This window comes from Varanus komodoensis, unplaced genomic scaffold, assembly GCF_004798865.1.
Source record: "Varanus komodoensis strain SLA01 unplaced genomic scaffold, ASM479886v1 scaffold24, whole genome shotgun sequence".
In the NCBI taxonomy this organism is placed as follows: Eukaryota; Metazoa; Chordata; class Lepidosauria; order Squamata; family Varanidae; genus Varanus; species Varanus komodoensis.
In genome coordinates this window covers 383,188-455,276 of record NW_025335641.1, presented here as the reverse complement: position 1 = coordinate 455,276, position 72,089 = coordinate 383,188, and the positions used below count along the sequence as shown (strand labels likewise).

Sequence of the window (72,089 nt, the reverse complement as noted above, 5' to 3'; positions counted from 1 at the left end):
TAGATGGCAGTAAAAAGGAAGATCTTGGATGGACAAACCTTAATTAGCTGAACCTGGGCATCTGGGATACAAACAACCAATCTCCCAGGAAACAAGCAGCCAGGGAGAGAAAACAGGAATTTTGTGGCAGAGTTCAGCAGCGGAGGTCAATGACAAACTTTTCCCCTTGTTTTCTCTTCTTTTTGTCACCTTAGTCCCCCAACCCCTGCTCCCGGTTAGTTTCCTTTCTTGTAACACACTCCCAAGACAGGAGAAAGCACCAGTTCTCACAACAGCTCACCAAGTCAAAATCACAAAAGTAGCACAAAGAATGGAGCAAGAAGACTCCCCAGTGATGGTGACCTGCAACAGCTGTGCAATGTTTGTTTTCTTACTTGAGGGCATCACCACCTACATATGCAATAAGTACAAGCTAGTAGCCTTGTTAGAAGAAAATTTGAGAACACTAGAACACAGTGACCATCTTCAAAGTAATAAAAGAAGATAAAGAGCTTTTAGACAGAGTGGTGCAACTGCAACAGCTAAGAGCACAAAAGAAGCAAGAAGTGTATCAACAAGCTGAGGCAGAAGAAGAAAACTCTGAGGGAAGGGGAAATGAGCTAAGTCCCTTGAAAAGGATGACAGATGCAGAAGAACTAGAAGACAGTCTTCATCAGGGGAAGCAGTGGAACTCTCAAACTGCTTTAAGTTACTTGAGGAAGAGAAGAGTGAGAGACCCGCTGTGAAGGAACTGCACAGCACACTGATACCAATTGCCCTGTCACCCTGAAGCAAAGATCAATGATACAACTACCAATGCTCATACAACCTGCTGATACACAACCCACTGACACACATACCCTCATTCTCATACATGTGGGAACTAATGACACTGCCTATAGGACTTTTGAGGAAATGACACCAGATTTCAAAATCTTAGGGAAAATTTACATTGCGGCCCAGATAGTTTGCTCCTCAATCCTTCCAGTTTGCAGAAGAGGAAAAATACTCCACATGGATTCCTGGCTACAATGCTGGTGCAGCTGTGGGAAATTTGGATTCAGGGGTCATTGGCTACACTTCCTGGAAGACAAACTGCTGGCAAGCAGTGGGTTGCATCTTACACAGAAGATAAAGGTTGTACTTGGTCACAGCATGAAGAAGTTAATCAGGAGGGCCTTACATTCTATTGAATTCTACAAGGGAAGTAGACATACATCTGGGCAAAACATAAACTGACAAAGTTTATATACTACAACAGTGAAAGGAACTCTAGAATTTGCTTTAGAATTTTTTCAGGGATTGATTTCAAACTGACTGGTCTATAGTTCCCAGGCTCATCTTTTTTTTCTTGTAGATGAGACAACATTAGCCCTTCTTCAGTCACCTGGCACTTCTCCTGACTTCCAAATTCTCAAAGATGATGGATAGTGGTTCTGAGAGTTCTCCAACTAGCTCTTTTATGACTCTGAGGTGAAGTTCTTCTTTACAAGAAGACTGAGCCAAAGTAGGAGTTCAGCCCTTCTGCCTTTTCTTTGTCATATATTAGCACAGAAAGCGACCATGAATTCTTACTTGAATTCTCAGTAATAAAGGAAGCTAAAATTATTTGTAGCCAAACATGTACCCTGGATTTCAAAAAGGCCGATTTTAATAAATTCAAGGCAATGATAAACAAAGTTGCATGGAAGCTACTCAAAAGGGAAAATGAGTCCAAGAACAGTGGGATGTCTTCAAAAAAGAAACACTTAAGGCACACCAACAAACAATTCTTACAAGGAAAAAGGGTAGCAGGGAAAGCCCATGTGGCTTCATCATAAACTAAGAGATATTCTGAAAATGAAAAAGGACTTGTATAGAAGTTGAAAGGAAGGCCAAGCTGAAACGGAAGAATATAAGCAAGTAGCAAGGCACTGCGGGATGACATGAGGAAAGCTAAAGCAATGAATGAACTGAGGCTAGCAAGAGGAGCTAAAAGCAACAAAAAAGCCTTCTTCAAATACGTCCATATCAAAAGACAAATGAAAGAGAAGGGAGTTCAACTACACACTCTGGATGGAACAATGAAAATTGACAATTTCAATAGGGGGGAAATCTTACAAAGCAAGAGCCATATATCTGCATTGTATAATGAATTTATGCTATGATGTAATCTGAACACGATAAACTAGATGGATGTCGGGGGGGGCGGTTCTACCATAGGTAAAATATAGCAATAACAATATCATCTCTTCCCTAAAGAGAAGGGTATCTGGTAGCAGCTGCATACAAAAACAATACCTGTTATTGTTTAAAAAAAAAAGAGGCCTCTAAGTACATTAGTTGGTTTTGTGGAAAGCATGCTATCAATTTTGGCCTGTGTGTAAAATGTGAGGTTTCAATTTTTATATGCTCAAGAGCTATCTTTATATTCCATACATTTTTCCCAGCTCTTTTGAATCACTATCACAACATGCAAGAATCTCAGTCTGATGCTCTTGCAATATTTATATTAGCCAAATGTATACCTGCAATATTGTATACCAGCAATATTGACCATTCTTTATGTCCATGTTTTTATGTCTGTTTTTGGGTTAATGCTGCACAATATAGTACATGAGCTAGGATGGTATTTCTCCTTCACTAAAATAATCTGTTCTATCAATATAAGTAATGCTAAATATTTCTGTACTTAAAATCAGTATTGTGCTACTCACATGGGTACTTGGGCACTAACACCAATTAATCTGCAGATTTTCCAGAAGAAAAATTAATTCATGGATCAAAATATTGAGTTGGATCCAGATTTTGCTATGCATGAATAGAAGGGCTGCTTTGCTCCATGGAAAGAGATTGATACAGTGAAAGGATCATACTGGTGTAAATGCGTGGATGGATGAAGGGATTTGCCAATTTCCCCTCCTCCTGGAGTCCACAGTGCCACTTACTACACTGTTCTGTAGGCTCTCCAAACCTAAGAGCAAGATCTTGGAGGATGCAAGGCCTACAGTAGAATGAGGGCATCAACAAGACTTTCCCCTTTGCCAGCAGTATGCTTGATGAAGAAAAGGAGATGGCCTCAGCATATTACCCTGTGCATCAGAAAAGAAAGCACTAATTTACACATTTATTATTGAGGGAATGATAACCACATACGAAAACTTCCAGAGAACCTGAAGTAAAAGCAGCGTAGAAAGCTGTGCTGCAGGTACTCCTTTTTGGTTTTGCATAGACATAGGGCAATATGACCACACCATTTTCATGTGGGGGAACATCTGTCACTTGATAATGCTAGCTGCAAATAAGATACTATACACCTTTTCTGTACTTTCTCCCACTTCGGCCTTATTAATATCCCAGCTGAACGTGGAAGTTGCTGTATATTGCTTGTAGCAGAGGAACATCAAGGCCAAAACCATGGCTGGATCTCTGTAGTTACAATCCAGATTACCCCAGCTGTGTTTGCAGAGGCTTGTCTCTGAAAATGAACTGCAGCAATTAAACTGCAATAATTATTGGTTTCAATTTTTGGCATATATGTTATTCTGTTCAGGAACATTGGTTGTGGCTCAGGTAAATAAAAGAACATTAGAACTGAAGAGGAGAAAACAAATTTTGTACTTTGGTATTACTGAGGATTTTAGTGAATGTTATATGGAGATAATTAGAGGTTTCCTGAAGAACTGCAGTTGCAACCTGCATTCCTTCTCTACTGTCTCATAACTTGTAACTAGTGTTTTCTGAGTTTCCTAAATAATCATGATCACAGAATGTATCCCCACTCTCCAACATACAATATCTGCAAGATGTTTGTTGCTATGGTTATGGAAATCAAATAAAAATACATGTCTACTATATAAAAATAAAGTTTTCTTTAATGAATAGAATTTTAAGCAGTGACAATCACCACAGCTCTGCATATTTTCAGTCATAGCAATAAGGAAATGTATCATTTTAATATTTATGTATTGAAAGTCAGCAAGATTTGCAGTCATAGCACATAATTAGATATAGGGTGGGTAGTTCCTTTGTCTCAATCTTTGTGACTACTTCACACACTTCAATAAAAGATTAAGCTGTGAGTTAGGATTATAGTTAGGGTATGGGCAGAAACCCAAGATGGTATTTAAAAAAGTTCCTACATTTTTACTGCCTCTTCCTGTGGACAACACAGTGAATTCAGAGAAATGACAGTGAGTGGCTTTTAGAACATTTAAGACTTACTGTTGATAACAGACAATTGTGTTATTACTGCAGGTGGTATCAGGTAATTGTCATAGGCAACAGTGCCATCTTTCTATAGCAGGCACCTTATTTGATGGCTATTCCATTGTGAACTGTCCTGGGAGAAATGTTTATGAAGAACTGTATATAACTTCCTTTAGCATATAAATACACAAAACAAATAGTGAGGGACAGTAGCTAAAGAGCTGGCCTTGATTCAAATCCTAGAATCATCTATGAAATTCAGTGACTGGACCTGGGCAAACTTCACAGGTTTGAGACTAAACTAATACTCTGAGCTCCTCATAAAAAGGATGGGAATAAAAAATTGACCAGGATCCAAAGAAGTATGGCATTACTTCTTCTATGTACCATATTCCTATGTTGGTTCTGCACACCCTTTAACATTACACTTTCCAACACAATGCCCAAGAGGCATGTGGGCAGCTGCAGCTATAAGCAAAAGTTTTCACCACCCCCTTCATGTGCAGGGATGCTCCAGATGCATTCTCAGGATCCCCACTGTAAAAAGTACATTTGGCTCAGTATGAAAAAGTGAAAGCTAAGTAATAGGAAACTAAGTGTTTATTACTGAAAAGCTGGCATGTAGTCCCTAAAGAAGATCTTTTACCAGTAGGAGCTGATGGCAACAGCTTGATATTTTGGAATCGATGGGTTGAATTCAGATATACATAGAGCAGAACACTGATTTACTGGATGTTCTTGCAGGTAAAAAGGCAAGAAGCAAAGATCACCGATTAGACCTAATGCTTGCATCCCAGCTATGCTTCCTCAGAAATCTCCTCTGGAGCATTAAGGGACTTGCACAGCAGTATGGGAAGCACACCGCCATATGCAGGAAGAAGGCACTAGAGAGGATTGCCTTCCTCTCTCCTTCCAATATCAGGGACTTTACTGGATTGGAGTCACTTCTGCAAATAGAAAGAGTCATTTTTCATGAAACAGTAGGTCCAAATCCAACCCTTTATTTTAATTATCTATAGTGTTTTTTCACCAAATGGAATCTTAATATAGTTCACAACCTAATTTCATTGTCTGGAAGTTATATATTTCACAGTGTGGCAAGTCTCACTGCTACACTTGTTATTTAGGTTAGTATTTTTAGTAGCATATAACTCTGTGAGGTGATAAACAGAATTTATTCTACTTATTCCCAGACAAGCACTATTAACCTCTGCCCTTTCATATCAGGTAGAAAAAGAGTCTTGATTATGCGAGGAAATGAACAGATTTACCCATCTTATAATGTAAATGTTGCTGGCTCTTCTTGTGAATAACACAGATACATTAACTATCAAGAGAAATTGGTAATTTAGAAACCAGTGAAGGTAATGCCAAGTAGGTCAGTAATATTAGTCAATTAATATGCTCTAGAATCTGGGAAAATTAATATACAACAATATTTCATTTTCAAACCATAAAACCATAAATAAAAGCAATATTGTTGAAAATGTACCATTTGAAACTTCTGTGCTTCCTTTTAAATATAACATGTAGAATGAAAAGGGACTAACAACATAAGGAAAGTGCTTTATTTTAATTGCATCCTTCCCTTCTTCATAAAGTAATCAGGGAAGGAAACAACTCAACACAAATACCACATCCATGTTATATCAAAATTCAAAAATAATAAAAGCATCAATTTGTTGTTGTTAGTCGCAAAGTCGCATCCGACCCATCGCGACCCCATGAACAACCATCCTCCAGGCCTTCCTATCCTCCACCATCCCCCAAAGTCCACCTAAACTCACACCGACTGCTTCAGGGACTCCATCTAGCCACCTCATTCTCTGCCGTCCTCTTCTTCTTCTGCCGTCAATTGTTCCCAGCATTAGGCTCTTCTCCAGTGAGTCCTTCCTTCTCATTAGGTGGCCACAGTATTTGAGTTTCATCTTCAGTATCTGGTGCGCGCGCGCATGCGCGCGCGCACACACACACACACATTCCCGTACACCTACCACAAATACTTCTGCACCTGGAAACTGTAATCTCTCCTGAGGGATATATAAACATATCCTGTACATGTTTACCCGTATATGTAAACATCCAATTCTGACCAAGAGAAAAAAATTACAGCCATTTCTGGAGTTTTAGTGATTGTAAATGGAAAGCATGCACCATCAGGTTTCTAGTTATCAGCTTGTATTTTGTACCTTGTCAAAGCTGACTGGCTCCAAATAAGAATAAATAATGATGCCTCAGAAATCAATCTCATCTATACTCTTTGTAAATGATCTCATCTCAACCCATTGATAGCCTCTATCTTGATATTATAACATCAAGTAATAGATCAAAATGAAAGTTGTTATGCACAAAAACTTTAAAGGGAAAGGCTAATTAAAGGGTTAATCAAACAGTGCTTGTTGGTTTTAAAGGTAAACTGCAGTACATGAAAACTTCATTTGCACCTCATATAGGAGGAGCAGCATGCCAGGATTCCACAGCCAAACCGTTCCATCACAAAGAGAGAGCACTGCTTTCCTGAAGCTGACTTCCATGCCTCTGTGACTGAGGGGTGCCAAGTAGGCTGGATCCCTTCTTGATGCTCAGGAGGCTGGCGGTTTCATAAGGATGCCATCTCTCGAAAGGTAAATAATCTGGCAAAGTAGCCAACTTCCACTGGTCATCACATTCTTCTCCTGGTCTATGTTGTATCTTCTCCTCATCTATTTTGTATCTTCTTCTGGTCTCTTTCAATGCAAGCTGGAAAAGATTAAGGGCTCATAAAGCTAGCCTTTTTGAGTCTGTCATTACAAGCATTAAAAGCTTGGATATGAACGTGTACATGCTGAGTTTTACTGGCATCTCTAAGTCGTTTAGAATTCCTCAGTTTGGATTTCATGTCTACCATAAATTTGCTGTATGTGAACCACTCTCAATCCCAGCATCCATGAAGGAAATTTATACTGTTCCTTCTGTTTACGAGGGACCACAGCCATGGTGTTTAAGCAAAATGCATTTATCACAGCTGGAAGACATGTCAATGAATACAACAAACTCATAGGATGAGCTTATGTTGAATACTAATGCTATAGTGGGAGAAGTCAGAGGAGGGGTAGAGGAGATATGTGCAGAGAAATGGCCCTTTAAGCTTCATTTGTTTTCATGTTTGCTTTTTAGCTAAATTAATTATGGGAATGTGTGAAGGAGCAAAAGAGTGGAAATGTTTTTTAAAAGAAAAAAAATCATAATTGGCAGTTTCTCCTGCCCCCTCACAAAAAATCATGGAGAAGAGTGCTGCTTGTTCCTGTCCATGGAGGTACCATGGGATGAAGTCAGTAAGACCAACAATACCCCAATTCTCCTCATCCAAAAGCAAGCTAGTACAACTTCCTCCTGTGTGGACTTTCGCACAAGTTAGATCCACTGAAGTCAATGTGATTTAATTGTGAGTAAGGCCATTGATGATAATGTGATTTATTTCTGAGTAGACATGCATTCCAGCTAGCTATTTCTTGAGCCAAAGGAGAGAATACAGAAGGCTTTAAAAGACACCACAAACTTTAGTATTCAAATGAGAAAAATGGAAGGGCATTTACAACTATAAGAGAGATAGAAACTATGAAGGGGGCAGGACAGGCTCAAAAACAACTGAAAGATTTCCAAGTTGCTGCCATATTGCCAATAAAATGCTTCCCCTGCTGCACCTCTCACTCTTGCAGCCCACCAACCAACTGAAACTGCCCCCCTTGGTCCCAGAACAGTACCAGAAGTTTAGCACACACTGGCATATATGCAAGGAGAAAACTGTATTTAACAAAAAAACAAACCCTTAATAACAGGTCTGAAGGATTCCAGGATATGTTGGCAGAAATATTGCAAGGGGAATGGGTTGAGATAAATATTATCTGATGTGCCATTGATTCAGGCATACCAATGCTGGTAAATATACCTAATGTAGACTGCCTCAAGGTTTTCCTTATGCAATTTTAACTGACATTATAGTAATATAAAGTATGTGAAGTCTTTTGGACTCAAAAAAAACCCACTATAACGTTGGGATGTGTTACTGCAAGATTATTTCTTTCAGCCATCCTTTTATGGAAGGAGATCATGTGAGTCCTATAGGAGATCTATACTATAGAGCAGTGGTGGCAAACCTATGGCACACGTACCACAGTGGGCACGCAGAGCCAATACGCCCCAGCATCGCCCCATCAGCCAAGCATCAGATAACAGCAGACATAGGAGCCATGCACATGCTCAGAAAGGAGTAGCGGCACCAGGCGATGATGTCACAAGCCGTGACTCGTCCAAGCTTTCACATGGCCAATCAGTGAACTGCCAAGGAGATATATATATATATATATATATATATATATATATATATTTGCTTGGACTGGCTGTGAGTCGATTTTTCTAAACTAAAACCTCAGTATTCAGGATTTATTGCAGTGTTGGCACTTTGCGATAAATAAGTGGGTTTTGGGTTGCAGTTTGGGCACTCAGTCTCTGAAAGGTTCACCATCACTGCTATAGAGCCTCTTCTATTTATGGGGAGCACAGTGCCAGTTTTTATGCAAACTGCACATACTAATGAATACAGCACAATTTCCACTATATTACGAATGCAATTTCCAGAGAAGTTGGGAGAGTTGAAAAGGAGATGTCTTCAAGGAAATAGCCTTTTAATGTTCATTTGTCTTTGTGTTTGTTTTTTAGCTCAGTTAACTATGTGCAGGAATAAAGAAGCAGATAATATTTTTATAAAGAAAAAAGATGAAAAACGTGTGAAGCAATTAATTAGAAATCAAATACTCTGGAACAAGCTTTCCCGTCTCTTATATACTATGCTTTTCAATGGAAACACATATTACAATCTGAGTAGCTACATAGTAAGTGTGCATGTCATTCATTCCTGTGGCTCAACATTATTTTACTTTCAATAAGCAAGAATAAAATAAAAAGAATAGTGACATTTAAAATGAAGATTTTACCTAAGATTAATTTCTTGTTTATGATGTTGCCAATTATATTAACAGAGAAAGATTTGAAAGAATGGCAAAACAAGATTAATAAATTTTGTAATGGGGATAAAAAAGCAAGGATTAATTTAAAAAGATGGTATATGCCCCAGAAAATAGGGGGTTTAGGTATTCCCAATGTGAATTTTTATTAAGCAAATCGAATGAGGCATATACCAGATATTGTACTACAGCCAAATAAAATAATATGGGGTAAACTGAGTATCAAGATGTAGAGGGATCCTTATGTTATCTTCAACAAGATAATAAAAACATTAAAAAGATGGGAAACCCCCTTTTTAAGAATATGGTCAGAATTTGGAATAAATATAGGGACATATTTATCACATCAATTTTGCCATTATATCCAATTATGAAATTAGAAAGATTCCCAGAGAATTTGAGGAGTAGTTTGAGGGAAGTACTGAAGAGTAAACATGTTATTAGGTTGAAGGATTGGTTAGAGAAATGAAGAGTTAATAAATGATACAAAGAATACTGGAACAGGGTAAAGTAAGTTGGTATAATATACTTCATTTAGATCATTGGACTAAAGATTGGTTGAAGAAAAATGATAAATGTAGAGAATATATTAGATTTGAAGAGATAATTTTACAAAAAGAAAAACAAGATCATATGTGGATGAGAAGAATGATAAGTAAACTTAACAAAATATTACTAGAAGTGCAGGACTGACATTATCCTCTCAAAGAGTTTTGGGAAATAGATTCTAGTGCACTATAGAATAAAGGGAGACAAAAGGGGACATTCAGCCCAAAGCAGTCTCTCAAAAGTTGCACCCCAGTGCATGCGTTTTATACCCTAGGTAACCAATTAGGTCACCTAATACACATCTAATACATCGATACATCAATGTATGCATCCCCTTCCGTGCTGGAGAAAGAGTCCTTTCTTCTGTCAAGGACCAGACATTTCCCATGTCTATTTCTTATCTGCTTGAGATTTACACAGGTTTGCCATGTCCTTACTCCCTGCACATTTGCAACTTTCATGGTGGCTGGAACCAGTTTCCACTGTCCCTTTGATTACTGTATTAGAGGTCAGGCTAGCGTGTTAGCTGTGGGTTACACAAAGTTCGTTTTGTTCTTATCTGTCCTCCTTTCTGGCACAGTGTAACTGTGATGTTTTTACTATGTGGCCTTCCTCTGGCCAACTACTTTTGGGGCCTTTCTCTAGCCAATTACTTTTGGGGTGTTTTGGGGTGCTGCAATTGGTAACAAGATCATCCAACCTCATTCAATTTTGTTGGACAATTCCTTATATCTTAATTAGTGATGTTGTCAAATTTCATTTTAATTGGTTCACTGGCTGAACTTCTATTCACCCTTTTAACAAACCTGGACCAGAGTTTTACAAATTCACTGTTAAATTTGAAATTGTTGGCAAGGGTCTGAGCATGCAGAGTTGCATCCAGACAATGCTATTTCTACTTGTATGCTGAGTTGACTGGATTTTCTTGCTTATGGTCAACTGTGATAATATCACCTCTCTTCCTTTCATCTGATCATATTTAGAGTCTCATTGTTTCTACAATAATTTCTCTAATTTTGTTCAGTTAATGAACATTCTTCTGATGGATGGGGCTCTGCTATGAGAAGTGACACAAAAATAACCAATCAAAAAATAGATATATAACATGATGGATCATAATGCACTATGCATTTCCAAACTAGAGATCACATGCACAAAAGCCTGTTTCCATCATCATCATCATCATCAGTTATGGGCAGTTATATGGGCAGTTATATGGCAGCTATAGGGCAGTTATAGGAACAAGAGTTTATTTGAAAGGAGAGCTCTCACCATACTTAGATGAGTGAGCTTGTTATTATCCAAGGAAATAAGGAATTCACCCAGGTAAGTTCCCCCATCATTAACAGTATTCTTAGGATGAGATCCTATGGCCTCTAGACATTAGTGGGCCAACACAGGAATGCTCAAATTCCCAGCTCCAAGGCTGGGAACAGTGCAGTTGGAGCTGAGAATCTGAGCACGGAGCCCCCTCCCCTGCCCACTCACAGCCTAGAGAGAAAGAACACGTGAAGCTGAAGCTGCTCAGCTTCTTTCCCTCCAGCTCTGAAGTTTCACTGCTTAGATGACTAAAAACCTTTCCAGTGAAAACGGAAAGTAGAAGGAGTGGGGAGGTGGAGCTCTCCTCCCACTCTTACAGAGGATTAGTATGAGCCTGTATGTTCAGAGCTTACACTTAACTCTGCAGGACTGTACCTTTGCATGCTTTCTCCACAGCATGCTCTTTTTTTTTATAAACCGTAATTAGTTCCCCTTTCTACCCATCTGTTTTCTAAGCTGAAAGTTCCAAACTCTGTAACCTTTCCTTATAAGCAAGTTTCCCAGAACTTTGATTGCTCTTTTCTGCCAAACATATGAATCATATGGTAAAGGAATTATGCTTGCAGGGAACACAAATATTTGCACTGACTGTCAGCCTATCATCATGCACACACAGAGAACAGCAAGACTGGAATCCAAGCAGAACGTCTCTTATGTACACCTCTCCCTCAAGTCACACATACACAGAAGGGCTCATTGAACTTCTGGTTGCTGTCTGCTTCTCTTTGTTTGGATGGCTATTGGATCAGCTGAGTGCAATTCCTCTGTTGGCAGTTGTTGCTACACTTCCCTGGGAATCAGGCAGGCAGGCAGGTAGGTGTTATGGTTGTGTCTGGTTGCACACAGTGTAAAACTTGGAATAATGGGCTCAAGTTTCAGGAAGCCAGATTCTGGCTAAACATCAGGAAAAAGTTCATGACTGTTAGAACTATACTGCAATGAAACCAATTACTAGAAAGGGCATGGGCTCTCCCACACTAGAGGTATCCAAGATGCAGCTAGACAGCTATCTGAGAGGGAGGTTTAACTTGGAGTCCTGCATTTATAAGATGTTGGACTGGTGGCCTTCTTGGACCCTTCCCGATACTATTCACCTATGAATCTAGGTGGGCTACAGGCTTCCGTGGACAGAACTGAGCCAGTCAGCATTGTTCCTCCCCAGCATGTTCAACATTCACCTCTATCAGAATGCCATTGTTTGAGCTGGCACCTGGGTTGCATTAAGAAGGCACTCAATCAAGGCTCCAATTACAATGGGAAATATGCTCAGGAAGATAAATGGTTGCATGCGGCTGTGCAGGCCAGAGACACTTCTTTCTCTCCAACATGCAATATTTTAAAATAAACACAGGATGGAAAAACTGAACAGACAAAAGAGAAGCAGCTTTACTGTCTCTCCCCCAATACAGCCTTGAACATTTAATATACAACATCCAGACCTTTTTGCCCAGTTTACTAACAAGTAGCATACCCAATTTAGCCAGTCACTTTTTTCATTAGGTTATCCTGAAACAATTCCCTACAATAAACAGAAATCCCATTGACAGTTCAATATCCAAGAAGCTTGATCTATTATTTTATTATTAATGATTTCATTTCAAACCTCTCCTAGCCAAAGCTATGTCCAATAAAATATAAGTACAATGAAATACAATGGATAAAAACAGCAAAAATTAACAATCAAATTAAAAGAACATAAAAAGACAATTAAAAGACAAGGACATGGTCAGATCACTTCCTTCTGAGTTTTTGGCTTTTGGGAATTCACATTTGGGTCCAGGAGGCTGTAGATGCTCCCTGGAGAGAGGGAGTGGTCCAAGATCCTTTAAAGGAGGCTGTGATTACACCACTGAGCTGCTGTAACTCTGGAGTCCAAGTCCCAGTGGGTGCAACATATTTTTTTCCTGGAAGTGCCCAACAGTAGGCTATAGTGGGCCAAAGGTGGTTCCAACATGTCCCTGGGGACAGAGTGTAAGAAGGTGCAGACAACCATGAAAAGCTCTGCAGAGTGGCACAGAGAGGCAGTGAGGTATTGTTTCTTTGCCTCCCTCACTGCCTCAAAATATACCTGTTTGTTGGCACATACCAGGTTTCTGTTGCATTCACTGGGAGTTCTCCTCCATCTGCATTCCTGCTGTCTCCTAAGTTGTTTCATCACTCATAGTTCCAGGGTTTACCACAGAACTGTATGAGCTCTTCAACAGAGAGGGTGTTTAGGAGTGATTCTGTCAGGCACCCAGCTCATTGCTGTATTGCAGGGCTTTGATAGGAGCACCAGCCATGTCAGCCAGAAAACCCCCCAGGACCGTCTGGAAACCATCCAGATACATTATCCTTCAGAGGTAGACCATCTTAATGGGTACCCCACCCTTGTGGAGGGGAAAGTAACTGGAAGTCTATATCTCAACAGGAGGTGATCTAACCATGGCAGAGAGAGTCAAAGTCCCTCACACTCAGAGAACCATATTCAAATCCAGGCAAGAAGACCAAGTCTAGAGTACACTCCACCATATGTGTTTGGACAGTGACATGTTGGGACAGTTCCATGGTTGTCATGGCAGCCATGAAATCCTGAGCTGCCACTGATAGGCTGTCCTCAGTGTGAATGTTGAAGTCTTCCAGAACCAACAGCCTGGGGAACATCCAAGACCACCTCTGTCAGCTCAAGTAGGGAAACAGTTGGGTTGGAAGCTGGGCAATATGCCAGTAGAATCCCCAATCTGGCCTAACACAAGATGTAAACACTCCAAACTAGTCATTGAATGGACAGGGCACATGGAAAGAAAGATGGAATTCCTATAGCCCACGGTAACGCCCCCTTCCCAGCCCACCAACAGGGACTAACTCCTCCCTGTTCTCCTAACTCTCAGCCAGGGCCCCAGGCAAAGGCCCACAATGGCAGGGAAGTGGACAGGGACAACCAGAAAGGCACCTTACCCTCAAGGCATCCCACAACAGACTTCCAAAGGGATTTTTTAAAAAAATTAGATGAAGTAAACACATACAATAGTGACATGGCCTGGAAATAGAATGAGTTCTCCTTCCTTTTCTACAATATTGCTGATTTTATCTGTTCATTAGGCTATTTTGAGACAGGGTTTTCAATAGCATTTTGAACTCCTTCTGCAAAGTCTGTAGGCATAGTTGCTCTAATAATCATTGCCTGTCTTCTATAGTTCTTCTTTGAAAGTATGCCAGAAAAACTAATAAATAAAATATGTGGGCTGAGAGAGTTTAAATATTAGCCCTTTACACAGATGTATTGCTTTTATCCTTTCCTTCTTGTCTCCCTTGAATTCCGTTCTTTAGATACCTTTTTGATGTTTCAATGTGATGCAGTCCAGACTCTTCAAGAAGGAAATTATGAGCAGGTTAGCCAACCACAGGTGATTCAATCTCCAATGAAATGTGTTTCTTCCCATGAAGAGAATTATTTTTCAAAGTGAGATAGCGAGCATTTTTGAAAGTATACAATCTGAAAGGAGTTCCAACCAGTAAAAAAGGTAGTCAAACTTAGTTCACACTGAAATCAACAGGGCAATTTGGGTTCCAAATCATGGAAAAGTGTAGATGCATAGATCACATTCTCTCTTCTCTAATGTACCAAATTCTGCTCCATAAAAAATAAGAACAGATATTATGCAAATCTACATGTCACAGAGAGTGCTCCTCAATGATACATGCTCACACTGGAGACAGTGGGCAACAAGAACCCTAAACCACAGGGCTAAGTCCTGAGACCAGTATTCTTCAACACCTTTATTAATTATGTAGATGAGGAACTGCAGGGAACGATAATTAAATTTGTGGACAACACAAAACTGGGTGGAATAGCTAACACCCTGGAAGACAAAAAGATCCATGGTGACCTAGACAAGCTAAAACATTGGACAGAAAGCAACAGAATGAAATTCAGTGGGGACAAATGCCAAGTTCTCCACCTATGGGGGGAATAACCCAAATGCATTAATATAAGATGGGGAATATGTGGCTCAACAGCACTGAAAAAGTAAAAGACCTTGGAATTGTTGCAGACAACAAGCTAAATATCAGCCGGCAATGTGCTGCAGCCACAAAGGGGGAAAATGTTTTTTTGGGATGTCTAAATGGAAGCATCACTTAAGAACAAGAGAGGTACTAGTTCCCTTTTACTTTGCACTAGTCAGGCCTCACCTGGAATACTGTGTTCAGATCTGGACACCCAAGTTTTTAAAAGATACAGAAAAAGTAGAAAGGATTCACGGGGAGCAAACAGAGATGATCCAGCATCTGGCAATTTAGCCCTTTGAGAATATATGAAAGAGCTGGGCATTTTAGCCTCGAGAAGAGAACACTACAAGGAAATATGAAAGCACTGTAAAGGAAAACCAGCAGGGATTCCCCATTCCCCCCCACCAACTGAACCAAATATTGCCAAGGAAGTTCCTGATCCCAGAACCCTGGACCAGCCACTGGATTCAGCACACAACAAACCCAAGCTTGGGGAAACAAACAACTTTATTAAAAGGTTAAATATACAAGGGGGGGGGGGCTGTCGTGCCTGATGCCTCAACAGAGGCGGCACCTCATGAGGAAGAGTCAAACACCCAAAGAGAGAATCAGACATCAGAACAGGAGGACTTATACTTGAGGCCCTGTGGCCAAGTGACCCTTCCACAACCTGGCTTGGGAGTAGCTGAACAGATAGCCATCCCTCATCCTGACCCTTTACCCCTTGGGCAAACAGCCAAGCCTCTGTCCGACCATGAGGGCCCCAAGGGAAAAGGCACTACAAGTTCTGCCCCTGAAGAGCGTGGGCAGGATACCCCCCTTCCTCCTGATGCTAAGTCTCCTGAACAAGATACAGAAGATGCAGGAGGTGGGATATATTTGTCTCGCGCGACTCTTAGTCATAGCTTACGCCAATTGGACCAAAAGGAGGCTTTGTCCCACCTCAGGGGGGAAAGGTGGGACAAAGAAAGCTAATCCCACGTGGGTTCCCTGAGGGACGTCACTAAGAAGATAGCAACTAACTTGTAAAGGTCATTGCAGTAGAGCTTATTTGTAGCATCATAAATCTTGTAGAAAAGTAGCAATAAAAGACTTTAGTTTTATTGCCTGCATAAGTGTGGGTCATTTACGACTGTGAGCTGACACCTCACAACAGGGACTAAAACACAGAATCTAAAAAAGGATAAAAGCAGGAAAGAGGGGAAAGGGGGAGGGAAGGGGAAACGGCCAGCAGTAGCAACACAAGTTATAGCCAACCAAGAACTCCACTCCCAGGTCCTTGCTGGCCCACTCAGACAACAAAATAACAAACAGCTTCTATCCATGCCTAGACACAATAATTTAATAGCAGAGAGCACACAGGATGTCACAATACTCTTCAGCAAGGAGAAAGAACAGCAGAAATGGGACCTCCCAGGAGAAGAACAAAAGGCTGCTCTGTTCTTCGGCTTTATTCCCTGCCCAACCTAGGTCAGCTGACTGGTAGGGTGATGGTCCATCTCTCAGTCTCTTCAGCCAGCCTTTTACTCCAGGTGCCAGTCTTTAGCCCATCATCAGCATTATCTTCAGTGTCCTTGAGGCCAATTTAGATAGTTCTCACCTCCTTAACCCAAAAGGGAGAAGGATGTCTCCCAAAGGTCTTGGGCACCAGATTCCCACTAGGTTGGTCCCTGGTATTTCTAGCATTTTGTCAGTTCCTATATTAACCATTCCTTCTGGAGCCTAGGATGCTGATTCACATTACAAGCACTCTACAAATATCCCAAACACTGTCACAAAGAGAAAGGAAAATACCTGTTCTTACTCATCCCTTAATGTAGGACATGGAACAACAAACTTCCTGCAACACACCAGATTCAGGACTGACAGCAGGAAAAGCTTCTGAACTGTCAGAGAAATACAACAATGGAACCAGCTTTCCCACACTAGAGACATTGAAGGCAAAACTAGACAGTGATCTGAGTAGTTTGACTTGGTGTCCAGCACCAGCAGGGGGTTGAACCCAATGCCTTCTGGGCCCTTCCTAACCCTTCCTATGGTATGCATGACACAAGTACTCCATGCGTTGTGGAAAGAGTGTATATGTGAGAGGAAGGGATGTGTTGATCATCTGGTATATGAAAATTCACACTTTTTCCTCCCACTCTTCTCAGATTTTTTCCCCCAGAAGACTTAGCAGATCAACACACTGACAATGTAGAATAGTATATATTCTGTGGATACCCTGGACTGACAGAAAGATGAACAAGTGGGCCCTACAATTAAGCTAGAACCCTCCCTGGAAGCAGAAATGACAAAACTGTCATACTTCGGACACAACATGAGAAGGCAAGACACACTAGGGAAATTTGAAGGGCAGAAGAAGAGGAAGACAACTATGAGATGGACTGGTTCCATAAAGAGAAGGCACAGGCTTGAATTTACAAGATCTGAGCAGGTCTGTCAAGAACAGGACAGGTTGGAGAGTATTCATTCATAGGGTTGCCATAAGTCAGAAACAGTTTGGCAGCACATGACAATAAGAATACTATTTCAGCGTGTTCAGAAAAACATCATTCATAAATATATGCATGTATTTTAAATATAAATCTGCTAAAGTTTATAAATCTGTTAAAAATGTGTGCACCAAATCCCTTTAATGGAAGCCCACTGTTCATACTGCTGTTCTTGAAAGCATTCTTGCCATGCAATCCAACTTAGAGGATGAAAATTCTTATATATCTTTCAAACATGTACAGATCACTTTCCACAAAAATAATCTGTTACTTTGAAGTCTGAAATCTGTATAACTTTTAAAGCTAAGCATCAAAGTTATATATCCATTAAAAAGCTGAAAATCACGTTTCATAATTATATGCCTTTTCTATATATCATTAAAACATAATTGATTTCATTGTGCCAGTACTTTAGGTTTCAATGTTCCCTTCTTTCCACTCCAGATTAGTGCAATTTTATACAGGGTTTCCACAGTTCCAGGTTGATGAACTTCCCATTAATCTTATTCTTTTGATTTACATGCAAAATTAACCAGATACAAAGAAAAAGATAAAATATATTTAACAGATTGAAGAAGTTTCTAGCAGTTCTGAAATATTCAAACTTTTTGAGCCTTTAAAAATAACTTCATTTATCTCAGCTGCAAATTATATTACAAAGGCACATGAGGGGATGCCACACGAAGGTGGATCATGACCTTTTTTTCCTCTGCAGTGGAGGGCAGGATGTGTTCCAATGGATCACAGCTCAAGGAACCAAGATTTAGGGTGGATACCAGGAAGTACTTCCTGATTGTTAGTACCCCAAAGGTATGGAATGGGCTTCCACAGGAGGTGGTTGAAGCCCCTTTAGTGAGGGTGTTTAAGGATAGGCTGGACATGCACATGATGGGCATGTCATGAGTGGAACCAGCTGAAGTCAGGGGTCAGATGTGATGGCCCAGGAGGCCCTTCTGACTCACTATTTCTATGTTTCTATTTTTCTAAATATTAAGAAAATGCTGGTCCAACAGAAGCAAATCCAAAGTGCTAAGGATACAGGAGTGGATTTCTGCCTTGTCCTATGTATACCTATGAAGAAATTGTTATAATGTATATTGGTGGGAGCTCCTCTTGCTCCTGAATGATAAAAATTTCAGTGGGGAAGGAATAAAGCCAAGATGAGATACTGTTTTCGGACCTAAGACCAAATTTCAGAGAAGATCTTGGGGACCATATTGCAAGGGAGGCAGGGCTGAAGGTAAAAATGGGGGTGGGTGGGGTGGGGGGAATGCTAGTATATTATAATTTAAAGCTCTAAGTGCCTGTAACTTAATTTCAGAAGATACAGCTCTGCTTTTCAAAAAAATGGGGGTGGATGGTTACACCACAGAAATAAAACTATCAGAGAATCATTAGCTGTGGAAAAGAGGAAGGCCCAGGTGATGGGGCCATTTGGAGACACCTTGAGGTCTGGATTAGGACCCCAGGAACTGGATTTGGTCCCTGCGACTAAGGTTCCCCATCCCTGAATTAAAGAATTATGGTTTCACTTTTACTTATGAGAAAGTATCATTGAACAATGTAGTAGAAAGCCTGTTTAAATGACTGCTTGTCCTCATGTGCAGAAGAATAACCTGTGGGTTCTCCTGACTCCATGGCTAAGTGGGGACTAGAACCCAGATCGTCTGAGTCCCAGTCCCATGCTCTTCACCACTATACCACACTGGCTATCATCATTTAGGGTACAAAGGCTGAAGTATTTTGGACAGGGAGGGAGGGAGGCTGGAGCTACACCAGGTTATGTTGTATCCTAGTAGATCTACTCTCCTCTCCCCAGCCTCCTCCTATAACTCCCTAAATCCCTTCTTATGGTGTTGGAGAAGTAGCACAGTAGCCAACAATGTCCAGAAGGCCATAGGATTGTTCTGCATAGAAATTCTATACATAAGGGAATAATTATTTTTCAAATAGGATAGTATTAGTTAAAGCACAGTTAAATATCTTTGGTTAGCCTTCCCAGGAAATGAGTCTTCTCCAGGTAATAAGTTTTCAGTGGTTTTCTTTTACAGCAGAGTGCCCTGAGCTCCACCAATGATCCCTCACAACCAGGAACAGGTGCTGTTCCAGCAGGCTTCTTCCTGTAGCTTCCTGCTTCTGCCATGATCCTGTTTCAGGAACTGCTAAAGTTCCTTCTTGGAACAACATTTTTCTGCCAATGGTTCTATTGCCAATAGCTTCCAAAAGAAAACCTCCTTCCTTCTCCATCCCTCTAAATAGTGGTTAAATGTTTCTGCATAGGTATTTCCTTGGACTGGTGATCTATCGAAGTGTGATATGTTTAACATTTTACTGTAATGGCTCCCAAATCTGGATCACTATAGATATGCAGCCCATGATGGATGTGCAATTAAATGGCCTCATTGGTACAGCAAAACACAACAAACCATTTTACATCACCAGATGACCTTGGTAAAGTCACTGTTTTATAGCTAGTTATACAATTCACCTTTATTCTTAGAACAATTTCATGCAATTTATTAGCCAGTCTGATAAACTTTAAAAGAACATTTAATCAAATTATATCTCCAAGCAAGATCCTGCAGTAACACTTTTCTTGCATCAACTTGTTCCCACCAGGCAGTCACGGGTGTTAAATTATGAAACATTTTCATTTCTCAAATAAACCATAATTCATGTCAAATAAAGGGCATATTCACAAAATTATGTTTTCTTTGGGACACTTACAGAGGAGATTTGCATATGATATCTATAAAACCTAGGCACTGTGTATAGTAAGTAATCAATTAATGCAGTCCTAGTTTTATTTATGTATTTATTTATAAAAAAATAAAAGAATCCTCCACGTGGATATTATATAATATTATTTCAGGGCCAATTGCTGCCAGGGCACTCTAGCATCTCCAGCATACTTTCCGAGATGTCTCAACACATGCAATGAGATGTGGCACAGATGCTTACTATATATTTAGAGATTTTAGATAACTAGTTCTTTATATATTTACATACAGCCACCATGCATTAAGGGATGCAGGTTGCGCAGTGGTTTAAACTGCTGTGCTGCTGGGCTGGTTGATCAAAAGGTCGCCAGTTCGAAGCTGCACAACAGGGTGAGTTCCCGTTGCTCCATCCTAGCTCCTGCCAACCTTGCAGTTCGAAAGCATCCAAATGCAAGTAGATAAAAAGGTACCACTCTGGTGGGAAGGTAACAATGTTTCATGCACTTTGCTGTCATGCCGGCCACATGACCATGGAAACTGTCTGCAGACAAATGCTGGCTCCTTCGGCTAGGAAACAGAGATGAGCACTGCCCCCTAGAGTCAGACATGACTGGACTTTACTGTCATGGGGGAAACCTTTACCTTTACCTTACCATGCATTAAGCTTGTAGGGTTTCCATATTCTCTTTTTAGACTGTGGCTGCAATCCAGAACACCTACCTGGAAAAAAGTCTATTGAACACAATGGAACTTACTTCTGATTAAACACTGGCACACACACTGTTTTCTCTTTAATACATTTCTAGATATTTAAGCAGATTGAAGTAGTGCCACTTCTATCTTAAATATGTATTACTACTTTGTACTGATGCATTCTTGGCCTGATCCTGAATTTGAATTATAGATGCATTAATTCATGGTAAGCAAAACACATAACACCACAAAATATTTCAAAATGTTCCAACAGCTATATTGGAGAGTAGTGGCAAATACCATTACTGATTTAGTAAGACATGTACACATAAACACTAGACATTTACATAGAAGTTATTTACATAGAATGTCCTTGTGCTCTTTATGACAAAAACACCCTACACTTGTAAATGTAGCACATCAGATCATTGCTTTATAGAAAGTGAGCATCAGTTTTTGCTCTTCTGTCCTCCCTACCTGCCTTGTCCTGCTCGTATGCAAGCTACAGAAGTGTTGGTGTGTTTTGATGGAACTCTACCCCTCTGTCTTTACCAGAAAAAAACACAGATTAGGTCAGGAAAGTTTACAGCTCTGATTAGAAATAGCTAGCAAATCATGGAGTGCCCATGAAATTTATACAGGTGTTATTATTACATTGTAATTAGTAATTAACCCTGTCCTTTAAAAAAAAGATCATCCACTCTTATTCTCCCTGAAAAAAGAGACTTGCATCAAATTTCTTTCATCATCAGTTCAAAAAACTATTGTGTTTCTATCTTCATTTCATCCCCCCTCATGCCCAGTCAGCATGGCCTACGGACATAAATGATAGGAGCTGTAGTCCCACATAGGTTTTCCATTCCCCCCACTTGCACTGTAATCGGGCTGCTAACTGTAAGGACTTCATCTCCCAACAATCCCTCTCTCTTAAGCTGATGAGAAAAGCAAGAGGCCATCTCCCTCTTGGGAAAAGGCCAAAAGTGAGAACTCCAATGTAACAACAGGTCTGTGATGTAAGGACTGCTGAAGCACTAATAGGGATGCTTACAGTGGCCACACTGGAAAAAGCTACTTCTGACAACCAGCAATCCTGGTTTACAATTACGCTGGTTCTTGTTTTACCACTTCTTCAACCGCCTGCTGTTTGTTAGCTTTGGAACACATTCGGTTTCAAACAGAGGCTGTGCTCCTTTTAACACCCTGTGCACTTGTGTCAAATTCTGCTGGCTCACTGCTAGTCAGTACTCTTGTTATGCGATCTTTTCGATTCTACTGTTATTTGAGCTCTGTCAAATATTAGCTAGGTAACTGCTACGGCAATTTGAATGTTTGGAATAATGCTTTCACCTAATTTGATTTGCTTGACAATACTCAGTAATTGTCATTTCTTTTTATTTTTGTGGAAACACATGGTGGTTTTTTTGAGCCTAAGGAGTGAAATAAACTGCTGCACAGTTTAACTTAGAGGATTTCTAACATTACTGGCTGTAATGAATAACATAGCTCCATGTAGCAATCGTGAACAGTTTACTTGTCATGAAATTGATCCTGTGAGAAAAATGTTGAGAGAGAGAGAGTGAAAATGTTTCTTCAGCTTTCAATAGTTTCTTGGTTAGAGTTTTTTATTGGCAACAGACTTCTGTCTCTTTTGAATTATTTCTTCAATTCAGAGCCATTTTCTGTTCCATTCTAAAACCATATGCATGCCTATTCCCTTACTTAAATTTAAAAGTAGTTTGGGATTGCAGACTAAATCATTCACAACAATGGAAGATTCTGAAATGTGTCAATCTTGGCCAACCATACCAGTTATCGGACAGGCTTGCCCACCAAAATCCTAAAAATATACAATCAGGGCAAACATTCCAACCAGGCCCTCTGGTAGCCACTGTATTTCTCAGTTATGAAGCACAGGTATTTAAACAGACTAAAAATTGTGAGCACTGTTTATTATAAGTCCCATTCATACAATTTCTATGTATATATGGGCACATGAACAGGAGCCGGATGGGTTGTAGCTCCTGTACCCATACCCACACATTTATCTCAAAAAAACATGCATACAAGCACATCACCAACCATTCAGAAGGATCCTACAAGCATCCCATATGTGAGATTATAAGTTCCATATTTGCAGTTTCAGATAAACACATGAGAAGTTGGCAGAACCAGCAAGCAAGCACTTTCTCCTTCGACCATTTGTTCATACACCCAATTGATCACATAAATAGGAATGTGGATAGATGAAAAACTTCTGAAAATAGTGTTGAGACTCTAAGGTCAGGATCCACATAACTATGCAAGTGAGTCTGGATGCTCTGGGAGGTGCAGCTTGGCTTGGAAATCTCCTCAGTACTTCATGTCAGGTTTTTTTTTAAATTGAAATGACCTTCAAAAGCAGTTTCATGGTGGGGAGAGCTCTGCTATTCACAACAAACAGTCAAGAATTAAGCTGTGTTTAGGAGCTATACACGACTGCTCAGAAAAAGGTCTCATTGAGTTCAGTGGGACTTACTGCCAGGTAAGGAGATACAACATTACTGCCAGTGAAGTAGTGAATTAGATCTTGTTCACTAACACTAGCTTTCCCTAACTTGGTGCTCACCAGACATTCTGGACAATAGCATCCGTCACACACAACTATTGGTTGGGCATGTTGGAAGCTGTCATTCTAAGCACTGGAGAATACCGCATTGCAGAATACTGCCTTACATTAAGCTCAGTTAAATACACCTATTATGAATACAAAAATATCAAAGATACATAGAAACATCAGTTCAAAACAACTTGCCAGGAAGCATTGAGAAGGCTGCTAAAGGGCATTCAAGCCACCTGGAGCATCCTGAGTTATTTCCACAGTTGTTTGGTTCCTGGCCTTAGTGTTCAACATCATATTCATCAGAATATGAAAAAAGGTACTAGACAGACTGTTTCTGAATTCCAAAGGTAACATCAAGCCAGCCCAAGCAGCTCTTGGTGAGACATAGTATATATGGAAGAACAAAGCGAAACATTGAAGCTGAAATGCACAATGTAGTTTTTAAAAGGTGACTACAGAAGAATGAAGAAGTAGTTTCTTTCCTTTGCTGGCTAAAATAATATGCATGTCCTTCCACAGGCATGCTTTTCAACCCCTGCCTTCAACAGTCAGGAAAAAAACAACAGGAGCATGAACAGTGCAAGCAGGGAAATGGTTAGATACCCTCCTTTCTCCACCAGAGAGTCTGCAACAGCATTTCTAAAAAAGAAAATCCATGTCTTGGATTTGTACAATGTGTAGTTAGCCATTGATTCTTCAGAAATTCAAGTTTGTACCAAGATTTATAACACTGCTTTTTGAAACCTAAAATGTTTCACTAGTATCAAGTTAAAATTAAACTAGGAATAAGATTCTATGAGAATTTCTAGAGATGTTGCAATGGAGAAAGGAACACCCACCTCAGTTTCTTACTTACACGGCTAATACTAAAACATTTGCTCCATTGTTTAGTATCTAGGACCTTGTTAGTTATCTCGAAAGAATAAAAGCCAGTAATTAATGGGCTAAACTGCAACATCAGTTTATTATAATCAGCACAAGGGAATCCTATTCAGTTTTAAGACTAGCATACAGTGTTTTTCACAGAAGGTTTTAAATGAGTCAAGGCACAAGGTATCCAAGTTTGTTACAACGGTAGCTACTTAGGCTGCAGTGTCCTCAGTCTGAGTTCGCCCCAGTGTATGATTGATATGCAGCCTGATAAGCTTGGGTCTGTAATACAGGTGACTCTGCTTCTGTGGCATTCGCTCCCTTTGCTTAGTCAGTTTATGTTTAGTCATCCAAGCCTTTCCTCTGCTCTGTCTGAAAAATAAATCCTGAGCCTGCATGTATTTCGCTGTTTGGGGGATTTGTAAGCAGTTGAACACCGACCTTCCTCCTACATTTTACCCTATTTAGACTAACAATTACGCATGTGTGATTTCTTATTCTTATGCTGTGATATTTTTAAGGGTTCAGTTTTTCTTCTATTTAGAGAAAATGGCTCAGTGGGTGATGCAGTGAGCACTCCAGTTGCTGAAGTTAGGAAAGAAAGAACCTAATCGATGCCTAGATGAAAGTTCATGTAAGCAAATAGAAGCTTTCTACTAGAATAAGACATATAAGAGCCATACAAAGGTACAGCAGCATTCTAGCTACATGTGCTTTTTAAAAAGTTCCACTCCTTTCCCACATACAGCTAGAAACCATGCCCAGAAGGATTTTTTTTTACTTGTAATGAATTCAAGTAGAAAAAGACTTATAGCTACACAATAAATTTAATGTATAGCTAGTCCCTCAAATGAAATGAAAGATTTTAGAGTTCAGATGATACAGTTAGTGGTCAGTATCAAAAACCAGCAGACTCAGTGACTATGCTTGAACTGGAATAATGATCTCATTCCATCTGACTCACTGTTTTCCTTCTAGCAAGGCTTTTGGAGCAGCTACTGGTGTTGATGGTGTCAGATGCACTTCCCAAATGTGAAACAGAAGCACAGCTGGATCACCAAGGCTTTATCAGCAAGCCCATTCAGTTACAGTGAGCTCCCAGGAGCTGCTGAATCTTGCAACTGAACTGAGTCTCTTTTGGAATTAGTTCAAAAAGACAATGATGGTATTCCCTTATCTCCAGACAGTAATAGTACTGCCTTAACTCTGCCATGAGACTGGAGCAGTGCAATGGGCCAGTGGTGAATTAGAAGAAAAGGCTGTAGGTATTAGCAAAGAATTGGAAGGAGAAAAGGGATCTCCAGTGAATTGAATTCTAGAAAGAAGTTTAGAATATTTATTTATTTATTTATTTATTTATTAAAACATTTTTATGCCGCCCCATTTGCCGAAGCCTCGGGGCGGCTTACAACAATAAATTAAAACCACATAAATTAAAATATACACATTAAAATAATAATAATAATTTAATACACACACACACACACACACACACAGTTAATGACAAGTGTGAGATAAGAGTGAAAAAAAGGATTGGTGAAGAAGAATGATTTTAATAATATATGGGATATGTTTATTGAATATGCATTAATAAAAGGGGATGGTAATAACTCCTCAAAGGATTTATTGCAATTTTGGTTGGAAGGAGGTATCTCAGAAAGAATGGAAAAATGAAGGGGAAAAAAGCAGCCATAGTCCCAGTGGAGGGGTGCATTAAGGGTGAATTTTGTATTTTTTTAATTTGATTTTGTGTATTTTTTCTTTATTACATGATTTTTTGTATTTGTAGTTTTTAAAATGTAAATGTTTCTTTAAAAGAAGAAAACGATGTCGATATTCAGCAATCCATACTAATTTATTAACTTAATTTTTATTGTTGTTGAGTGTATGTAATTTTACTTTATGTATTTTAACTGTATTATTTTATTTATGTTGACCACTGGTAATTTTATTGTAATCGTCACCCAGGGAGCATGATGCTAATAGGTGGCCTTTAAACAAATTAAATAAATAAATAAATAAAACAAGTGTTTCATGGTACAATTGAATGTGTACATTACACATTCTGTAATGTTTGACTCTAGATTTGTAAAAGTGGGGCTGAATTAATCAGTGAGCAGAGCCAAGACAAAGGTATTTTTGCTATTAGTATTCCTGAGAGCAGAACTCAGATATCCATATCTTTAAAATCTTTTTATTTAAACGGTACTTTAAAATTTAACAACCTTTAACCTTCAGTCACTTGATTTGTTTTGTGATTTGTTTTGTTCTGTTTTAATTTATTTATTAGAAATTGTTGTTTTAATTCTTCTTTTAAATATTGTAAGCTGTCCTCAGATTATTGTATAATAGGATGGCATGCAAAAGCGTTTAATAAATAAATAAATGTCTGTTTTTCAAACATCTGGGTAGAAGTGGGTGGCTGCCCAGAATAAACAAGTTGGAAATGCCTTGGCTGGATAATTTCAAATACTAAAGGAAAAGGCAGGAACTGTTACGAGTCTCTTGCAGCTAACCAAAGGCTACATTTTCTGTTTCCTGTTTTACCTTGACAGAACCTTTTACCATGACAAAACCTACAGATCTCTGTGTGGTGCTTCCCCATTCTCATGGATGCAGATAAGGGCATTTCTACCCAGTGTTCCCATGAGACGGGGTGATGCTCCTGCTCAGATGGCAGAATTAGGAAGGCTGAGAGACACCAGTGAATAGTTTTGCCTCTTTACCACCCCCATTCACCCACTGTGGCAAATGACTAATACTGCCCATAGATTGAGCAGTGGAGAACCATTTCTAGTTGCAACCTCAAATTGCTTCCTGGTAGCTTCTCCCCCCCCCCCCCCCCAAAAAAAAAAAGGCAAATCTAGGTGCTTCTCATTTAGAAGGACTGCCTGACATGTTTCAGTAGCTCATATGTCTGCCACAGCCTGTGCTCATGTTCCTAGCAGACAGAGGCCAGAATGGAGTGCAGTCTCACATATCCACCTTCCAATGGTACTAGAGGGCAAGTGCATCGAAGATATAAGAAATGGTAGCGATGTGCTTTTTTAGACTCAAACATTCCTACGAAAGTACATGGACAAGGCACAGTGCAGTATCCACTAGATCAGTTCTGCAGCTATTAAAATAGGATAAGTATCACTCAAATGCACTCTAGGGCAAGGTGTGATGAGATATTTTTGATCAAGTATCACAAGATATATTTGATCAATAATCTGATGTTTTGTATTTTCTTTTCTTTTTTCCTAAGGCCCAGACATACCCATTCAGCAACTAGAGCTGTCATAAATACAGTGCTACCTTTAGAAAATCTTCCACTAGAGAGAGCACTCAGGAAGTAAGGAAACTGAATTGGAAAAGGCTAGAGACTCTCTATTTTTCCGAAGCATCTTTATCTTATGCAAAAGGATACATTTGTTTTCCAGTGCCTGTGGAATAATCAGCCTAGGTGTAATCCAGTGCAGGTTTGGACAAAAAAGGCCCATGACTCCCTGCATATTTGGCTGGGCCATGCTGGGAATTGTACCGATTTTTTCCATTTAAACTTGCTCAGGATTTCAACTTTAGGTTCCTTGTCCAAAACCAAACCTAAGCCTAACCCTTGCCTTTCAATACCTCATTGCTAGGCCTGTTGGATTGGCATTTGCTTAAATGTGGCTAGAATGAGGAACCGAACAGAAGCCCAGTTTTTGAATTACCAGTATAGAAACCTTATTAATAAAGTAGCAGCATAAAATAAGCTTTCTTGCTTTAGATTTTTTTCATAAAATCCCATACATCTTTCTTTACTTTTTGTACCTCTTTTTATATTTTTGCCACACATAATATCCAGGTACCTCAGGAAAACAGTGTATAGCATATTAAATTAAGACATGTAAACTGATGGGGACTAATGAAGAGGGAATGCCCAGTGGTGATGGGTCCACAAGTGGTGGCTCCAGAGACAGAAATGTCCCAGTGTGCAGCAGGGTGATCTAAATTTAGAGCAAGTGGTCTGATTGCCCTGGAGTAGAGAGTTCCACCTAGGCTACATTTTCCATAGGCTTCCAGGGCAACCATAGGCTTTCTTTCCATAGGCTTTCTTTCCCTTATTCAGGCTTAGAAATCTGCCGTATAACCCATCCTGTTTCCATTATTAAGAAACAGAAACAGTTTTCACCAAATTATCTTACCTTCTACAGACATGTTGAAAAATCTGTTTGTTTGAGCAACATGGAAGCATGAAGGCAATTGTACCTGCTGATTATCGCTGACTAATCTCTATCCCAGTTTGGCACAAGCAACTTTTCTACCTCAGTTTCTGCTGTACACATACATACCACTTTTGCAAGACAGCTGTTCCCTTAATGTTTTAACCTATTCAAACTAAGCATGACTTATTTTCCTGCTGATATTCCTAGTAAATTAAACCTTCCTTCCTTCCTTCCTTTCAAAAATAACAGAGTACAAAACATATACTTGCTTAACTACTGTTCTCTTTCCCTTTTCCTGTTCCCACATTATTATTTGCAGGAAGAGGCCATTCTGTTTATGAAGATGCACACCCCACAGTATTTATGCAAAATTCATTTATCATCATCAGGGCATTGGCTAATGAATACAGCATAGTTTCCACTGTGTTGCAAAGGTAATCTGGTGTCACAGGCAAATGCAATTGCAGAGGTAGGTAAAATCTGAAAAGTGGGTGTGTGCAACGAATTTTTCTTTCATCACCTGTGCACAAGTGCAAAGCTTCTTTTGCTCCTTCACAGAAAATCATGGAGAAGAGAAGACCATGCTGCTGTCTGCTGCCATCCTCCCACCTGCCATGGGGTGAAGCCAGCAGGACCAGCAGCCCCATTTCTCCCCCTCTGAAAACAATTTCCCCAAAATGCCCCTCTCCTGGCTTGACTTTCCTATTAATAATCTCCACTGGAGTAAATGTGATTTACTCCCAAGCAGTCATGAATTTCAGTTTGTTGGTTCTTGAGGCTTGAAAAGACATTGCAGACTTTGCTTTTTCAAAGGACAAGGGAGGGAAAGGAGAACATGTTGTGCACCCCCTTCTGACTTGGCAAGTCAGAGGGTGAGTGAAGGAGGTGAGAAAGCAGCTGAAGGCTGCTTGCAGCACTCTTGCAGCACTCCCAGGAGTGGAAGGATATTCCCCCCAGCATCATCCCCACCCCAACTGAAAGTTTTGACAAAGTTAATGCATGCAGAAATGCAGTCCTTGGAGAAAATGCAAAATATGAAACATCACAATATTACAGACCTGAAGAAATCCAGGACATAATGGGAAATAGTGCAAGGGGGATGGCTTGCAGTGAGTGCTATGTGGCACACCAGTACAAGGGCACTGCACTGCACTGCACGCCACTGCACGGCACTGCTGCAAAATGCCAAGTGTAGAGGCCTCCTAGTTTGCATCTTCTCCTAGAATAATTTCAATCAGCCCTTACTCCAGCATTACTTTTCAGTGTTTGCCCTTGTCTCTCCTACACTTGGCTGCAAATCATACTCAGTCATAACTACATCCTGTACCAGGTACTAAAGACACATCATTTTATAGCACAACTACTGAACATTCCTGTGTTCAGGAAAACTGAATCACTGATCTCCATGCCATAAATCCCACAGACATAAATCGACTTTTCAGTCTAAGCATTTGAACCATGCTGTTCTTTCAAAGGCCTCTGACAGAACATATGAAAATATGGACCTAAGTTGTTCCTATTCACTTGTGAGCAATTCTTTCCAGTACAGTCATGTGCAACTGTGTCTTGCAGCGTCTCCAAAGAAGGCGAAGAGTAAATATAAGGTGGAAGCGCTTTAGTGACTATGCAACATACTGAAGGTTATCTTCTCAGCTAAACATGAAATGTTGCCAAGGCGTTCTTACAAGATGGTATTTTTTGCTGCTTGAGTAGCCAGAACAAACAGTGTGATTAGCAAGCTTCCAGTGTCATTGTTTTATTACATGGTTCAGTGTACCTAGTACTCATAAATCATTATATCAAAGTAAAATTAAAAAATATACATGCAGTTAATGTTAACCCATTAAATTCTGCTATTTTTGTAAACACCAGAGAAGGAGCACTCAAACTTACCAGATGCACACCAGTCACAGCTATTTCCAGTGATCTTATATCATCTTTCAAAGGCATTGCTGACACAAACAAATGGTTTTTTTTTAAACTTTGAATGATGACAACCTGAATTGTTTTGAGCTTACCTGAGGTTTCATTTCTATCATTTTGCCTTGCACTAGTTTGTCCAGTAAAGATACTCCATTTTCTCTGCATTTGTTTCCTTCTATAGGATCAACATAGGCGCTATGATCCAATTCTGTGTTCAGAAATAATGTCCTGATAAAGTGTTTCTTTGAATGTACCATAGCAAGTGCAAAATTATGTATCTAAATTCTCTCTCCATATCAAATATGGTTCTGCCACTTGCAGTGTGAATTGGTGCAGTCCAAGCTCTGTAAGTCCTACACGCATGAAGTATTTAAAACCCATTTTCCTTGCCTGTTTCAGACATAGCAAATTGAGACACCTAAAACAGAATAATCAAATACTACAGTATCATTTCTCCAAGGCCACTCTGATTCTCTGAAATACAGAATTTATTGCAACACTCAGTTGTGCCCCAAAACAACTTAATTGTCTTAATAGTCCCAATTACTTAATTGTCTCCCCTGCCATAACTCCCTTTGCCCTCTTCTGTTAGTATGGCCATTCCCAGTTTCCTTTACCTCCTTCTGTTTTTAAAATGTATCTGTCCCACCACCTCATTCAACTGAATGAGGCAAATTCTCTCTCTCTCTCTCTCTCCCCTAACAGAAGGACAGTCGAGAGAATACAACCTGATATAGTATGATTTCAGTTTTGTTCTGATTTTAGCTATTTGGAAGAACAAAGATAAACTTTATTTAGGGGACTAAAAAACCAAAAGTCTATTTAATTAAAGCTTTTGACATTTCATGAAAACAACACTGATATATTTAAGCCATGTTTAAGCTAATATAATGACAAGTAATCTTCTCTGAGTAGAAGATGTTTATATTTCAGTATCAAGCCACAAACAAGAGAACAGCACAATTTTATCCACATATTTCCTATAAATCTCTTCTGTCTTTTTTTAATAATGAGACACTGATGTCAGCTTCTTCTTTGTAAAGCCAAAAGAATCCCATTAAGAAAAAAAATGTAAATGTACATCATGAACAGAACTAAGTTAGTGGAAACTGTGACCTTCAAAAGTTCTCTAAAAATGGGCAAGTCATTTGTTATCTTAGATTAACTAAGGTGTTTCATTATGTTTCAAATAGAGGGATATTTCAGCACAAAATACTGGACAGAAATCTTGTTATATCCTAGTTTATATACTATTAAAGATGAAATACTATGCATGCATACCTTGAATAAGTTTGTTTGTTTGTTTGTTTAGAAAGCTTCTATGCCGCTCCATTCACCAAAGCCTCAGGGCGGCTCACAACAATAAATACCATAATAACAATATAAAAACAATATAGTTGGAGATGTCCTGGCCAAAGATGTAAAATCAATAAATAATATTAACAATTAAAATGGCGTTTAAATAAAAAGGTCTTGGCCTGGTGCCGAAAAACAAATAACGATGGCGCCAGGCAGATCTCTCTCGGAAGTGCATTCCATAGATTGGGCGCCACCACAGAGAAAGCCCTCCTCCGAGTACTTACCCTCCTAATATCCTTCACGGAGGGTTCCCAGAGAAGGGCCTCTCCCGCAGATCTCAAGGGGCAGGCAGTTCCACTGAACACAGTCGGACTCATTTATGAGTAAATGTGTATAGGATTGCTCTGTATATAATTTTGATGCATAATCTTTTTTTCTTCTTCCACACAAAACACACACATCAATGATAAATTGTCTCTGTAAAATCTTACTCACAATAAAATTTCTGTTGTTAAGAGCTTCTGTTTCCTTGATCTCTCTCTGTCACTACAGTTACGCACAGAGCCTCTCGCCAGCTGCCACCTGGGATGTAACCCTGCTAAACTGGCTTCCATGCTATCACCTAGGAGCAACAGGGAGAAAAATACCACAGTCAGCAGAAGAAGAAACTCCCAGTCAGTGAGAAGGCTGTTTGTCTGGGAGTTTCTGGTGGAGATTTGTCTCTAATGTTATCAAATGTAGCCCCAAAGTGTCATTCTACCCAAAGGGGCCTTCTTCAGCATCACAGGAAAAGAGGAAAAGAGAACAGGGCAGTGTACTTTTTAAACTCTCATCCTCTTATCAGGATCACAGACCTACCAAGCATAATTCTGGCAATCTAACACAGGAGAGTCTAAATTAGTGAGAATCTCTTATTGCAAAGAATCTCACAGGTTACAGCCTTCAAAACAGCATGCATACTCCGGGCACTCTTGGATGAGACTGATCATTTGGATCCATTTCAACCAGTGTTCAGGCATGGTTTTGGCATGGAAATAGACTTGGTTGCCGTGTACGGTGACCTATGCTGGGTGAGATATGGGGGAGTATGACTCTGATGATACTCTTCAAGCTCTCTGCAGCTTTCATCAACCATAGTAAACTTCTGGAGCAACTGTCGAGTTGGAAGTGAGCAACACTGTGTGGCAGGGTTCTGCTTCTACTTAGACAGCAGTCTCCAGAAGGTGATGCTTAGGGAATATTGTTCAGTCTCATGGATTCTCCAGTTCCTTGAGGTTCTGTTCTGTCCCCCATCCAGCTTAACATCTCCATGAAACTGGTGAGTGGGGCCATCTGGAGTTTTGGAGCACACTGCTACCAGTACATCTATGGCACACAGCTCTATTTCTCCTTTTCATCATTGGCAGGTTAGGCAGTGGATGTGCTAAACTGGTGTCTCTCTAAAATAAAGGACAGGATGAGCTAACAAACTGGAAAATCCAGAGAAGATTGAGATGCTGTTTGTGGGTGATTCCTTTGACCACAGGGAAGTGTTCAACCTTTTCTAGATGGGATCACATTCCTCCTGAAGGAGCAGGTTTGTAGCTTGGGAGTTCTCCTTGATCCATCTTTGTTACTTGAGGCTCAGGCAGCCTCAGTGGCTCAGAGCACCTTTTACTAGCTTTGGCTGGTAACCTAGTTTTGCCCCTATCTGAACAGAGATAGCTTGGTTTCAGTAAATTATGCTCTGGTGGATTAGATTACTGTAATACATGCAGAGGGTGGCAACAAGGGAGAAGGTCTTTTCGGTAGTGGCCCCCATCTTTGGGACAACTTCCTGCTTTGGCCCACCTGGCACAAACTTGTCGACTTTTTGGTACCAGGTCTGGGCAGTCCATTATGCAGAGACCTTTAAATATCTCATTGTTGTATACTTTGTCCAGAGAGCTTCAACTATGGGGTGAAATAGAAATGAAATAAATAAATAATACAGCAGGTGACAATTGGTATGGTTAACTGAGAGCCAGTGTGGTGTCGTGGTTAAGAGCATGGAATTGGGACTCAGGCGATCTGGGTTCTACTCCCCGCTCAGCCATGGAGCCAACTGGGTGACTTTGGGCCAGTCACAGACTCTCAGCCCAACCTACCTCACAGGGTTGTTGTGGGAATAAGATGGAGGAGGAGATATAAGCTGCCTTGAGCCCTTTTTATAAATCAATAAATAAACAAAATAAAAATAAATAAAAACTACAGCCATCAGACACCAGGACAATTGTTTTTCAGTTGTAATCTCTGTAGCTCAGGGGGCTTGAGTCAGGAGTAAATTATTCTAAAGCTAATCTAACCCAAGTAATAAAAGATGAAGTTTCAATCTATACAGAAGACCATACTAACTTTGCATTCTGTATTGCAACCTCTATATACTAACAATCTAGGCTTAACAAATCTAAAATACTAAAACATGTTCAATAGCAAGTCCACAATGTTCCCACATGCAGAGATCTGAATGCTCAGAGCCTCCAGAAAATCCAAAATGCAGTGTTTATTCTCTTCCTGCTGAGCCTAGGATTTTACAAAATGAAAAGTACAAAAATCAAAGTCCATGCGTAAGCACAGTCATGAGAAGCATGCCCATCTTTTCACAGGAGGGTCCTCAGATCGTCCAAAAGAATAAACAGTCCAAGTACATAGACATTCCATTAACAGAAAATTCTTTTACCCCAAGTATAGATGGATCCAATCATAACAACACAGGCGGAAAGTTAAGATGTCTTGTAATGCTTTCAAGACTGAGCAGCTGCTTTTCAAGCAAGAAGTAGATACAATGGCTCTTCTGCCATGCCTCCAACATCATGTGAGGTTTCTTTTACCTTCTAACTTTCAGGGTAGGCTTCAACCTAAGTGACACATAAGTTAGTTCCACCTTCTGCTAGATTCTTATGCCTGCAAAGGCCAAAAAATGCAGCTAGGAAGGGGAGTGACCCTACTCTGTTTGCTATCAGCTGAGAAGACTGAAGGAGCTTCTCCCCAACAGCCTCAATGTGCCACAGGATTATAAAAGCCTCATCCAATCAGACTACCTCAAATTAACATGAATAGGCTTTAACACTTGTGGTGGGCTTTTCGTCTCTCTTCTGTGTCTCTGAGTATTTCAATGTGCTTAGAGGAGTACCAAAGAAACTAGAAATTTATTGTGTGCTGAATACATGTTACCAATTACTTACTTCCATAATTGCAGTAGAATACTGTATATTTGAACATTTTGTCTGCCTGGTTTTCATTTTTTAAAAGTACAAATCATAAAAATGCTTGTACTGGGAAGTGTGTTAGCTAGGTTTTGACAGGATTATACATTCAAAGTCAAGGGTTATGAAAGTTAGTAAGGAATGCACTCAGAACCCTTGGTTTTCCCCTAGTCTTAGTCAATCTAATAAGCTTATCCTCATAATTAACAATTGATAAGTACTGCCATGAGGCCCAGTCCTCCTCCCCCTAAACACACTGCTCCAGGATTTCTTTTCACACGGCTTTTACTGTTACACATGTCTATTGCTGCACAGCTCTGAGTTCAGCCAGAGTAAAGAGCTGAGCCTTCTCTGACATCCTAGTCTTCCTCCTCTTTATACTCCAATCACCTGCACTTTTGATGTCACTTCCTCAAGAGGAGGGATCTCCATTTCAGACTGGCTGCTGTGTGCTTGTCTCCTCCTGCAGGCCTGATATTGGTAGACCGGGGCTCCTCTCAGTCCCTGCTGGCAACTGCTCTCATTCGCCTATCTCTTTGTTCCCACAGGCCTGTTGCCCATTTGCCTCAGCTTCCTGGACTAACTTCTCCACCTGCTCCCCAGACATTCCTTGACCTTGACCTGCTACTGGAGCTGGCTGAGAATCCACAACCATTTTGTCTTCATTGTCTGAACGTGCATTCCCATCAAAGCTATAATCTGTCCATGTGCATTCTGGCACTGACTTGATGCTTGTGCACAACAGGTACCATGCCACCATTCCACAACATGGTATTTTCATGGGGAAAAAAGCTCCTGAATATCCCACCATAGTAAAGAAAATACATGACACAGGAGGACAAATGACTAAGCTTTTGCTTCCAAAGAGAAAATATTCAGTTGTGCCAGTTGGCAAGAATTTTTCTACATTGTTTTTATGATTTTACAGTAAATGTAGTAAGTCAGTCTGTCATTTCTTTCCATTGAATTAAAGTTTGTGGAATTGTCATGGTTCTGTCCACAACATTCAAGCATTCTGCATTACAGAAGTTTCAGCAGCAGCAAAAATTACTGGACAAATTACTGGAGCTGGGCAAATCGAAAAATAATGATGAGTGATATTATAGCCATTCTTTTCATATTATATATCTGTACAATTGAATCCAGTAGATTGTGTTACTGGAATCATGACAGTTTTTAAAAAAACAATCTATTTAGCAGGAACAGAAATTTAAACCATCTTGTGGGTTTGGATATGAATAATGTCAACCTTTTGTTTCTTGGATAAAATAAAACAGACCATCAGAGATCTGTTTCCAGTTCAGATGATTGTCAGTTGCAACCAAATTATCAAGAGCAACACTTATACATTGTATTTTTCATTTTTATATCAGATATTGGCAGATTTGTTCTAGTAATAAGCTAGTTTGTAGTTACATAACCATTTGTTTTACACTGTTTATTGCCCTGCATGCGGTAATAAACAATGGCTGGACTTTTATTTGCTGACTTTTGTTTGTAATGAAACATCTCACTTAGAAACAAGGATTATCATTTATGAAACATCTAATTACGAAATAGTTCTGTGCTGTGCACCAGTGATTTTAAACCATTCAAAAAAACTTGGAACAAATATAACATTTTTATTCAGCATTCAGTTGTATGTGTTCTAAGATCCATGATGCTTCAAGAATTATTCCTGCTAGAACAAAGTGGAAACACTTAAAATATACCTCTATCCTTAAACAAGGTGATATCATGTACTATTTATCTTCTCCTCCCTGGCATATTTATGCAGTATCTCCTTGATTTCTGAAACCATCACTGACTTGGGTGAGTTTACTGGCTGTATTCAGAGAATTATACCTTAGCCTAGTATGTAGATGGCTCCTGCTTCCTTTGGCATGAATAATTAAACCAGGAAGCTTTCAATAAACTACAATTCTTTTCACCTGAACCAAGTAACTATGATTGAAAGCTTCAGAACAGGCAAGAATTTGAAAACACAGTTTGAAATTGGTTTAATATCCAGACTTGCTCCAATCAAATTCAGGTATCACAGGAAACTGTGGTTAATTAGAGGCTTTCTAGTTTTTTCATGTCACAAAGCAGGAATCAATGGAGCTGTAGCAAAAGATTTCTTCATATCTTAGTTTCTTAAGGCAAGATATGATGCTAGATTTACAAAATTACATGGACCATTCTTCTTTCTTCCTATGCATGACATTCTGCAGTTTGAACACTCATGTGATTGATCTTTTCTCAGAAATAGGTTGGACTGAGTCTGATAGCACCTTCCTTTATATAAGCCATAGTCGAAATTGTCCTAAGCCAAAAAATCAGGATGAAGGCTTTCTTGTGTAAACACCATGCAGAATCCAACAGGATGCTCCAGCTCTACTCATTCCATTGAGCTTACAGGAGTGACTAGTTGTGCAACAGGATTTTGGTGCTTCTCAGAATAACTCCAGAAACTGGCAGAAATGTTCAGATTATGACAGGAAAGCTGTCTTGTGCAAGCTCCATTAACCTATCCCATTCTGTAAAGATGGGCCTTCGCTTATTTAGGGGGAATTGTGCAACAACACCATTGCATGGGTCATTATAACATGAACTGGCTAAAGGCTCTATGGAGAAGGAAGAGTTAACTGAAAAAAGGGCAAGATGCTACAACTGCCAGGTGTTTGCTCAGTGAGACACTGGCATCAAAGGTCAGGTGAGAGGGCTGGACAGGCTCTTCATACGCAGAAGGGGAAGATACTGTAAATTATATGCAAGGACAGAGGAATTCACACTCCCAAGGACAGGGCAGGAAACTGGGGCCTCACCTGAGATCCATCACACACTGTCACCCAGTGAGCCATCTGATCAGGGCTGGGGAATAAAAGAGGAGAGCCTGCAGGGGCTCAGGGTACCTTTTCAAGTAGAGGTTCCATTCCTGCCACCAGACTCTTTGCTGAAGAACATGTACAACCCTGTGTCTTCAGTTGGTACAGTAGGTACGTTGGTGCTAGGCTAGGTGAGGCTTTGTTATTTTGTGTCTGATGAGGCCAAATTGGCCTGGTGTCTCAGGAGGGTATCAGTGCGGCTCTCCAAATTCCCTTTTCCTTCCTCTCCCTTTTTGTGTGTATCTTGTGCCTAGTGTGCTTTAGCTGTTTTAGTAACCTCTGCCCCTATCTTTTAGCCTTTTAATAAAATCTCTTTTTCCCCCCCAAAAGTTGGGTTGTCATGTGCCTTATCCAGTGTCTGGCTGGGTGCAGATGGCCAAAGGAGTTGAGGAATCTTGGGTAGCTGCCTTCTACAGTCGTCACTCATGCAAGGGTATGGATGCACTTAGTGGTTCTTCAGTATAAATATCAGAGAACATCTGGACATACGTAAGAGAAGCGTGCTAGCAGATCTAGTCAATTGTTGTATATTTATTGAGCAAAGTTAAGGACCAATGTGGAGCATCCTTGTATTGTGCAGTTTTATGTTGTGAACCACAAAAAAAGCTTTGACTATTAGGTGGTATTAAAATATAATAAAGAAATAAGAGTCTGTCATAAATTATGTTCTATAAGGATCCCTTCCTATGAGCTACACACATAGGAAAAAGGAATCAAGCAGTAATTTAACATTCAATCTATCTTTCTATCTATCCATCTATCTAATTAATATACTGCCCAACAGCCAAAGGTCTCTTTTTATCCTTCTAATCTTTTAAAACTCTTTTTGAAGTTTTATGTTATATTAAGGGTGGGGGGAGAGATAGAGAGAGAGAATTAATATCAACATATTGCTATTTACTGATTTCTACACTGCCTTCCTAGATAGTATACATAATTGTTGTTGGTTTTAATTTCTTTTAAACCACCCAGAGCCTATAGGAATGGGTTGGTATATAAAAATCAAAATAAATAGCTAAAGTGCTTGCAGAGATGCATTGGCTTACTCAGTCCTATGCACATTCCTGGCTACCAGTAGAACTGCTGTTGTGCACAAGAGGAGTCACCCTCCACATTCTCTCTCACTTACGTGGTTTGGCCAGCTTTCTGGTGATGTATGTGATGCTTTTATGAGGTAATAATAATAATAGTATGTTCATCAAGTGCCTGAACGACCAGGCACTGTAGAAGGTTAATTGTAAATAGAAGGTTAATTATAAATAGAAGGTTAATTGTAAACAGGCTCACAATTCAAATCAGACAAGATACATGGAGATCATGGAGAGTGGAGAAAATTAAAAACAGGATGCAACACATTGAGTTGAAAAGAGAAGCAAAATCTGTGAAAGAAAAGATATACTTGGAGAGAGTTTTAAAAGATGTGAATATAGCACAGTAGGAAAGGGGCAAGTCCTACAGTAGGAGGCTGGAATACAAAATGAATATGTATAAAAGGAGGAGTGAGGAAAACTTTACAAATACATGCTCTTCTTTCCTGTTGTTTGGTCTCTACAAAATACAAGGCAATAATTCTATTTTATGTTATGATGATGAAGGGTCAAATAATCCTATAAGCCATATTTAAACTGAATATTTCTGTATTATCTGATAAATTTCTTGGAAGAGGAGAAGCACAAATAACTACATTGTCTTCCCCAAAGCGCCAAACGTGAGTATCCATTCTTACTATTGTTGTATGGAAATTACAGGAAAGTAGTCCTCACAGCTTGTATTCAGTCAGCCAGATAACTCTCTGGACCCTACATTTGCATTTAGGATTTATTCCAAACAAGACACAGAACATGTACACACAACCACCTTTCATTACTTCCATGACAACTCCAGTGTGTGACTGCTTTAACTGAATTATTTATTCTACTCAGGCTTCTATAGCAGGGTTTTTGTGGAGTACTGCTCTATTTTTTGGTATTCTGGTTGGACTTCACCAAAAAGCCAATCAGTCCAAATGAGCATGTAGATGAGTCTTATTGCTGGCATGGAGGACCTCCAGCCTTCAGGCCTGCTCTGGCCTGTGATCTCCCACTAGCTTCTTGCCCAGGCCCTGACCCTTTTCTGAGAAGCAAAACGGTCTTGTTTCCAACAAGCTGCTGCTAAGTGTGTGTGTGTGTGTGTAGTGAGCATTGGAAAAAGCTATGCTTCTCAGAGCTCAGTAGGGAAAATTTCTTATAAGCAATCAGCTGCTGATGTGAGGTATGAGCTTTTTCCTACCAGGGAGAATGTACAAGGGGAAAAAATTGCTGAATGTATCCATCCTGCTTACTTCTGGGATTAGTCCTGGTTGCTCGTGAGTAGACATAGTTGTGACGAGATGCCCTGCTCCTGCTCACTTCCGAGTAGACACGCAGAGGCTTGATGCTATTCGTTAAGTGCACCTGAGTTATTTGTGCCTGCTTGCTTCTGAGCAGATGTGCAATGGCACATCCTACTGATGTCTGAGTATGCTTACAATTGATAGGAGCCACATTTTAGCCCCATTCATCCTGCTTTTGGCAGATCCCACTGATATGTTGCTGCCCCTGAGACCTTCGCTAAAATCAGACTTAGCCCTCTGCCTATGGACTAGTGTCAGGACTATCCAGAGATCACGTCTGTAAGTCTAGAGAAAAAAAGGCCAAATAACTTGCATAGCAAGGTTTTTAAAACATTGAAGAGGATTTTAAGGATTTTGTGTGTCTCATTTTCTAGTTGAAATTTTTGTGAAGCAAGATCCTGCTGAATGGACACAACCAATGCTTGAATAAAAACCTTCAGTACTTGAGCAAAACAAAGCTCCAGTGCTTAAGATTACTTAATTTCTAGCAGTCTAAACAAGGGTCAGATCAAAAGATGCTTAGAGAAGTTTCTGGCTTTATAAGATTTTGCTAGTTGGCATCAGTAATTGGCTTTTTCCCCTCTTGGAACTAAATTAAATAGCAGGGACAGAAGTGCATATATAGACAAATCAACTATACTGAGTTTTTAAAGGTACCGGATGTCGCTTGGAATGTGCTAAACAAGTCACAAGTAACAGTAAACAAGCCAATGCCCATAATTCCCTTGGATCACTTTCTTTTATCTTATTAAAAAGTCTAGAGATCATAAAGAAATCACACACCACTCATCTAGTCTTGTTTGGACCAGTCAGTACTATAGATGAGCCGAAAATCTTTCCATCACCCTTGGATTTGTTCCCTCTATTTGTTCTGTATAGTTTCAGTGCAGCACTCATAAACATGAGGTACAAATCAAAATGCTTGCCCCTCATATTAGACATGCATTATTTGTGTGTATATGCCTCTTCATCTGGCAAGACATCCACCAAATTCAAGACACCTCCAGAGATATCTTCTGTTACAGTACAAGAAGATAGTATTGAGGTTAAAGCAATGGGAAACGCATATGCATACTTGCAAGTCTTTGCACACATTTACTGGGCCTCCTTGGATCATGACTCATGTCAAAAGAAGACTGTTTACCAGAGTTGCATCACATGGAAGAAATGAGCAAGTTAGGCCATCCTTCTAAAACAAAATTAACCATTTAAATAGCAGGTTTAATGCACAATTCTCATTAAGTTTTTCTCAGAAATACCTTACCAAAAATGTAGCTACTGTTACTATTTTACAGGTGGGAGGCTGGCAGTGTTGCTTATCCAAAGCCACTACACAGGAAGAAGATTTAAAACCAGATTTTTCATTTCTGGGCCACCTTGGTCCTTGGCATTACAGGATTTGAGGCAAGTCCATGAAGCAATTTCCCTCCACAATTCAGCTACAAAAAAGGTAGCCTCGGGAAAGTAGCAGGGACACAGTAAGCAGAGGCATATGTTTGCCACCCCTGCTCTAAATGTTGGCTGGGCAATCATTGTGATATAAGCTGATACCATACGTCTCCCATCGATACAGCTGTGTATAGACAGGTGAGGGGAGCAGCATATGGTGAGAAGCAAAGTCTGGAGTTCACATAGATTCTGACTATCAGGTACATCACATAACAATATCCATTCCCAAATGGAGATGTAGCCATTGGGAATGAGACTGTGGATAGAAAGGATTATGAGCTGATGAGAATGTGGACAGAAAGGATTATGCCTGAACAAATCAGTTGTTTCACAAACCAAGATAAAGAGGAAGATGTTTTCTAATGAAGAAATAAAACATGCTAGAATTTTTCATATGCAATGAAAACATTAGTTAAGAATGATTGAGACATTTCTTTTTGCTTGATAATTCCTAATTATGACAAACAATTTCCAAAAGGATGTTCTATATTTTTAAATATAGCACATGCTTTTATTGGAGAGACATTACAGCTGCTGAAAACAAACTGGAATTTTCTTTTAATGGTTAAATCAAAATAATACAAGCAATACTTTATCCAGAGGCTACTTTATCCACAACATAATAGTTATCTTACTATATACCTAGACACCAGTGTTACAAGAACCAACCTCCATTTTAAGCTTGGTTTATAGATGAAGCAGCCTTGGATGTACTTTTATTAATTTTCACATTTCCACTATTCAAGGGATACAGAATAGGAATTTCCTTAGCTATTCCTTAGCTCAGTTCAATGAACTTTTTAAAGACTGATTTCCATTGCAGAGGCCAGGCCAAGCACATTAGTTGTAAGAAAGATTGGGAAATGTTTTCTAAGCCTTTACAGTAATGAAGGTTTGCAATTCTCTGTACCCAATTAAAAATGCTTTTCCCTATGGTTGACTCTCACATCCATTCTCAACCATTTATATTTTGTCTGATGTCTCAAATTCCCATTCTCATCTAAACATGTAAATAATCTCTATTGAAATGCATTGTAAAGTGAAATGAATATTCTGTTTAAAATGATAGTCACTTCATGCTTTTGTTGTATTCCTTGGTTATAGGATGAATTGAATTCACATCCCTCTATTCAGCTCATATTCTTCCAAATCAAAGTTGAGGGTCTTCCCCCAAACCCCCCTTTTTAAGGTGTATATGCAATTCTAATGTTTTTCCTCCCATCAGACCAATGATCCATCTAATGCAGTGTTCTGTCTCCAACAACAGCCAGACAATTCTTTCTAGGAATCTCATAAGCAGCCGTTACCCTGAGTCCCAACATTTGGGAGTCAGCGGTTTAAGTGAATCACATCCCAACTGTGAATGTGTTACCTGAGCCTGTGGCTGAAGGACTAGGTGTGGAAGGAAGGAAGCATCCAATATATGAGTCTGGGTTCTAAGCTGGTTCTCCCCTCATGTGCAATTTTATTTTTATCTTTTTTTGATCTTGCAAATTACTGGATTTTGACGCCTTTGCACACATTTGAGTCTGCATTTGGCAATTTAGTTAGCTTTACCTTCCGGAGAAGTTTTGGAGTTCTGTAGGGCTGCAAAGGGAGAAGAGAGGAAAGGAAATCCCATTGCAGAAGAAGTCCCCTTGTACAGCTTTGAATGCAAATCAATGTTGATTGTAAGTAGCAGTTGAAACTATGTTAATGCCTGATAGGTTAGGAAGGACAATGAAGCAACCAGGACACTACAAGAGAAGGCAAAAGATCATGAGGGTGGGGGAGGCAGAGCAGCAGCAAAGGAGAAATCTTTCATGCAAGAAGTCTGCTTGTGTGACCCTGGATGTAGTCCCGTGCAAACTGTAAGGAACATCTGGAATAATGATAATATCAAAAAAACACTCATAGCATCATAGAATAGTAGAGTCAGAGGGGGCCAGAAGGCCATCCGGTCCAACCCCCTGCTCAGTGCAGGACACCAGGTTAAACCATCCCATACCAGATAACTGTCCAGTTGCATCTTGAATGCCTGTAGTATGGCAGAGCACAGAACCCCCCTTGGTAATTGGTTCCATTGTCATACTGCTCTAACAATCAGGATTTCTTTCCTGATGTCTAGCCAAAATCTTGCTTCCTGTAAGTTGAGCCCTTTATTCCATGTCCTACACTCTGGGATGATTCAGAAGAGATTCTGTCCTTCTCCCCTTTCAAGTACTTGTAGAGTACTATCATCTCTTCCCTTGGTCTTCTCTTCTCCAGGAGAAACAGTTCTGTTAATCTCTCTTCACAAGGCATCAAGGATCATCCTTGCTGCCTTCCTCTGAATCCTTTCCAGCTTGCTGCATATTTCTTCAACTGTGGTGCCAAGAACTGGACTCCAGTTGATGCCTAACCAGTGCTGAGTATAGAGGAACTAGTAAATCATGTTATTTAGAAATGATATTTCTACTTCTGCAGCCTCTTTGCAGCCACGTCACATTGTTGACTCATAGTCAGCTTGTGATCTACATCAATTCCAAGATCCTTCTCACTTCCAGTAGTGTTGAGCCAAATATCCCCCTTCTTGTATCAATGCACTTGGCTCCTTTTTCCTAGGTACATAACTTGGCATTTGTCCATACTGAATTTCATTCTGTTGTTCTTTGCCCAGTGTTCTAAACCAAACCAGCAAAAAGCTGACTAGATAGTGCAACCATTAGGTGGATCCACAATTGGCTGCAAAATCAGACTCAGAGAGTGCTCATCAATGGCACATTCTCAAACTGGGGAGAGGTGACAAATAGGGTACTGCAGGGTTCTGTCCTGGGGCTGGTACTTTTCAAGATTTTTATTAATGATTTAGATGAGGAAGTACAAGGAAACATGATTAAATTTGCAATGACACATATGCTGGGTGGAATAGCAAATATGCTGGAAGTCAGAAATAAGATGCAGGGTGAGCTCAATAGGTTAGAATGCTGGGCAGTGAACCACAGAATGAAACTCAGTAGGGACAAATGCCAAGTCCTTCCTTAGAATCAAAAAACCAAATGCATTGCTGCAATATGGGGAATACTTGGGTTAACAATACTGCAGATGAGAAGGATCTTGGGATGGTTGCAGATCGCAAGCTAAATATGATCCAACAATGCCAATGCAAAAGTGGCAACTGCTATTTTGGGCTGCATTAACAGAAACATCACTTCCCGAACAGGTGAAGTACTAGTTCCACTATACTCAGTACTAGTCGGACCTCACCTGGAGTACTGTATCCAGTTGTCGGCACCTAAGTTTTAAAAAGATGAAGAAAAACTAGTGTGCAGAGGAGGACAACAATGATGATTCAGGGACTGGAAGTTAAGCCCTGTAAGGAAAAATTGAGAGAGCTAGGCATGTTCAGCCTGAAGAAGAGAATATTGACAAGTACGTGAAAGGCTGCCACAAAGGAAGGACAAGATCTCTATTCATTCATTCCAGAGAGCAGGACATGGAATAACGAACTTAAGTTGAAAGAAAGCCGATTTAGACTAGACACTAGGAAGAATTTCCTGACTGTCAGAGCAGTATGACAATGGATCCTATTACCTGGTGAAGTTGTGGGCTTTCCCTCACTGGAGACACCCAGAAAGCAGTCATCTGAATGGGATGGTTTAACTTGGTGTCCTAGAGTATAGGGGGTTGGAATTTGAACACTTCTACCTTTTCTCGGTCATCTGTTATTTATTTATTTATTTATTTATTTATTTATTTATTTATTATTATTATTTATTATTTATTATTTATTATTTATTTATTTATTTATTTATTTATTTATTTATTTAAAAAGCTTCTCTGCCGCCCCATTCGCCGAAGCCTCGGGGCGGCTCACAGCAATAAATAAATAATAACAATATAAAAACAATATAATTGGAGATGTCCTGGCCAAAGAAGTAAAATAAATAAATAATATTAGCAATTAAAATGACGTTTAAATAAAAAGGTCTTCGCCTGGCACCGAAAAACAATTTTGCCATTATCATTTTGCCATCCACAATGAGTAGTTGAACTCTATTCCTTTCCTCTGTGTTTTACTTTGGACATATCTGAAGAAGGCTTTTTGTTGCTTTTAGCATCCCTCAGTTCATTCCTAACTTTAGCTTTCCTGACACCATCCCTGCAATTCTATGCTACCTGCCTGTATTCTTCCTTTGTAACCTGGCCTTCTTCCCACTTCTTATACATGTTCCTTTATGTTTACAGATCATCTGTAAGCATTTCATGAAGCCACATGGACTTTTTCTGTTGTTGTCTACCTCCTTTCCACATTAGAATTGTTTATAACTATGCCTTTAGAATTTCCTTTTTGAAAAATCCCCATCTCTCTTGAACTCCTTTTCTCATTACAGTCACTTGCCATGGAACTTCACTTATCATTGTTCTGAGATTATTAAAATGGGCTTTCTTGAAATTCAGAGTACATGATTGGCTACATTTGGCTTTTGCTTCCATTAGGAGCAAGAATTCAAGTATGGCACGGTCACTTTCCTCCAGACTTCCTGTAGTTGCCACATTGTCCACTAGATCTTCCCTGCTGGTTAAGGATATGTCAAGGATAACCATTCTTTTGGTTCCTTCTTCCACTCTCTGTTGGAGGAGATGATCAGTAACACATATTAGAAAATTCTTGGAAGAGTTGCGATTGGCAGAATTTGTCTCCCAACAGATACTGGAGAAATTGAAGTCCTCTGTAATGAGAACATAATGCCTCCCTGAAACACTGGCAATTTGTTTTTCAAAAGTTTCATCCTTGTCTTCTGCTTGAATGAGTGGTTGATAATAGACCCCAACCACTGTATTCCTTTTATTCCTTGTTCCATTTATATCAATATAAATTCTCTTGACTGGGCTACTAAGCACATCCTCCTCCTGTGCAGAAATGTTTGTCTTTAACATATACTGCCACTCCGCCTCCCTTTCTGTTCCTTCTGTTCTTCTTGAACAGATATATCTTTCAATTGTTGAATTCCAGTCATGGGAGCCATCACACCAAGTTTCAGTTCTACCTATCAGGTCATATTCACCCTCCTGTATCAAAAGTTCAAGTTCATGCTGTTTGTTTGCACATTCTGGGCATTAGTGATGATGATGATGATGATGATGATGATGATGATGTTCATCCATTGTTTTTGATGAGGACCTTGACATCTAACAGGTTGTGAGCTGTCCACAGTGTGTCCACAGGTGGCTGATAAGGCCAATGCAGGCACAGAGTGTTCTGCCACATGTCGGGCAGACATGTGTGGGCACCAGTGTTGCAACATTTGCAACTATGGCTTTACGGAGTGCTCGCTTCTCTTGTGCTATGGTTGTCCTTCTGGCTTCAGATGTTTGGCAGCCTTGGTAGATCAGCATGCGCCATGTCAGTCGGTCTTGTGCCAAGGTCTCCCAGGAGGTGGTGTCGATATCCAGGGACTTGAGAGAGGCTTTCAGCATGTCTTTGTATGCTTCTTTTGTCCCCCGTGCAATTGCTTTCCTCGAGACAGCTCACCAAAGAAGAGCTGTTTGGGGATGCAGTGGTCTGGCATCCTTGCTACATGGCCTGCCCAGCATGTCTGGACTTTCATCAGGAGGGTGTGAACTGACAGCAGGCCTGCTCTGGAGAGGACTCCTGTGTCTGGCACCTTGTCCTGCCACCAGATCCTCAAAAGTCTGTGGAGGCAAGTCATGTGGAAGTGGTTCAGTTGCCTAGTGTGCCTCCTGTGTACTGTCCAAGTCTCACTGGCATACATGAGGGTAGTTAGCACTACTGCTCGGTAGACTTTCAGCTTTGTAGCAAGGCTTATTCCACAGCAGTCCCACACTTTGGTCAGCAGTCTGCCAAATGCAGAGCTTGCCTTTGTGATTCTGCAGTTGACCTCTATGTCAACTGTCACTGTACGGGAAAGGGTGCTACCATGGTATGTAAATTGGTCCACTGCTTGCAGCTTTTGTCCCTTCACTGTGATGGTGGGCTTTGTGTTGGGATTTCAGAGCCGGCTGATGCATCACTTTGGTTTTCTTTGTGTTGATGAGGAGGCCGAAGTTGTCACATGCTGCTGCAAATTTGTCCATGCTGGCTTGCATTTCCTGCTCTGATCCAGCAACCAGGGCACAGTCGTCAGCAAAAAGGAGGTCTAGTAGCACAGTCTCCTTTATCTTGTTGACAGCCTGGAGTCTTCGCAGGTTGAACAGTTTCCCATCGGTCCTGTATTTCAGGCTGACTCCCATGGAATTGTTCTGAAAGACGTCTGTCAGCATGGCTGAAAACATTATGCTGAACAGGGTCAGTGCCAGCACACACCCTTGTTTGACACCGTTGTGACGGGAAAGGCCTCTGAAGCTTTTCCATCATCCAAAACATGAGCCATCATGCCATCGTGGAACTGACGTACCATCAGGATGAATCTGTCAGGGCACCCAAACTTCGACATGATGTGCCACAGACCTTCGTGACTGACAGTGTCAAAAGCCTTGGTGAGATCCACAAAGATGGTGTACAGTTCACGATTCTGCTCTTGACACTTCTCTTGGAGCTGTCGGGCTATGAAGATCATGTCCACAGTGCCACACTCTTTGCAGAAGCCACACTGTGTCTCGGGTAGAAGACCCTGTTCCAGGTGGTCAATCAGGCGATTCAGCAACACACGTGCAAGGATCTTGCCTGCGATGGAGAGCAGTGATATTCCTCTATGATTATCACAGACTTGTCAATTTCCTTTCCTCTTGTAGAGGTGTACGATGGACGCGTCTTTCAGTTCCTGAGGAATGGATCCTTATTCCAGAATGACTGGAACAGCTGAGTGAGTTTGTCGACAAGCACTGCACCACCTTCCTTATAGACTTCCCCTGGGATCACGTCAGATCCTGGGGCCTTGCCACTGGACAGCTGGCTGATGGCCTGTAGGGTTTCAGTCTTTGATGGTGGGACATCCACACTGTGGTTGATATCCGCCTGGGGCATGCTATCAATCGCCTTGTTATCGATGAAGTATGGGCGGTTCAGTACGGATTGGAAGTGCTCAGCCCAACGCTGTAGAATCAGAGTCTTCTCAGTAATGAGAGTTGTACCAAGTCCAGTAGAGGGGAGCTCCCTGAGGGAAGAGGTCTGTACAAGGATCTGAGGGCTTCGTAGAACCGTTTGGCATCATTTCTATCAGCAAACCTCTGGATTTCATCTGCTTTGGCACTCAACCAGGAGTCCTGCATCTTGCGAAGCTTGCTCTGAACGGTCCTGCGAGCATTGGTGAAGGCATTTTTCTTAGCTGTTGACAACGGGTCATTCTGATGAGCACGGTGAAGGCGGTACATTCTGGGCATTAGTATATATACACTGAAGGCCATGTTGTTTATACTCTAACTTTCTTTCTACGTTTTTTGGAAGACTTTTATTGGGCACTGTTAGAGCTGCTTCCTCTGTTGTAGTGCATAAGCCTTTGTCTATTTTCACATCCATGTGTACTTCTCCATCCTTGTAGGATTCACTTTAAAGCACTCCTGATAAACCTCTACATGCTATGGTCAAACACCTAATTTCCAGTCCTTGAACTGTGCAACCCATTCCTTGTCAGCAATCCATCTTCCAGGAAATGTAGTTCATGGTCCCAGAATCCAAATCTCCAAATCTCAGGCATAGCTAGGCATTCACTTGGAGTATTCTTCTTTCTCTGTCTATTTCTCTTTCAGGAACTGGAAGGATGGAAGAGAAAACTAACTGGCCTCCAAAGTTGTTGACTTATGTCCCTAAAGCTTTAAAACTTGACATGAATTCTTCAAAGGTCCACTTGGCACTGTTATTTGTCCCCACATGTATAATATATAATATAATATATAACAATAACTTTCATGTATAAAAAATCCCTCAACATGGTTACCACTGACTTCATCAAGATATAGAAAAGAATATTCTGTATTTTTTAATAAGGATTGTGATAAGAAAGAACATAGAAATCAGGTTTAATATTGCAGCTTGTTCTTCACAGAATGAGTAAACACTGTGTACTTGCTGTCAAAGCTAAGAAATATTTTATCATATGTTATTTCAAAGTACAGAAAGCAAATTTCCAATTAATTTGAATGTCATGGAAGTGCAAATGAAATAGTTCTTTGTGTGGGACTGTTTCTTAAAATGTTCATTTCATTTCCAACCCTAAATATTTAAACATTAAATATTTGCTTTCATATGCCACTTCATTATCATAGGAAGATGGAACCTGTTGTTTTGACATATTCCAAGTTGTAACATATGGTATCTCTTTACAACCCAGTTCAAAAAACAACCTGGAGTACTTCAATTTAATATTGTTCCATGGCACTAAAATCATTGGGCAAGGAGAATACTATTTCAGATCCAAAAGCCAGAATGCACCTAATTTTAAGAATGCCCAAATTTCATGTGGTCTAACTTTTCATTTACTGTACAGAAATGCTCCAATGTAGGATGTTTGCAGGTGAAGCCTATATGATGCCATCACCAGACACGTTCACAGATATTTACAGGTGGTCTCAAAGACGATAACTTCCTCTTATAGGCCTCCTGTGTCCCAATCACTACTTTCCTCTTTTTCATTACTCCAATAAAATCAATTAGGAAAAAGAGAGAGCTACTGGACATTGCCTTCTTGTTCCAAATGATAGCAACCTTCAGTCTGGAAGCTTCCTTAAATACATAGTTTATTCCTTTAATCAGAGTTCAGGCATCCTTAGAAATCTAATAAGTAAATAAATTCTTAACATGCAAATCTGCACATACCCTGTGCATTCTTTTAAAAAATCAGGGATGGCAAACATTATTATATAGAATGTAAAAGGAGTAGTAAAACATGGGATGGTGGCTGGGAGGGAGAGAGAAATATTAGTTGTGTGCTTATCAATTTAAGTAATACAAAAAAGTCATCTAAGTGGAAGGCCTTAACTCCAGGGTCCAAAATTACCTAGCTACTGCAACGATCTGGTGCGTGGACTTCAGATACACTTTGATACAGAAATCCAGTGTAAAACAGCAGAGAAAGAAGCAGCAAGATATAAATGGAAGCAAGTACAGTTACACTTCAGCTTTGTTACACTCTGGGTTTATAGGTAGTAAAGGCTTAAGAAAACACATATAGATAACAGATGTTTCTTGTGATCCTGCTAATACTGCATAGGAAACTGGAAATTCCTTTGCACAGCAGCTGCTCAGAACAAGAGAAACCATCTTAAAATGGCTTGTATTGGTTAGTGCACCTTCTGTGTATCTGCAATGAAGAACAACAGAGCCTCTCACTCTTCCCTTTCCATAACATATTCGGGAAGAATGCAATAAATCTCTCTGTAAGAAGTTTAAAATACTTATTTTACTGCTAACATTCTAGCTGAGGAAACGAGCATCTCACCAATGATGTTCCTTTCACATGGCATTGATGTAGTGCCAATTCTTTGTGTTTAGGCACTGTATTCAGATAACATTTGTAGCTACACTAAGAGGGCAGTAAATCAGGCAGGCACAGCTACAACCCACAAGGCCTGCATTACTAAAGATTTTACGAAGATGATTATATTGTGATCAAGGAGGCATTGCTGAGCATACACAGCAGCCACAATCTCCTATCCTGACTGGCATCCAGCAGCACATTGGGCCAAATCTTGCTGCGATTTCATCCCGCAGTAAGAGACCACTTGCCAATGATAAGGATTGCAGAATCCAGCTTCTCAGGAAAGCTCAACAGGGATGAGTAGCAGGACAAAATAATCAAAGAACAACTGTTTCCTGTCATAAATGAGCATGCTTGCATATTAATAGTGTTTATATACTGTTTATTATAACAAAATATATGAGATGTACAGATAACAATATTAAAAATCACTGCTTAAAATACAATTAGAAACAATTACAGTTCCAATAACAAAAAAGCAAGCAACTCACTCCCCCGCCCCTTAAATAGGATTGCATCATGATTAATTACAAGCCAGAGAATGTCCATGTGCATAAGTACATTTTCAGGAAGTGTTCAAAACATATCAGTTTCTACCCCCGCACATGTTTCAGAGGGAGGGCACCACTAGGTCAACTCTTGAGATGTTTTGAGGTGACACTCTGTTTGTTATGCAATGACAAGGAAATCCTCCTCTGAAGAGCTTAAAGGTCAGCTGGGTATATACAGGGAATGATGGTTAGCTATGTTTCCTGGTTGGCCCTGAGCTGTGTAGGGCTTTGTAAGTCAACCACATAAGATATTTCAGGGGCTAATAGGCAGCCGCTACAGTTCTTTTAACACAGGTGTAATATGAATGTGTCTGGGTACCTCACTGAGCGCCCAGAGACTGTATCCACACCAGCTGCGGCTTCAGAACAAGGACAGTGAGAGACAGCCCCATGTAGAACACAGCACAATAATACAGCAAGGCTGTTGATCCCCTGTGTCTACTTTCAGTTTCACCAAAGGACTGAGATGAAAAGCATTTCCTCTTCCACTTCTCTGCTACATAATCTTTTAAGTGGCACTGCAATCTGTGGAATAACATAATTGCACAAGTGGGAATTTGTTTTCTTTTGTTTTCACATTTTTCTTGCTCTGTGAGCCAAAAGTACTATATAAAAACTGAAGAGAATCGGAAGGCCAATATGTTGTCTAAAGAACCCATAAACAACTGTGGATAGGGAATAAAAAGCACATGATAAATTCCTCATGTGGAAAAGCTCCAGGTCATGAGCTAACCAGTAACTAGGTTATCTTTATTCGGGAACAAGTATAGTTGTTTCACCAGCTGAAGTTGGTAATGGGCAGTCATTGAGGTCCCCTTGGGGTCCCCTCAATGGCAAAGGTGGATCCAGGAGCATTAAATCATAGGTGGATGCAATGGTGTTCATTTGATCTGTTCAGACATTCCTTTTTTTTAATAAAGATTTTATTAAGATTTTAAACTAAAAACTAAAAAACATCATTCATCAAATACATTGGACATACTGGGTCAGCCCCCTATAACATATCTTTTTAACATTCTGTAATCGTATTCAAATCGATTTATAAAAATTTAAAAACATCTTTAAATCTAAGCCAAGTGCCGTTTCTCCAGCCAATCATAAAAAAGGTCCCAAGTTTGATAGAAGTCAGTATCTTCTTTCTCCTTCAGTAATAGAGTCAATCTGTCCATTTCTGCACAGTCCAGAATCTTTTTTAAAATCAGTTCCTCTGTGGGTAGTTCCTCACTCTTCCAGTACTGAGCAAGCGCAATCCTCATTGCTGTGATTAAATGTAGCATCAAATACATTTCTTGTTTGCTAATATTTTCCGGTATAATGCCTAACAAGAAAATTTCAGGTTTAAAAGCTAAGGGTTTTTGTAGCATTTCCTCGAGCCATTTATGTATTTTAATCCAATACTTTTTCACATATTCACAGGTCTACCACATATGGTAAAAAGTACCCACATTATGTTTACATTTCCAACATCCACTTGACATATTTGGAAACATCTTAGCTAATCGACTTGGCGACAAATACCATCTATAAAACATTTTATATAAATTTTCTTTATACGAAGTTGCTAAAACTACCTTAATATTTCTCTCCCATAGCTTTTGCCACTTTTCTAATTCAATATTATATCCAAAATTTTGTGCCCATGTTATCATAGTTTCCTTAACCTGTTCCCCTTCCATTTTCCTGTCAAGGAAGAACTCATAAATTCTTTTAATCATTTTCTCATCTGTTTTTAGCATCACTTGATCAAAGGCTGTTAGGTCTTTATAAAACCCCCATATTTTACAGTCTTTAGCATATCTTGATTGCATCTGCACCTTATACCACCAAGAGATATTAAGTCCCTGTTCTTGTATTTCTTGATCTAGTTTCAGGACTCCATCCTTATCCAAAATATCATCATGATCCCTTCAAAATTCAATACAATTGGATACACAAAAGCTTCCATAGGTGAAAGCCATCTTGGTAATTTATTATACAATTTTGACTTTAACTTTTCCCACACTGACATTAATGATCTTCTGATAAAGTGACTTAAAAAAGTCCCATGAGACTTAACTTTCTCGTACCACATATAAGCATGCCAACTCATTTGTAAATCATGACCTTCAAGATACAAAATTCTCTTATTTCACAAGGTTATCCATTCTTTAAGCCAAGTTAAAATAGATGCTTGATAGTACAACATCCAATCAGGAAGACCAAAACCCCCATTCTTTTTGGTTTCCTGAAGCATTTTTAATTTAATCCTTGCTTTCTTTTTTCTGTTCAGACATTCCTACTGCTCACATGATGAGGGAGAGTGAGGATGGGCATGCAGACTTTGACTCCTTTGCCATACTCTGAAGAAGCCCGAAGTAACCCCTACTCTGAAGAGTCAAGCCAGGAGCCTGGCTTCAGTGCAGATCCCTGTATGAAGGTATTCCATTCTTATTTATAAATGGAGGCAGGCCTGCTGAAGTCACTACTCTATGTGCCAAGCGTTTGTCTCAGAGTCACAGTGACTGGGACTGGGAAGAAGACAGAACATGAAGTACAGCAGCAATCTCAAAATACAATAATTAAATATATTGCGCTCTTTGGAAATGAATAATATTTGGAAAGTTTTATGTTTATAACAATACAGTCAAGCTTTGATTCTGCTTTCTCTCAAAATCCATTAGTCTAAGCTGCCCACTGAAATACTCAGAAACTTTTGCACTAGACTTAAACCTTACACTTGATATATAAACAGTACTTTTCACTGCAAACACCCATATTAAGTCAAAACATATGGTGCTCTGAAGGGAAAATGAAGTCCTTGCAGACTTTACTGTGGAGGAAATCCTGACAAATAAGATGCCTGACACATTGAAATGATTACCACTGTGCCTCTATTTGTGAATCTACAACACATTTAGAAGAGAATGTACTTTGCTGCATTGCACTGTACAATTGCTATTCAAGACCACTTAATGAATAGTGATGAACTCTCCAGATCCTCACAACTCCTTCAATATAATTATAGATTCAAGCTGATTGTCATTCTCCTTAATAGGGTGTGTGCTGTGCTGCTATGTAAAAGGGGGGGTTGGTAGCTGTTTTGCAACATAACTATCAACTCACCTATTTCATAGAAAAGTTTGCCCTCTAAAGATCCTCTGGAGAACTGACTCCTGGAGAACTGGCTCCTGGAGAAAGAGAGATATCAGGGTGTCTTTCATGGCTGTCTTCTCTTAGTGAAGGGAAGGATGAGAGTTAGAATCCTCTGATACCATAACCAACTGTTGCCCCATTCCAAAAGGCTGAAGCTTAGTTATTGAGAATAAAGGCTTTAAATTAGAATAAGCGAGTATTTTTAGTCCCACCCTTTGCACAGCCCAGCATTGATATGTGGCCTCTGAAAGCTTCTCCCAAGCAGTATTTCGCCCTCACACTGAAAGTGTTTCAGCACATCTATGCTCTGGCCACTACTGGACTACTATAGTTGTTGTCACTACACTCCAAAAAAGGTACCAAGCAGATATCACACAACGGTGTTTGCTGTTGCTTTTTTCCCCAAATGCTAGACTGCACAAGAGCATTTGGAAGGTTGGTGCACGCAACAGCTATAGCTTCTCAACTACTAAGAATGTTGCTAAGCATGAAGGACTTTGCCAAATGATGAATGTATCTCATAGTGAAGGTCACTGGAAAGATATTTTCAGCAGCATTTGCTGCATTTCCTCTTAATGTTACATTCAAACAACTAGTTTCTGACAGTTAATTCCACATCTGAGTTCCAGAGCCTTCACAGAAATGATAAATCCAGTCTGCAACAGTTTTCCTATACTGTGTAAATACATTTTAATGGAAAATAGATCAGTAGGATTTGCAGTTTGATATATATTAAGTTTATAGATTGCAGTAGTGCCTATAAGATTCTTATCCAGGGCAGTTTCATTTCAAGCTTTTGTTCTCTCTGAACCAAAGTGCATCAAATAAACCAGGAAGATAAGAAATTAGAGTGCATTTCAAGGAAGTGTGTTAAGTAGTAATTAATTAATCATTACCATTTTTCTGGGACGTCTGAAGCCACAGCTTTCTAATGTTCCTGACCAATAAATAAATAAGTACACACTCACACACATCTACATGAAAAACACACATTTTCAGCAGTCTAGTTACTAATGCATAGTTTGATTTAGTTTCTTGTTGGACTAATGCAAACAATCCATGAGTATTGAATCCAAGAACAGATCTGGGACAACAAGTTAAATCCAGACTTATTCATGACTAAGTTAAATCCCACTGAGTCTAAACTAAATATGGCTATGAGTGCATACAGCACATTATGTTAGTTGTGGGAAAGCAGTGGGTGAACCATTCTGCCATTATAATTTGGCTATTTCTGGTAGTTCAGATGTCCTTTGTATAAGGTAGAAATAATGAGGACGACAATGGCTTTCAAATGAGCCAATCTGCATACAAAAAGGAACTCAAACGGTATTTGATGGCCTCCTCAGACTGCCATAATTAATCCAGGTGGCCATACTTTTATCTGGTCTGTCAGTTTCTTTGCTTGGTGATTCAGAAATAACTGACTTTGTTACTCTTCTGTATGTATCCATGCATACGTTGTTTACAAGAGCACAAGGAAATATGGTAAGGACCTTTCGACATTTCCCACATGCACCAGACACTGAAGCATCAGCATTGCAGCTCATCTGAACTGCAAGCCATCTTGTTTCCTTCCAAGGAAGCATCTAATGCAGATCTGTCCCCATGAAGGCCTGCTCCCAGGACCAGCCTTGTGGATTCCGCTCAGGCTTCCCTCCAGCCCAGTACATTGTCATGTAGCACCTCAGTGGGCAAAGTGTATTAAGCATTTTTACTGGCTTTGTAACATCTTGTTCACTGGTGTGTCACGTGAAGCTCACCCCGCCCTCCTCATGCTATTTCTGCCATCCGTGCCTCAGATTTCTTCAGACTTGCTGTCTCATGGATTTTTTCTATATTGTGGCTTTTCTCCAGTGCATCACTATGCACTTAACTTCCAGTACTGTTTTGGAGCCAGGAGAAGTGGCAACAGTGGGCTAATGGACTGGTAGGAAAGAAAGACGTTTTGGCAAAACAACTCCGAGGTCTTTCCATTGCTCTCCTGCTTCCTTTGCCCCTTTCACCATAGCTCCTCTCTCCCTCTGATCTGCAAAGGCGATGCTGCTTCACCACCACCTCAGCCCTCCATGTTAGCTGTGCCTTTTCAAGCCTCCCTCATCATCTCCTTTGTTGTCTTGCTCAAGAAACAACCAGCTGGAATTCATGTCTACTCAAAAAATCATTGGACAAATAGAACGTATTTACACTGCAGTCCTATATATCTCTGAAAGTAAATTCAGTGGGACTTGTTCTCAAGTAAATCAGTATAGGATTACAGCTTCTTTCCTTTTTACTGCATTTTTAATAACTTACAATTATAACCACAAAACAGGGCAAGACCTTTGTGATATTAACAAGTATGAAAGCAATTGAAAAGGCCATATTTGCTCTTTTAAAAGAGCCAGTTCAATTTTTGCTTTTAGAAGGATAATTAAAACTGTAAAAAATATGGCACAATTTTAGAATGCTTTATAATAATGAAGGCTTATTATAATTGTTCTCACATAAAAATCTCATTGAAGTGCATTAATGTGCTTAGGCAGCTGCATATAACAAAATTAATTGAGTTTTATCTTGTATATTTGACAAATGAGCTCTTTACAGTCAAAAATAAAGCCTCATTCAGCAAATAGATTTTAGTCTGGGATGCCTGATATGTCAATAAGCAGCCCTGCTGTTCTTAAATTGCACTACAAATCCCACCCCAATTTCCACAAATTGGATATATACATGAGTCATGGTCAGGTGTTCAAAGAAGAGTTATTATCAAAGCATGAGGAGAACGGTTTTTGACTCTGACACTTATCTCATCACCTATGTAAACTTCAGCTTCTGGAAGGGCACAGTCTAGAGAGAAGAGCCTGCTGTATCCATGGCAATGCTTAATGAGAGCCAGCACATGGAGCTTTCAGCATTCTGGTTGTCATGGAGTATCCCCAAAGATAAAAGAGGTTCTTCTCTTCAGATTGTTATATTCTACTACAAGTTGAGGTCAATAAATGATCAGGGAGAGAGAGGCAGGGCTGGCATGCCATTTTACCAAAAGTCATGTGGCTCTTTTAGGTTTTAGGACACAAAACACACACCTGGGTCACCTCCAGAGGTGGGACTTCAGCAGCAGGGCTATATCCAGGTGCTACAGACTGGGGTGTCTGGCTTCCTGCTGGTTGCCTGAGGAACAGCTGCCCACCACGCTGCGCTGTGCTGGGACGCCAGAGACCTGGAGCCGTCCTCGATAGCCCTACACTCACTGCACCACTGAGGGGCAGACGGTGGTGTTGGTAGCAGTGCAGGAGCATACCTGCAGCCTCCCCCTCCGCCTGGGCCACCTCTGGAGGCAGACCCTATTTTCAAAGTATTCCTGTTCTACTCATGAATACTAAACAAATACTAGAAGTCCTTTTTACTGTGATATTTTCACCAAAATTGTTTTCCAATACAAAGAGTGGGGAAAAGAATCGTAGCTAAGAAGAGTAACAGATAAATACAGTTCTTGGGTTCATCCCTGGATTTCTGAACTGAAAATACAGGGTCAACCACAGGTTTTCAATTAATTTTGAAGGGGCTGACTTCCTGAGAGCAGATGGTAATACCAAGACTCTTGGCTACTCATATGTTCCCAGACTGTTCAAGCATTGAAGAAAGGGCAAAGAAGTCCTGCAGCTGAAACAGATCAAGAAGTTTCTGTCTGGAAATTTGAAGTGGATCTGCAGTACCAAAGATTCTGCATGATCTGCAAGAGCGAAAAAGAACATATGGAAATTTTGGCTCTCCCAAGGGAGAGTCAGATTATTCGATTTGTTGAACAGAACTTGACAATCTGGGCACTGGTATTCTATCCATCAAGCATAGCATGCCAAGAATGCATTCCTATAAATAATAAAAGGGCAAACTGTATGTGGATAAGACTGCAAAGTTTCAGCTTTTTCCCTTACTCTAAAATTAATGTCTGATCTATCTGCAGACTGCATTCAGTTTGAATTAGAAAAGGAACATCAGTGTGTACCTGTACGAGAAGAGAAAAATAAGCAGTATACATAGGAACATGGAAAGAACATTAAGTTTTAATGATACAAATGGCAAGCTACAACTGTTTAAATTTATATATAACAGATATGTAATAGAGTAACACAATGTTTGATTAAGTGAAGCTTAATTAGAGAAGAAATCTTTATTTTTAAGGTACACTGTTTTTCTATTCTGGTTCTGCAGCCAATAATTTATAAGGTTTCTATTGGTAAATTTTAATTTCCCAAATCCTATATCTATGCACTGCTTAGAACACCACATCCTTCCTTCCTGTCATAGGATGAGAGATAGATATAATATGAATAGATATAGATTACATTGAAAGATAAGAAATGAGATACACAGATAGAGACACAGATAGATCTAGGTATAGATCTGACCCAAACAGACCCACATAATTTTTTTGGTAGAAGAAAATAAGACCTTAAGAAAATAAGATAGACAGACAGACAGACAGACAGACAATTAGAACAGAGACATTTATCAATCTCTACAAGGAAACCAGTGGATCATCTTACTACTTGCTCCTCCCATGCAAAGAAGCTTTACTAAGGAGCAAAAAATCTTAGGTTTTCACTTTCAAATGCTTTCCATGGCAGATAGATAATATATTATGTTAAAGGAGAAATAAATGATTTTCACTAGCATATTTTTAAAAAACCTGATTTGAACTATTTTGCTTAGTCTTTGATTTGTTTTAAAAGTAGAGCAAATTTTTATATAAACTTTCAGGTAATAGATAATTGTGTTTTGAAAAGATTGGCAACTTGAAAACTTCATTAAAATGTCCTTTGAAATTTTGAATCTGTTTAATAAAGATCAGAGATACTCTTCCATGGTTTTGGTTAGGTATTAATATTGCACACTTTCTTTAGGTATTATATTGATTAAGGCTACTATCTAGCTTGTGAGTTTTCTAGGACTTAGACTTCAGTAAGTAATTCCCACTGAATTATATACAACTTACATCTGAGTAAACATGCATAAGGTACAATGCTGTTAGGTTACAATCCTATGTTCATTTCCTTGGGAACAAATCCCAGGAAAATCAGTTAGATGTTGCAACTAATTCTCAGCAAACGGACTGCACTCTAGGAGCGCTTCTCAAACCTATCAAGGAATACGGATGCTCTACTGATGCTGTTCCACATAAATGCTTCACCTGTGAAGGGCATGTCCCAAAACTTGCAGTAGTCTGGTGAGGAACCACAGTCTGGCCTCTAGAAAAAGTCCTTACATGTTTTAGCAAGTAGGTAGTATCCAGCTGTAGCCCAGGACTACTTCAACTTGCTATATACAGTTGTCATTCCTGCCATATTTTGGCAGAAAATTGCCACTTTCCCCATTGTTGCAGCATGTTAGTTATGTTGGTTACATCATAGTTTATGCTCACACAACAGCATCATCGCTGGCACTGGAGCAGTTACCTCTTTTTTCCTCAGAAATTGCGTATGAGGTAAAAGTTACCTAATCAAGCTTCCTCTGTGAACATGGTCATGTAAGGGGATGTGTGCTACCTAATCAAGTTAGGTAATCTACCTAAAAGTTACCTAATCAAGCTTCCTCTGTGAACATGGTCATGTAAGGGGATGTGTGCTACCAGAGTCCTTTGCTACAGTTGCTAAGAAGGGCAGCACATTTGACAGTTAGCATGACTGAAAGTGAATTTCTAAAAGGCAGGCTAGAAATATTTTAAAGTAATAAATACACTGATCAGGGTCTTAGAAGTAACTAAATTGATTAGTGTTCTGGGCATCACTCTAAAAAAGCTTGTATTGTTCCTTGGGTAAAAACCATAGAATAAATCTGCAAGACAGAAACATTTTTATTGGCCAGGGTCTATGACCAACAGAGGATAGATTGGCCAGAAATAGCACTGCTAGGGAGCAGGTTATCTCAGCTGAAGTAAATCAGAGAAGAACCAGATAAAATAAAAGAAGTAAAAAGAAGAGCATCAAGTAAACTGGACAAGGAAAAGAGGAGAGACTAGAATTATTTTTTCTGCTTAGAGTTTATGGTGTCCTAGAATGTATTGTAATGGTATATATAACATGATTTTAGCGTTACTCAGTAAAAGGTAGAGAATAAGATTCATTTTGTTATAAAAAGAGATCTTAGTGTCATGCCTGACTTGCTGTTGATTGATTATACACCAAAGTACTAATGAAATAGAAATGAGGAAATGAGCTAAAAAAGAGAGTCAAGATAGTTCCATAAGCTAGAAATTCCCAAAGAATGTGGCAAAGCACACTGGTGTGCTGAAAATGAATACATTTTCTTTTAAAAATACACTTATGACTTACATGACATACTCAAGGTGACAAACTCAGTTGTACATGGACACACACTCACTGTCATTTTATCCCCACAACAGTGTGATAAAACACATGGGTATGAAACCTTGAAGAGGGTTCTTGATATAAACAAGAGGAAGAAATAAGAACCCATGAAAGGCATCTTACTTCAGCAATAACCATTATTAGACCATCAGAAACAAGAAAAGGCAATTGGCAGATCATAGCAATATGGAAAATAAACACTGAAAGGCAATTATTTTCTGTACTGATCTAACTATGCAAAATTTGTTGTGCTGAAGTTCTATAGGACCAAGTGGGAATTCCAGTTTGGCAGTTTCACACACAAATTTCCTCTTCAAGATGGCTTTAATGGTATATGGCCGTTATTTGACAATTCACCACTCATATGATTATGAATGGAAGAAAGAGTGTTTTAACTCAAGGGCCCTGGTCCAGCATCCAACTTCAGATTCATAGATGTTGGGAAGAAATTAAGCAAACAAAGAAGATACACAGGTTATTGAATACACTCAGATTATCAATAAACAAATATATAAAAAGGTGTACCTTTCATCACAATGCTTTCTGATGTGCTTCTGCAGCACAAGTTATTTTCCACTTGTACACTCCTCTTTCCAAGTAGAAAAGAACCATGCCCTTTGCCATGGATTTAGACCAGGGTCTTCCAACATGTTGCCTGCAGACTGCATGTGGCCCCCAAGACCTTGTTCTGTGGCTTTCTTGCCACTTGGAGCCCACCTCCCCACCTGCCCCCACCACCACCTCAAAGTACAAAAAGTTGAACTGCCCTGATTTAGACAGTTCCTCTTTCCTTCTGCTTCGGGAGCTCCCACTTCCTGAGAGGCAAAGGAATGGAGAGTGAGAAAGGAGTCAGCTATCCTTTCAGCAAAAGGGTATGTGAAAGTCCTTACCTGAAGGAATTCACAGCACCTGGTAAGTGGTGATCATATACCTTCACTGTGTTCCTGCAGGTTTCTCACAGCAATTAAACCTAACAAATATCTGCAGCTAAATTTAATGCTTGTGTGGGATATTAAAAGCAGTTCATAGCTAACACCTTGTCACAGAATCTTCCAGTTATCAGTCCTAGCACAGGGCTAGAGCAAAGTCATGCTTTTTGGCTGCTCCTTCTCCATCACACTCCCATAAGCCTGGCCCAACTGCCATCTGTTCAGTGTGGTTGAGTCTGAAATAGGGAAACTGTTCTGTATAAATGGGCTCTCTGCATTATTTACAACCTATATTAAATTAGCTGAAGAGCGGACACGTGAAAGCAGCAACAGAATGTCGTGGGAGATTAAAATTCTCAGTTTCTAGTTTCTGTGTTACTAGTTTTAATTTCTGATTTTTCTCCTTCTTATTTGGCCTATGTGTATTGCAAGAGGGCATTGCTTGACTGGGATATATCTATAGAACATTAGTTAGAGAATAAGTTCCTGACAGTCTGGCTGATTTTATTTGGGATCAATAGTTTTGCATGAGTAAATATGGGTTTAAGGTTTGTTGCAGGGGTTTGTATTGCTAATAGTTTGCTGATTGTTAATACTGATCCTTAAATTCAAATTGAAGGAAGGGGCAGTGCAAGGAAATGCCCATCAGATTTTATATGCCCGCCCGCCCCTTGAGATCAGCGGGAGAGGCCCTTCTCCGGGAACCCCCCGTGAAGGATATTAGGAGGGTAAGTACTCGGAGGAGGGCTTTCTCTGTGGTGGCACCCAATCTATGGAATGCACTCCCCAGAGAGGTCCGTCTGGAGCCGTTCTTATTTGTTTTTTGGCACCAGGTGAAGACCTTTTTATTTAAACGTCATTTTAATTGCTAATATTATATATTGATTTTACATCTTTGGCCAGGTCATCTCAAATTATATTGTTTTTATATTGTTATTATTTATTGTTGTGAGCCACCCCGAGGCTTCAGTGAATGGGGCAGCATAGAAGCTTCCAAAAGAAAGAAAGAAAGAAAGAAAGAAAGAAAGAAAGAAAGAAAGAAAGATTTTCTGGTCCCAATGAGGCCTGTTCAGAACAGAAAAGGAAGCCAGATGTCACAACACCAAAAGCTCCATTAGGAGCTCCTGCAAGGAAGCTGCTGCCATCAAAAATAAATACTTGTGTATTTCTAGCAGCTGATGTCATAACTTTTTGTCTGATGAATGTTTCACATTTTATTAGATTGTTTTTACAAAAATTTGCAACAGCAAATTCCAGAAGTAATTACTCCAAAGTTCACATAAAGATTGCAAAATACAATTCCATGCATGACTTTTCTGCTTCCTATGTACCAGTTGTAAACACACAGGGAGTTTGCTACCCATCTCATCCTTCAGTTTCCACAATTCAAGTACCCTATGAGACATCTATTATTTGTAACATACATGCAGAAATTTATTATATTGTCATGGTAAGCCATGGTAAAATATTTTTAAATGTTAAAAATAACATCAATAATGCCGTAGCTGAAGGCTTGAGCCTTCAGGAAAGCCTCTTGAAATAAAATTGTTTTCAGGAGCTACCAAAAACATTACAGTGTTGGTATCTGCCTGGCTTCCAGTAGCAGGGAGTTTCACAGAAATGGAACCACTACACTGGAAACCACATATCAATAGCAGAAGAAACAACCAAGCACACAGATCACATAGTGGATGGATTCAGACAACACAACAAGCCATGGTGCCTTTTTATGATTGTTGATCTGTTGTGATATCTGAACCCGGTCATGGTATTTCACCATGATAAATTTGGTTTTTATAAACCATAGTAAGAAACAACAGATTGTTCTATGGTTTCTCTGTATGACCATGGCTTCTCATGTTGTCTAAACCCAGGATCATGATGTCTATGGTCCTCCTATGCAACTACCACAGAGTCATCTGGAAAGACTGGCAACTCCAGACTCTGTGTCAACCAGTGAGGAAGAGGCAAGCAACATAGGCAGGGAGGGATGCACCTTGAGATTGCATGTCAGGTGTAATGGCTGCTAGGATACATGCCAACAATGGGAGGACTAACTGGGGAGGATGAAACCACTTGACTGTCAGATTATAGTAAAAAAACATGAAACACTGTGACCATTTTGGGCGAACACATCCAATATCTTCTCCATCATTGTGAGATGCACACAGTGAGGTAACCCCCCTTAATCATAATAATTATTTCTAAATTTGTTTCTATCTATCTATATATGTGCATATACAAAGTATATGCAAATTAGTTTTTGGTATCTTTTGGAGTGATATGTTTTCCTTTGTTGATGATTTGTAAGTGGATACCTTGCACTAATATCCTCCATGGGTCAAGTTTCCTCCCATAGTACTGGGGGATCATATCCACACTGGAGCTAATGCTGCGTATGCTGTTCTGGACATTTATCCCTCAGTACTGCCTACTATTAACACCTACTCTATGGCACCCTATTCATACCACTGGACAGTGTCTTATCTGCAGGTTTTGGATCTGAACCTCTGTGTATCTCAAGCTTACTAGAAAAAGAGCTAGCAGGTAAAGAGAATCATCTTCTGAAGAAGACTTTCTCAGAAATAAGGAAGGTGGGAACAAGAAGAAGGACCTCTTGAGGAGCGGCACTTGGGCTTTGGAATGAAGTCCAGAGAGGTTTGCCTGGTGCCCTCTTTATATTCTTTTTGGCTCCAGGCAAAGAGATTTATATTTCACTGGTATTTTAATTGTTCATATGGATTTAATGTGTGTATTTTAATAAAGAATGTGGTATGCCTTTTAATCATAGGTTCTGCTAAGTTAAGATGTAATAGGAGCACTTTTTACTGCTATTTGATTATGCATAATATTGTGTTTTTAATATTTTAAATTTTATGTCTGTAATCTACCCAGGGTGCCTTGTGGCTAATGGGATGGGCTAAAAATCAAATCAAATTAATAAATAATAATATTTGATATCTATTTGACCTGACCTCCGAATTGCCAGAGTTGAATACTTGTCATAGGCTGGGCTGAGAGTGTGGAATCACAGAAGATGAAGTCTGTAGTGTTGGAAAAGCAATGCACAAAGCCATAGGCAGCAGAGAACTGCTTTCAGAAAATGAAGGAATAGCTACTGAAGTACTGGAACAAGGCTACTGAATACTAAGAGTGCAAAACCAAACTAATATGGTGTTTAATCACAGGAACAAAAAGTTGAGTCAAATTTAAATATCCAGAGGCAAGTGGGACTGCAACAAAATATTGCCATACGGGGAGCCCTCACTTACTGTTCCAGTCAATCAGCCATAGCCTCCTGCAGGAACCACCACTCTCCTTTCTGCCTACTTTGCCTTTCCTCCTCACAGCAGTCTGTCAATGTTATGCTTTGGGAATTTTCTTTCCCTTGCAGGTTTTTCCCCCACTACAGATTTTCATACTTCTACCAATATTGGTACCTGCCCCTTGAGGCTGCTCGTCAGCCTTATTTGTGTGTGTTTTTGATACATAAGCAATTGTGCTCACAGCCTGAACTTTAGAAACAGACAGAATGAAAGAATTCAATATTATTACAGAATATTTATAATATGAATATTTATTGAAAGCCATGATTCAAAATAACAAAAACCATTGATGTTATGGATCAAAATACATCTAAATAATATACAAGCTATGTAAGGTAAGCCAGAAGTAATAAATCAGTATCACCCAGTGGGCAAGTTCATGTGAGAAGCTGCAATGGCTTTTGTTTTGTTCTTTACCATATTTGGTCTGTTGCGTTGCTGAGACCAGGTCACGGTATTTCAATGTGGTACATTTAGACTTTGGAAACTATGAAGAAAACATTGATTTGTCCTATACTTTCTATGTACCACCATGGCTTGTTGTCTTGTTCAAACCCAGAAAACTGAGCCAATCATTCAGGAAGACCTGAACAAGAGAACCACTTGGCAAGAGCATTCATTTTCTCTCTTGCCACGCAGATAGCCAGGAAGGACAGCTGACAGCTTCTGCAGTTTTGCTAGCTGCCACAGATGTCCCTTCTCTTCCAGCCTCCTGCCCCAGAGATCGTCTAGGGGGCAGCAGCTGGGCAATCAGCTGCTTGCCCCCCTGCCCACACATACCTGAGGAGAAGCCTCCCATGCACACGTGGCTGTGGAGAAGAATCAGTGTGGTGGTGCCCAGCTGGAGTCAGCACTGCTCAGCTCCTTCCCCTGCCCTGCCTGAGGGGCTTTTTCTGGAACCAGAGTGAAGAAGGGAGAACCTTCTAGGCTAGGTGGAGGTCACTGTTCCTGCTCAGGATACAGCCTCCTAGGCCAAGTGGCACAGCACTAGCCAACTAATTTCCACGCTTGTGCCTGAAAGTGGATCAGCACCCACCATTTCCACTCCGCTGCAGCAGGAGGCAAGTGCCTGATCAGCATCCCTCTCCTTTCTGCTGCACTTCAGGGAATGAATCCCATTTGTGCAAGGGAGTCTGCTTGACAGACAGAATTCTGCTGGCAGACAGTGCCACTTCCCAAGAGAGCAGCCTCCTTCCTCAGTCTTCTGGAATACCACCCGGAAGATTGAAAGGGAAGGAGTTGGGGGAGGGAGGGAGGAGAATGAACCTGACCGTCTGTTGAGCAGATCATGGTGAGGGGCAAAGCCGTGGACCATGGTAATTGTGCTAGGTTGCTTCCTATGGCATGTGAACACAGCCCCTCAGAAATCCTAAACAGGCTGAAAGCTCAAATCCCAGCATTAGTGAATGTGATCTAAATACTGGGTAAAAATATTGTCTGACATTCTTAACTAAATCTATGAAAATTGTAGTAAAAATCTCAGAATCATGTTCAAAACCTTTGAGCAGGAACATTTATTTGGTCTTTAATATGCAGACATTATGTAGAAGTAAATCCTATGGAATTTAATGACACAATAGAAGCATGTCTCAGTGCCCTTGAACTCTATGATGTGCATAGGACTGCACTGTAAAAAGGTAAGAAATTATCAGGATATATATTAACATTTACTTGAGATGATTTTTCTGTATTAAACTTTACAGCCAGTACAATTGGTTTAGTTATCAGGGAGCAGATTCATGTTGGCTTCATGAGTGTGGAATTGGCAGTACAGCATTTGAATGTTTAAAAAATTAATTGCATTATGAATTATTCATAACAATGCTTTGTAGTTAGCAAGGTGAGAAGTATATACCAAATCAGAATCATAAAAGTGGTAAGAACATAAGAAGCAGGATGAATCAGATCATTCCAGTCCAACATTCTTTACACACAAATCCCAACCAGCCAGTAGCTAATCCCCTTGACAAATCACTCAAAACCAACTTTGTATGAAAAATTGCAGAATTTTTTTTTCTATTTAAAATGGGAAAAAACCTTGAGATTTTAAAATATGAATCATTGGTGTAATCCATGCTTGTGGGGACTGAACACCCACCCCCAAGTATATAGTGCACACTAAGGCTGTGACATTCAAACTTAAAAGCCAGCGATCGTCTTGGGGTTCAGCCTTAGCAGGCTGCCCATAACCTCCTCAGCAGAGAAGGGTACGGGCATTCAACCAGCACACAAAAGGCATGGAGGCAAGAATTGCTTCCACATTCCCCCACCTTCAAAAACATTTTGACGGCCAGTTTCAACAGTTCGAATGTTGTTTGTCTCCTCCTGATTTGGCAGGAGCTGGCAGTGCCTCCCACTGCCCACCCCGATCCCCGCAACACCTGTTCCAAAGAAGTTAGATTTTCCTGTTCCATTTGCAGAGCTTCAGCCAATGCATAAAGGGCCGCATGAGTTTAGCAGGTGCAGAAAGGCTCTTCAAAGGCTTTTCCAAGGGCACACTGGGGACTCCTTTTCTTATGGCTGGGCAGACAGCATCTACCGGCCATAGGCTTGCACCCATGGCTTCTCTAACCACAGTGTGTTTTAGGAAAGTAGCGTGAAAAGCTGTTAGCATCTTTTTGTTGCTTCACTGCTTGTTTATCTGTGGTACCATAATGTGACATTGGCAGTATTGTTGGCATCAATTAGTAATCATGCCAAGCATTTTCCAGATTGTCATTCTGGTATCTCAAGAGGTACAGAGGTCTCAGCATACAAAGCCACTTATTGAACATCAGCTAGAAAAATTGTGCAGTCAAATGATACCTCTGTATTTGATCAGTTATCAGTCATAAAACAGTTCTAGCAAGAACTGTTTTTTTAAACTATGAATTCCCCAAATTGCAATGTGAGGAGATTTGCATTTGCTCCCCTTTAACATACCACAGTGAAGACTCTGGAGAAATCCCCCTGCCAATCAAAATGGGAAAAAGATCTGCATTTGATTTGGCTCCCTGTTCAGAAGAAAAACTACACAACAATAGAATTGCAGAATAATTTGGTTGCATGACAGTCTCCTCCAATTTCTCATTCTTGAGATAAAGAGCTGAAATAAAGTGTAGAAGGCAATTACCTCTTAAACATTCAGGAAACATATCAAAGCAGGATGCAGTTTAACAGTATCTTTTCATCTGCTTGAATCTCTATGTCTCACAACAGAACACGGCATACCAGGTTTAGGCCTGGTAAACCATCTGCCAAAGTACTGACCAGAGTGGGGAATGTGTTTACATACATGAGTATCTTTGTGCACATGCACACATGTGCAGAATCCACCCTGAAAGCAAGCACCATGTGGTCTTTAGAGCTCAAAAGGTTATGAATTTCTGAACTAGGCTATTGACCAAACTGGTGAAATCACTGTTATCTACTCTGCTCTGACTAACAGTCGCCTTCAAGATCTCAGACTAAAGGTCTTTCATGTTACCTGCTACCTGACACTTTTTACTATATTCTTAGCTATTTAAACTATTTCTTAGCCACCTGTCTGGACAGAAGTTCCTCCCTCTACTTCAGCTGGATATGCCAGGGATTGAACTAGGGCAGTGATGGTGAACCTTTCAGAGACTGAGTGCCCAAACTGCAACCCAAAAACCACTTATTTATCACAAAGTGCCAACACTGCAATAAAACCTGAAAACTGTGGTTTTAGTTTAGAAAAAACAACCCACAGCCAGTCCAAGCAAATATATATATATCCTTGGCAGCAGACTGACTGGCCCTGCGAAAGCTCAGACAAGTTGCAGCTAATGAGTCGTAGCTTGTGATGTCATCGCCAGGCACCACTACTCCTTTCCAAGCATGCGCATTGCCCCTATGTGTGCTGTTACCCAATACTCGGCTGCTGGGGCTATGCTGGAGTGGCTTGGCCCGCATGCCAACAGAGAGGGTGATTTTGAAAAAGCCATCCTTGAGTAGATTTTTCTGGACTGCTCAACATTTCTGCCCATTCTAAACACATTCCAACAATTAAAATCATACCAGGACACATCATTTTTGTAACCCTAACCTGACCCTGGTGCACACCTCTAACCCTAATATAGGGCTAAAATAACATTGAAAAGAGGGCGATTTTGAAAAGGCCTTCCTTGAGTAGCTTTTTCTGCACACCTCAACATTTCTGCCCATTCTAAACACTATCCAACCATTAAAATCATGCCAGGACACCTCGTTTTTCTAACCCTAACCCTACCCTGGTGCATACCCCTAACCCTAATATAGGGCTAAAATACCATTGAAAAGAGGGCGATTTTGAAAAAGCCTTTCTTGAGTACCTTTTTCTGGACTGCTCATCATTTCTGCCCATTCTAAACACAATAAAATTTGAAAACTGAGGTTTTAGTTTAGAAAAAACGCCTCATGGCCAGTCCAAGCAAATACACACACACACACACATCCTGGGCAGCACACTGGCTGGCCATGCCAAAGCTCAGACAAGTTGCGGCTAATGGGTCACGGCTTGTGATGTCATCGCCTCGCACCACTACTCCTTTCCGAGCATGTGTGTGGCCCATATGTACGTTGTTATCTGATGCTCAGCTGCTGGGGCGAAGCTGGGGTGACTTGGCTCATGTGCCGACAGAGAGGGCTCCGCATGCCTGCTGTGACACTTGTGCCATAGGTTCGCCACCACTGAACTAGGGCCTTCTATATGCAAAGTGAATGTTCTGTCACTGATTTCTGGGCCAGAATCTGGAACACAGAAAATCTATATATTCTCAGAATCTGAGAAGAGTCCATCACAGTTTATCATTTTATTAACAGGGCTGGTAAGTTCAGGGATGCTTATCCTCTCTCAGGTGGATTTAGTTTCAGAAAAGCTCTTGGGGGCACAAAATACCAGTAATACCCAAAGAAAGTAAGAGTATATTTTTGCTCAATAGCTCTTTCTGGTAATTAAAGCATTAGAAGAAGCATTTCAGCCTTTTAGAACAAGGAAAAGAACTGTGCAAAGCCTGGAAAACTGTGAAATGATTGGCAATTGGGGGAAAGGAGGCATGGCCTTTTGGGAAACCCCAGAGGTCTGAACTGGGAACCCCACTGGGCCGGGTTTAGCATGTGGGCCGTGGGCTCATCAGCCTTGTGCTAATCATCTCTGTGGCTTGTTACATTAGCAACAGATTGTTCAACTGGAATTAGAAAACTCAATGAAGTGGCAGCACCATTTAACACCTCTCATATGTTTTCAACCAGTCCAGTAAACTGCTTTCCTTCAATTATATATAATTCCTCCAATTAATTTAGGTTGCACTTCACTGCAAGCCCCAATATGTGATGAAAACAGGTCATTAGCTTACTTAAGTATTTCCTCTATTTTTTGGTCCCCTGCTCCCAAATTCAGTTGCAGTTCAACGCATTGTAGTACAGGCACTGCACTTTCCATTCCTCCATTCTGGCAAAAAACCAGAATCTCTTTATGTAGAATACTGATTTCTTAAGGTTTAAATTAATAAGCCACCCACAGAGTTTTGGCTTACAAAACAGTATAGAACTGTAATGAATATGATGTAATTATTTACACCAAACCTGAAAATGGTAGCATAATGGCAGCCTTCAGTAATCAGTAATTTACTATGCACTCTGCCAATCCACTCTTTCTGTATAATTTACTGTGTTTGCACACTATGCTAAACCAAAGTTTACCACCACTATGGGCATGGCTAGAAACAAGTCTGTGCAAAGCATCAGGATCAAAAACTTCCCCACACCTTTGGAAACTTTTAGATAAGGTTTTAAGTATGGAATTGTACTGCTTATTTCAGAGAATTTTACAGGGAGTCCAGGCAACACTGTCTGATTTGTAGCTACTGCCCTGCCAGTGTTTTCCCATTACCTCTTTTTTCCTTAGCAAAACAAAATCTGTTAAGGAAGAAAAGGCAAAATGACTGCATAATCCCATAATGCTGAGCATCAGGATTCTTCCACACATTTGGGAGAAAAATTAACCAGAAATCCATTTCCATTTCGCTGACAACTAGAAATTAAAGTTCTAAATCAATCAATTCTAGTTTGTTAAACAGACCAGAAAGGAAGGGAGGGAGGAAATCAATCAATCAATCAATCAATCAATCAATCCAGGGTCTGTAGTTGGTTTGTTTAGCCATTAACCAGAGTTGATTAAAGATCACTTTTTATGGTTGACATGAAACCACAAGCCAGGAATTTTGGAAAATTAAGCTAAATTGACATTCATTCTTTCTCCTGGGCAGCAAGAGGAAGGCAGGGAAGAGCATGAGCCAAATGTGGGGATGGGACCCATAAATGCTTCAGAGGAGCCTCAAAAGAACAGGGGAATTTAAAGATTCTGACTTAAATGAAGAATGGGAAGGGGAATTGGGGAATGACATCCTAGGACTGGAGAGATATAAATAACAGAAGAGGGAATAGAAAATCAAGACATTTCTGGAACTGTGGGAAACCTGAACCTTTCTGCAGAGGAGCACACAACATGACAGATCCAAGAGTGAGACATCAGTTAAGGAGAGAAGAATAATGAGGAGTAGCCAGGTGTTTGAAGCAGATTTGTCTCTTCAAAACAAAGAGCTGCCTTGAAGACTTAGCTTTGAGATGTCCTTTACTGGAAAAGGGACAGCATTGGTCAATTCTAATTAGTTTGGAAACAACTTTTGGTCTGG

At 40.0% G+C, this 72,089-nt stretch overlaps 1 long non-coding RNA gene across 1 annotated transcript; it reads left to right on the top strand.

Annotated features, from left to right (window-relative positions):
* Positions 1-20,310: 20,310 nt before the first annotated feature.
* On the top strand, positions 20,311-44,301 carry LOC123024505. The gene is made up of 4 exons (XR_006414937.1): positions 20,311-20,324; positions 37,291-37,296; positions 41,884-41,889; positions 44,178-44,301. It is a non-coding gene; the product is annotated as an uncharacterized LOC123024505 (long non-coding RNA).
* The last annotated feature ends 27,788 nt before the right edge of the window (positions 44,302-72,089 follow it).